This window comes from Alosa pseudoharengus, unplaced genomic scaffold (assembly GCF_046254945.1).
Source record: "Alosa pseudoharengus isolate Yale_2024_CS ecotype anadromous, Long Island Sound unplaced genomic scaffold, YU_APseudo_1.1 YU_APseudo_1.1_scf_155, whole genome shotgun sequence".
Classification (NCBI taxonomy): domain Eukaryota; kingdom Metazoa; phylum Chordata; class Actinopteri; order Clupeiformes; family Clupeidae; genus Alosa; species Alosa pseudoharengus.
This window is the reverse complement of record NW_027468625.1, coordinates 1-55,000: the sequence shown is the minus strand read 5'-3', so window position 1 is coordinate 55,000 and position 55,000 is coordinate 1. Positions and strand designations below refer to the sequence as shown.

The 55,000-nt window shown below is 44.5% G+C and overlaps 1 protein-coding gene across 2 annotated transcripts; it reads left to right on the top strand.

The window, feature by feature from the left end:
* Nucleotides 1-18,213: 18,213 nt before the first annotated feature.
* Nucleotides 18,214-37,727, top strand: LOC143125239 (uncharacterized). 2 transcript variants are annotated; one of them, XM_076286580.1, is made up of 2 exons: nt 18,214-18,325; nt 35,151-37,727. In XM_076286580.1, the coding sequence occupies exon 2, from the start codon at nt 35,152-35,154 to the stop codon at nt 35,758-35,760; it is 609 nt and encodes a 202-aa protein (XP_076142695.1). In that variant the 5' UTR covers nt 18,214-18,325; nt 35,151; the 3' UTR covers nt 35,761-37,727. The 2 variants fall into 2 exon arrangements, with proteins under 2 accessions (XP_076142695.1, XP_076142694.1); XM_076286579.1 differs by lacking the exon at nt 18,214-18,325 and adding an exon at nt 19,190-19,646.
* The last annotated feature ends 17,273 nt before the right edge of the window (nt 37,728-55,000 follow it).

Below are 55,000 nucleotides of genomic sequence, written 5' to 3'. Positions count from 1 at the left end.
ATAAACCAATTTGATCTTTTTTTGTCTGTGTGTGTATGTGTGTATGTGTGTATGCGTGTGTTAGTGTGTGTGTACATGCATGTGTGTGTGTGTGTGTATGCGTGTGTTAGTGTGTGTGTACATGCATGTGTGTGTGTGTGTGTGTGTGCGTGCGTGCATGTGTGTGTGTGTGTGTGTGGAGATTGTCATTTATGTCACTATCAGAGTGTGCGCTTTATTTCAAAGGGTCAAAAGTTAAACCATCTAAAAATATCAATGTTTAGATTTTACAAAACTAACTAGGTTTCGGAGCCTCGTTTCTGATTGGTGGAACTGAAGTGGGGTGGGCGGAGCCTTGTTTCTGATTGGTGGAACTGCAGCAGGGGTGTGCAGGACTGCTGTTTGATTGGTGCAGGGGTGTGCAGGACTGCTGTTTGATTGGTGCAGGGGTGTGGTGTGCAGGACTGCTGTTTGATTGGTGCAGGGGCAGGGGTGTGCAGGACTGCTGTTTGATTGGTGCAGGGGTGTGCAGGACTGCTGTTTGATTGGTGCAGGGGTGTGCAGGATTGCTGTTTGATTGGTGCAGGGGTGGGGTGTGCGGGACTGCTGTTTGATTGGTGCAGGGGTGTGGTGTGCAGGACTGCTGTTTGATTGGTGCAGGGGTGTGCAGGACTGCTGTTTGATTGGTGCAGGACTGCTGTTTGATTGGTGCAGGACTGCTGTTTGATTGGTGCAGGACTGCTGTTTGATTGGTGCAGGGGTGTGCGGGACTGCTGTTTGATTGGTGCAGGGGTGTGCGGGACTGCTGTTTGATTGGTGCAGGACTGCTGTTTGATTGGTGCAGGACTGCTGTTTGATTGGTGCAGGGGTGGGGTGTGCAGGACTGCTGTTTGATTGGTGCAGGGGTGTGGTGTGCAGGACTGCTGTTTGATTGGTGCAGGGGTGTGGTGTGCAGGACTGCTGTTTGATTGGTGCAGGACTGCTGTTTGATTGGTACAGGGGTGGGGTGTGCAGGACTGCTGTTTGATTGGTGCAGGACTGCTGTTTGATTGGTGCAGGACTGCTGTTTGATTGGTGCAGGACTGCTGTTTGATTGGTGCAGGGGTGGGCGGGACTGCTGTTTGATTGGTGCAGTACCTGAAAGGATGGGCGGAGCAATCGGATCGAGCGTGGGGAAGCACCGCCCCTTTCTGGGCGTAGGTGATCGCCAGGTCATCATCCACCACTTCAACTGCTCCTTCCTTTGGGACCACTACACACACACAGTTATATATATACACACACACACACACACACACACACATCACACACAGTTATATACACACACACACCAGGTCATCATCCACCACTTCAACTACTCCTTCCTTTGGGACCACTACACACACACACACACACACACACACACACACACACACACACACACACACACACACACACAGTTATATATACACATTACATTACATTACATTACATTACATTACATTTGGCTGACGCATTTTTAGCCAAAGCGACTAACAACATGGTAAACAGTTTAAGTTTTAGAGCAATTCTCAACAATATTAGGACAATTTAAAAAACATTAGAGTACAGTAAGAATAAGTGCACACACACACACACACAGTTATACACACACACACAGTTATATACACACACACACACAGGTCATCATCCACCACTTCAACTGCTCCTTCCTTTTGGACCACTACGCACACACACACACACAGTTAAGAACTATGAATGTCAGTGTCACCTTATGAAGGTGAGTCTTGTTTAAATGCTTACACACACACACACAGTTATATACACACACACACCAGGTCATCATCCACCACTTCAACTGCTCCTTCCTTTTGGACCACTACGCGCACACACACACACACACACACACACACACACACACACACACACACACACACACACACACACACACACACACACACACACACACACACACACACACACACACACACACACACACACACACACACACACACACACACACACACACATATATAGGGCAGCCGTGGCCCATTGGTTAGCACTCTGGACTTGTAACCGGAGGGTTGCCGGTTCGAATCCCGACCAGTAGGCACGGCTGAAGTGCCCTTGAGCAAGGCACCTAACCCCTCACTGCTACCCGAGCACCGCCGTTGTAGCAGGCAGCTCACTGTGCCGGGATTAGTGTGTGCTTCACCTCACTGTGTGTACACTGTGTGCTGTTTGTGTTTCACTAATTCACGATTGGGTTAAATGCAGAGACCAAATTTCCCTCACGGGATCAAAAAAGTATATATACTTATACTATATATATACACACACACACACACACACAGTTATATACACACACACAGGTCATCATCCACCACTTCAACTGCTCCTTCCTTTTGGACCACTATACACACACACATACACAGTTATACACACACACACACACACACAGTTATATACACACACACAGGTCATCATCCACCGCTTCAACTGCTCCTTCCTTTTGGACCACTACAAACACACACACACACACACACACACACACACACACACAGGGTTAAATCAAACACTCAAACACACACACACACACACACACACACACACACACACACACACACACACACACACACACACACACTTACCGATTTCCGGCTCCCATCGACTTCCATTGAACACATGTAAACAAAACGTCAATTATGTGCTCAAACTAACGCCGCTAACTTTCACTTTGATAACAAACTATATAGAATTTGGATCAAGCAGGAGACATGTCGTGCAAAGTGTCAGCCCCTAAGACTGGGCCCATTGGCTAAATTTATGGTCGTTTAATGTCGAATGTCAGAGTAATTACATTCCAAAACGTACCTTAATGATACTCCACAATTTATAAAGGAACGAAGTTTAAAAAGAAAAACACAATATATCAGATGGATTACACGAATAATTGACAAGGAAGTACAAGATTATTCGACGGTCGCTTCTTTTCTAATAAATATAATGGGCTACATATTTCAGGTCACTAGATGGCGGCATTTCACTGCACTTTGGGCCTTTTTTGGATGTAAAAGCAAGCAGTGAAATGGCGTCATCTGGTGGCCGTGCAGCGCAATAGCGTCATGAAATATTTAATTTAACAGGAAATTACGGTAGAAATCTTGTTTTTTCGTACTAATTATTCGTGTAATCCCTCTGATATGTGTTTTTCCTTTTAAACTTCGTTTCTTTATAAATTGTGATGTAATATGAAGGTATGTTTTTGAATGTTATTACTCTAACCTTACGTGACTCATGGACAATGGGAAATGCAAAGCACTCCCAGTCACGCAGCGGCAAGTTTCTTCCTTCCGAGATTTCTCCACGTTGCTTGATCCAAATGATGTTATTTTTGCTGTATATATGTTGTATGAGAATGTAGTTTGTTATCAAAGTGAAATAGTTGCTGGCATAAGTTAGCGGCGTTAGTTTGAGCACATAATTGACGTTTTGTTTACATGTGTTCAATGGAAGTCAATGGGAGCCGCAAATCGGTAAATAGCGGTGACCAAAGAATATTTCTCCGGATAGCGAGACGGCGGTCTTCATGAGCGAGCGCACCGTGCGAGTCAGCAGGACTTACCTGGCGGCGCCTCCTCTTCCACGACCAACACGGAGGGCTCGGTGTCCGACTCGTCTTCGCTGCTGCTGAGAATGATGACGCTGTCCATTCGCGCTGCTTTCACACGAACACCGACTCAGTTTCAAACTTCTGCGCCAACTCTGCCCGGAAGCGGCAACAGGTCTGTGCTGGGAGAGCGTCACTCTTCCTCGTGGAGCGTGCGTGGAGAGTTTTTATAGTTACAGCTTTTCCTGTACGCGGCTACTGCCCTCTGCCGGTCAAGTAGAGCGAATGGACAGCGTTATCATCCTCACCAGGAGCGAAGACGAGTCGGTAGGAGAAATGTCACTGTGCATCACCCTAATAATACCATACCAACAGAGAGGTTTGGAGGTGGAGGCATCATGGTGTGGGGCTGTTTTTCATCTCATGGTACTGGCAGACTTCACACAGTCAAAGGAATGAAGAATGGAGCCATTTATTTCCGGGAGAATCTTGCCATCTACCAGGCTGATGAAGTTGAGATGTGGGCAGGGCTCAAAAAATATATAATAATTCACCTCAACTGAGAAGTTAACAAAAAATATACTCCTTCACTACACCCTCTTCTGAGCAAACAAGGCATATAGGTTTATCATGTAGCATAATTGCTATGTCTTACATTAAATAACTTTAATTACACCTCATAATGCTGCAAACTCAACAAATTACCATTTTTAGTCCTCTACAGCCTATAAAATGTCTTGAAACTATGCATAATAATTTGGAACAGTGCATTTTGAGTTTTTTTTATTTTTTGAAAATAAATACTGTTATCATTGGGAGGTTTGTTCAATAAAAATTGAATTATACTCGGTCGATGACTTGACATTTATACTGACTGTCATTTGCATCAACCATTTAGGAAAATCTGAGAAAAATGTAATTTGCATAATAATTTGGAACGCAGTGTATATAGCTCTGGAAAATGTGAATGTGGAAAATGTGTTTTTATGTCATCCGATACATCTGATCCAGCCAAGTGCTAGCAGGCTAATCTGGATGTGTTGTGGACTGAATATGCCTTACGGTTTGGAGCATTGGTAAACTTTGAAACATTGTTGTTACCTTACACTGATCGAATGTAGATTACTAGGCTTCTGAAATCTAGAAATATTAAATAAATATATTCATGCCATGGTTGGTAGGGTGTTTTTGGTAGGCTATAGGCTAGTTTTTAGAGAGTGGCGGTAGCCTATGTGAGAATATTACTGTAATGTAGGCTATAGGCTAGTTTTTTGAGAGTGGCGGTATGTGAGAATATTACTGTAATGTGCTATTGGCTAGTTTTTTGAGAGTGGCGGTAGCCTATGTGAGAATATTACTGTAATGTGCTATAGGCTAGTTTTTTGAGAGTGGTGGTATAGCCTATGTGAGAATATTACTGTAATGTAGGCTATAGGCTAGTTTTTTGAGAGTGGCGGTAGCCTATGTGAGAATATTACTGTAATGTAGGCTATAGGCTAGTTTTTTGAGAGTGGTGGTATAGCCTATGTGAGAATATTACTGTAATGTAGGCTATAGGCTAGTTTTTTGAGAGTGGCAGTAGCCTATGTGAGAATATTACTGTAATGTAGGCTATAGGCTAGTTTTTTGAGAGTGGTGGTATAGCGTGCTATAGGCTAGTTTTTTGAGAGTGGTGGTATAGCCTATGTGAGAATATTACTGTAATGTAGGCTATAGGCTAGTTTTTTGAGAGTGGTGGTATAGCCTATGTGAGAATATTACTGTAATGTGCTATAGGCTAGTTTTTTGAGAGTGGTGGTATAGCCTGTGTGAGAATATTACTGTAATGTAGGCTATAGGCTAGTTTTTTGAGAGTGGCGGTAGCCTATGTGAGAATATTACTGTAATGTAGGCTATAGGCTAGTTTTTTGAGAGTGGTGGTATAGCCTATGTGAGAATATTACTGTAATGTGCTATAGGCTAGTTTTTTGAGAGTGGTGGTATAGCCTATGTGAGAATATTACTGTAATGTAGGCTATAGGCTAGTTTTTTGAGAGTGGTGGTATAGCCTATGTGAGAATATTACTGTAATGTGCTATAGGCTAGTTTTTTGAGAGTGGTGGTATAGCCTATGTGAGAATATTACTGTAATGTAGGCTATAGGCTAGTTTTTTGAGAGTGGCGCTAGCCTATGTGACAATATTACTGTAATGTAGGCTATAGGCTAGTTTTTTGAGAGTGGCGGTATAGCCTATGTGAGAATATTACTGTAATGTGCTATAGGCTAGTTTTTTGAGAGTGGTGGTATAGCCTATGTTAGAATATTACTGTAATGTAGGCTATAGGCTAGTTTTTTGAGAGTGGTGGTATAGCCTATGTGAGAATATTACTGTAATGTAGGCTATAGGCTAGTTTTTTGAGAGTGGTGGTATAGCCTATGTGAGAATATTACTGTAATGTAGGCTATAGGCTAGTTTTTTGAGAGTGGCGGTAGCCTATGTGAGAATATTACTGTAATGTAGGCTATAGGCTAGTTTTTTGAGAGTGGCGCTAGCCTATGTGACAATATTACTGTAATGTAGGCCAGTGTTTCCCAAAGTCTGGGTCGCGACCCACGGGTGGGTCGCACAAGATTTTATTTGGGTCGCCAGCACAATTTATGTTGTGTTATAGGTCTAACTGATACCATTTGTCATTTGATACCAGGAAAGCTAACAGTTTTCTATTAGGATGTAGTTTGTTAACTACCACAGTCACGGCTTTGTCATAAAAGCTCATGAAACTGGGGGACGAACGAATCGCAGAGGGGGTGCCAGAGCGATATCTATCTCTCAAAATGAAACCGTTCTGTGGGGCGCCTGCCATGTACCTCGCAGTTGCAAACTACAAGGGACATGAATCCGCCTATTTGCACGAACATTAACAGATAACTTTGTGACTATGTGACAATAAAGGCCTACTACTACTACTACTCCTATACCAGCTCCTCAACTTTACCGATTAAAATCTAGTGATCGTGCTGTCAACTAAAGCAGACATCCATAGACCGGACATAAGGCCATTCAATTTGCATGTAGATAGTTTTGATTGTAGATGCAATCTTTAAAGTTAATAGCAACCTCCTCACATTCTTATTTCTGATTTAAAATGCACAACAGTGTATTAGGCTACAATTTAAATGGACATTTTAAACACTATTCCTCTCGTTTTCTACCTCGCTAACTGCAAAGTAAAGGCGCATTCTTCCGGCTATTGCGCAAAAGCCTCTTGTTCTGATATAACGACTACAATATAATATAACACAACAATACAATATAACAACTTGAGTTATTTGCTGTTTACAGCGGAATTGACGTCCACAGTGTTATGGACCCATTGTCTGCAACGCAACGTAGCCTACAACATTTTTTTTTTTAGAAAAACAGCTTACTATGCTGACGAATGACGACTGCGCAACATGCGAGAATTTCCCCAAACTCTTGGATGCGCATTAAAACTTATCTTTTTAGTAGTAATTTCCAACTTTTCACGCTGATGGTGCTCAAAATGCAACACAACCGTGTTCAAAGCAGGATCTATCTATCTAGATCCTATAGCAATGTATGGTTGGGGGAGGCATAGAAAAGTTGGAGAACCTGTGGCCTAAAACAATATTGGTGGTTGCAGGGTAGATTTGAAGTGAAATGGGTCGCGATGGTCTGTCATTTTTAAAAAGTGGGTCCCCAGAAAAAGGTTTGGGAAACACTGATGTAGGCTATAGGCTAGTTTTTTGAGAGTGGCGTTAGCCTATGTGAGAATATTACTGTAATGTAGGCTTTAGGCTAGTTTTTTGAGAGTGGCGGAGGCCTATGTGAGAATATTTCTGTAATGTAGGCTATAGGCTAGTTTTTTGAGAGTGGCGGTATGTGAGAATATTACTGTAATGTAGCCTAATGAATACGAACAGCCAGCTACTCTTTTTTCTGTGCCAGAACTGACCACATATAGATATATATACTGCGTGTTCAGTCACTGTGCTAATACAACAACACAAAATACTTTTATGATCTAGGCTACTGTGCTAACACAACAACACAAAATACTTTTATGATCTAGGCTACTGTGCTAACACAACAACACAAAATACTTTTATGATCTAGGCTACTGTGCTAATACAACAACACAAAATACTTTTATGATCTAGGCTACTGTGCTAACACAACAACACAAAATACTTTTATGATCTAGGCTACTGTGCTAACACAACAACACAAAATACTTTTATGATCTAGGCTACTGTGCTAACACAACAACACAAAATACTTTTATGATCTAGGCTACTGTACTAACACAACAACACAAAATACTTTTATGATCTAGGCTACTGTGCTAACACAACAACACAAAATACTTTTATGATCTAGGCTACTGTACTAACACAACAACACAAAATACTTTTATGATCTAGGCTACCGTGCTCTGCTCCGTTCACGTGGTTGAATTCTCAGCGTAACAACCCCGTCTGGAAAGAGGGGGGGAAACAACGCTATCAAATGTTTTGCTTTTGGACTCTAATACTCATTTTAAAGGCCAGTCACTCATTCTTTTGGACTGTAATACTCATTTTAAAGGCCAGTCGCTCATTCTTTTGGACTGTAATACTCATTTTAAAGGCCAGTCGCTCATTCTTTTGGACTGTAATACTCATTTTAAAGGCCAGTCGCTCATTCTTTTGGACTGTAATACTCATTTTAAAGGCCAGTCGCTCATTCTTTTGGACTGTAATACTCATTTTAAAGGCCAGTCACTCATTCTTTTGGACTGTAATACTCATTTTAAAGGCCAGTCACTCATTCTTTTGGACTGTAATACTCATTTTAAAGGCCAGTCGCTCATTCTTACATATAGCACCTTTAGATCATGTGGTATTACTCCTTTTTGTCTAACAGGCCACAACAGTTCAACTCCACTCTGTCAGATCCAGCAGTGGCGCCCCCAGAGGTGTTACTGGTTACTCTATTCTCATGACTGCATAGTCGGTCTGCCTCTCCACCTTCTCCATGTTACTGTGTGTACGTACTGTCCACTAGCCTAGTGTTTTACTGCTACACTGTTTACATGCTATATTAGCACGTACTGTCGACTAGCTTAGTGTTTTACTGCTACACTGTTTACATGCTATATTAGCACATACTGTCCACTAGCCTACTGTTTTACTGCTACACTGTTTACATGCTATATTAGCACATACTGTCCACTAGCCTACTGTTTTCCTGCTACACTGTTTACATGCTATATTAGCACATACTGTCCACTAGCCTAGTGTTTTACTGCTACACTGTTTACATGCTATATTAGCACATACTGTACATACATAACCCCTCCCTCCCACAGTCTGGATTGTGGCCGTACTTGATACTTGGCCAATGGTTGTAACCCTATTACTTCAACCTATTCTTGCACTGGTATAGTTTTTGATTACCTTGTCTACATTATTCTCTTGTATGTCCATATTTATTTTATGCTGGTCTCTAGACTTTATTCTTGCACTGTTGGACTTACTTATTTGCACCATCACCATGACACTCACTCTCATAGAGCACCTTACCATGCACACAGAATCACCATGACACACACTCTCATAGAGCACCTTACCATGCACACAGAATCACCATGACACACACTCTCATAGAGCACCTTACCATGCACACAGAATCACCATGACACACACTCTCATAGAGCACCTTACCATGCACACAGAATCACCATGACACACACTCTCATAGAGCACCTTACCATGCACACAGCATCACAGGCTCAGTCCCTGCCCTGTCACTGCAAGCGCCTCATGCTTGATCATCCTTAAGCACGCTATGGGGATATTTGATTTAGTTTATTTAGTATTTTAGTATTTTTTTATCTTCTACTGTCTCTATTGTGCAGTGGAGTTTGTATATGTATATACTTCTATTACTTTTTCTGCTGTAACTGCATGTTGTTTGTGTTGTCTGTATGCTACTGAGACCTTGAATTTCCCCTTGGGGATCAATCAAGTATCTATCTATCTATCTATCTATCTATCTATCTATCTAAGCAGCCTAAGACTATTGGAGTGGACATTTTTGCTATGAATACTTCCCATGTTCCATGTATGTTGAAAATGTAGTGATCAATGACACTGACTGTAACAACATAAAGTACCACATACATCGACTTTATTTGCATTTGACAGTTTGACACAAAATAACCCAAATTAAAAATTTTCATTTAGATCAGACAGTGAACCTGATCAAACCAAACAAGACTAAGATATTTATTTAGATCAAGCAGTGAACCTACAGTAATCAAATTAAACAAGACTAGGATCTTGTTATTTCATGATGAAAGAGTAAAAAAGTAGCTAAAAGCTATAAACACCCAGAAATGTACAATCAAAGACAAAGTGGAAAAAGGAAAATAAAAAGGTTATCTAAGCAAAATGATCTCATCTCATCTAAGTACCTTTAAAGTGAAAACAATACTAACTTTTTTATCTTTTTTTGATCCATAAGATTTATATGACTTTTGATTTTATTAGATTAGCAGATTTTGCAGTCTACATGGTATTTCATAGTCTAGTTGATCAATAGATACAGAACTTGTTTGAATGATCAAAACATGTAATGTAGATAATATAGGGAAGAGGCTAGAACATATCTAGAACATATCATATCTAGAACATATCTGTGAACATATCATATCTAGAACATATCTGTGAACATGTCTTATCTAGAACATATATGTGCCTCCTGATGTTGCAGGACACAAGGTCATGTGATCTAGACCAGGGATGCTGAGGATCTTCCACTAAAAAGACGGAGCCCAGCATAGAGGGGCTCATCAGTGAATGTGGTTTTGAACGTGTACAGGTGTGTGCGTGTGTCACCGGAGACCCTGTAGAAGGACAGAGTGCCAGCCTCGTGGTACAGAAACACTCCTATCGTCATGGGATATGAAACAATTTGGTTATGTATACGGATAAACCTTTTACTGTGTTTGACATATATGTGTCTCCCAAAAAGCTCTAGCCTCCAGGAATTATGATTATCACCAAATGAAACAAGATCCCCAGTTCCTTTCCTTTGTATTTTTTCATAAGCCACTGCCGCAGTACCTAAACTACTGAACTCACACTCCCAATAAAGTATCTATCTATCTAAGCAGCCTAAGACTATTGGAGTGGGTATTTTTTCATAAGCCACTGCCGCAGTACCTAAACTACTGAACTCACACTCCCAATAAAGTATCTATCTATCTAAGCAGCCTAAGACTATTGGAGTGGGTATTTTTTCATAAGCCACTGCCGCAGTACCTGAACTACTGAACTCACACTCCCAGTAGCAGCGTCCAGGCAGACACTCTGTGCTTAAAACCTGGAGCTTTTTATCAAATCTGTCTGGATGATTAAAATATGACCGCCTCGTCCCAACTGTCACCTTAAAACCTGGAGCTTTTTATCAAATCTGTCTGGATGATTAAAATATGACCGCCTCGTCCCAACTGTCACCTTAAAACCTGGAGCTTTTTATCAAATCTGTCTGGATGATTAAAATATGACCGCCTCGTCCCAACTGTCACCTTAAAACCTGGACCTTTTTATCAAATCTGTCTGGATGATTAAAATATGACCGCCTCGTCCCAACTGTCACCTTAAAACCTGGAGCTTTTTATCAAATCTGTCTGGATGATTAAAATATGAACGCCTCGTCCCAACTGTCACCTTCCTGTTCCTCTCAGACAGATATAGCCAGCCGTTTTCTGTGATTGGGTCCAATGTCAGCTTGCAGGCAACTGCACACACAAACAACACTCATCACAGTGATACAGTATTTAGTGGCCTCCAAAATGATTGCCCTTGATAAAAAATGACTAGAAACAGGTATACACTGCAAAAAATAAAACTGAATTGAATTGAATTGAATGTATTTTGTCTCTACTAGGCAGTGCCTCTATATTGACTGATACTTCTAATTTAGTTTTTAGGTAGTTTAGTCAGTTTAGATAATTTGGGTTAGTTTTTGCATTTTTCACAGAGCAGCGTCTATTTAAATAATTCAGCACTAAATGAGCTTCTGAAATATCAAGCTCATGCGAGTGCTACACCTTCAAGTATTCCTGCTGGGCTAAAGAGACACAGAAGAGCAGGTGTGAAAGTGAGATTGAGAGATTGAGACAACGGAATGGAATCGGGGCTCATCAGGACACTCAGGGCTCTATCTTGGTGATCTAAAGCACGTGGTCACCAGCGAAAAGCTTAAATACATTTAGGGGTGTGTCCAGTCCACATTTGTGGTGGTTTTGTTACGTTGGGTAAACCTGTTTGATTTTTGAGACATAAGTGTTCATTGAATCGATTGTAAAATCGATTTTCTATGTCTAAAGACGTTTCCATTTTCAACGCCAAATATAGGCCAATCCACAAACAACTAACAGGCATTAGGACGAACGTAAAGAGGGCGCTTGTAGACGCAAGCCAGGAATATTTCTGATGATTTATTGGCGTGAAGTTTCGTGCACAATGACACAATGACACAAAATGTGGTTGTGTTTACCAAAGTGCTTCCATCGAACTCCTCAAGTTATTAGGGCTTATCACTCGTCTCTCTCATGTTGCACAGGTTGATCGCCATTTTTTGGCAAAACACCAGCAGCACAGCAGCCGATTGAAACAGCTGTTTCCGGTGCGTGAAATTGGTGTGAATGTTGCCTACGTTAAGCAAATTTGTACTAAAAACAAGCAAATTTGTCTGCCAGTGCAACAAGCAAATTTGTCTTAATAAAACTTTAGTTAAAAACTTAAAATAAGTCAAAGTGTTCTTTGATCAAGATTAATAACACTTGGTTGGATTTTATTTTTTGCAGTGTATTCAATGTTATAAAGAAAAGAAAAGAAAAGAGAGAAACTTACATAGATATGGTGGTAGATTTGTCATATCTGTTACATGTGGATTCCTGAGGACTGCATTGTGATACCACTGAACTGAAGCTTCTGGGTACTTTGAGTCTGAAATGAAACTGATCACTTTGTTCTTGTGAACAATGTTAAAGACTTCAATTGAAGAAAGCAAGGTCTGCTTGATATCTGGTCCCATGTACCATGGGGCTTTTTCTGTTGTGTCCTGTATAGATGTGCTACTGTTGGAACCACTCCTGAGGTTCACCACTGCCTGTGTGGTTTTTTTCAGATAGACTTCCTCATCATTCAGAGAGGTGCTGAACACAAGGGCATCTTTGACTTTTGGGTCCATCAGGAAAGTGTCAAGCTCCGGGCCAGGAGTTTTAATCATGTAACCTGGTAATAGTTTTCTGTACATGGTGACAGTGTTGATCTCAGTCTCCTTTCCATCCAGCCACTGCTCCATTTCCTTCCCACTGAAGCCAGATGCATCTTGGGACATCAGTAGGTCTCTCAGGGCTGTTTCCTCTGCGTTGCCTGCTCTGATGGCTGGGATCAGAACTGCCATTTTCCGCAGGAACTCAACGGTTCCACTCAGGCTGCTTTGGAACTGCTCCAGTTTGGTGATGATGTCTTCAGCCTTGATCTCTCTGCTCACCTCCAGAAGATCGTTGGTTCTTATCTCAGCCTGTTGGAAATCATCAAACGCCTTCTCTGCTACTGCCACTAGTGTCTCTGAGATGGCTCTTTTGAGCTTGAGCTTAGTGTTAATAAGCTTGCTGAGTGGATACAGCCAGACCTTCACAGGTACAACCTTCTCTCCTTTCTCCCCCAGCAGGCTGGGCAGCTCTTTGTACACCTCCACAGCCTCCTCAAATGTAGAGGGAAGTTTTTTCAGTTGAGTGTCACCATAAAACCTGCATTTGAAGTTTTTGACCTTCTGCTTGTCTGCACTATTCAGCCGTAGACTTGCTTCCCCAGAGATGGCCAAGGTCGGGATCTTGTTGATCATCGCATTCAGATTTCCCTCAACTTCTTGCCTCTCTGAATAATCACGGCCTGTTTGTTGGAACTCCATGAAGGCATCAGCTCCGTAGAGCACACCACTGACCACATGGGTGGCGTCTGTCTCATCAAACACCTCTGTATTGGGAGTCTCTAGTTCAGTTATCATAAGCTCCTTGAACACAGTGGTCACATGGTACTTCAGTGTGACGCTGCACTGGTGAGCGGAGGTTCTCTTCTCATTGAGGTAGCTGGCAGATCCACTGACCTTCACCAGTCCCCCGAGGAAGCTGGCAAATCCACTGACCTTCACCAGTCCCCCGAGGAAGCTGGCAGATCCACTGACCTCCACCAGTCCACCGAGGAAGCTGACCTTCACTGACCTCCACCAGTCCCCCGAGGAAGCTGGCCTTCACTGAGGCGCTCACGTCCAGCAGACTCATTTTGTCACTGAGGGTCTCAGAGGCGGCCACTTGGAATGTTGTGTAGGGCTGAGGGCTGACCTGTGTTTTACTCTGGATGTCCTTAATCTTCCAAAGGCTGATTCCTGAAATGAGACAAGGACACCAGCTGCATGACCAACACTTGCAATAACTGCAGTAACTAGCTCTAATACAGTAACTAGCAATGGCACTTCTACAGTAATGAGCATTATTACGCGGCTCTTCACAATGCAAGTAGAACGCTCCATTGACTTGAATGGGATTTCCCAAAGTTCTAGCGCTCATTATTTTCGACTAGAGGACCTCTGAAAAAAATAATGACCGCTGTCAATGGCAACAGAGTTTGTGCTTCTAATTCAGGTCTTTCATATCACTCCGCAACTACTGGAACTTCATTCAAAAGTGAAAAGCAGACGGTTGATCAGCTGTGTTCTAAAGAATGTTTGATTGAAGTTCAGCGTGTGTTGTTGCAAACTATTTGTTTCTAGCAAAAGTCACGATGAACGATAACAAATAGGCTATAGCCTAGGCTATGTAGGCTAAATAGTCATATCGTGGGGAGATTATTGTTTCGTTTTGGCAAGTAGCCGTGTAATAAGTGGGATAATGTATAGAACTAATACAGTAACTAGCATGGCAATGGCACTACTACAGTAATGGGCATTGCAGAGCAATGAATTGTCTAGTCTAGTTTGTTTTTAACTTCTTCACCTGTGCTGTATGAATAAGAAAAGGCAGATTTGAGCTGTATTTAAACGTTTATTTCTTTGTTTTTATCTGGTTCAATAGGCTTAAAAACATAAAAAAAAAACATCTTGCGACCCTCCCAAAACTTTTTGCCGGCCCCCAGTTTAAGAACCGCTGCCCTAGTGCATTGGGCCCCCAGTTTAAGAACCGCTGCCCTAGTGAATTGGCCCCCAGTTTAAGAACCGCTGCCCCCAGTTTAAGAACCGCTGCCCTAGTGAATTGGGCCCCCAGTTTAACTTAAGAACCGCTGCCCTAATGTATATATAAGCTTTATTGCAGACACAAGTCCATATCATACACAGACATAATAATATATAATAGTGTATTGGCCTCATGCTACATGCCCTAATGTATATATAAGCTTTATTGCAGACACAAGTCCATATCATACACAGACATAATAATATATAATAGTGTGGCCTCATGCTACATGCCCTAATGTATATATAAGCTTTATTGCAGACACAAGTCCATATCATACACAGACATAATAATATATAATAGTGTATTGGCCTCATGCTACATGCCCTAATGTATATATAAGCTTTATTGCAGACACAAGTCCATATCATACACAGACATAATAATATATAATAGTGTATTGGCCTCATGCTACATGCCCTAATGTAAGCTTTATTGCAGACACAAGTCCATATCATACACAGACATAATAATATATAATAGTGTGGCCTCATGCTACATGCCCTAATGTATATATAAGCTTTATTGCAGACACAAGTCCATATCATACACAGACATAATAATATATAATAGTGTATTGGCCTCATGCTACATGCCCTAATGTATATATAAGCTTTATTGCAGACACAAGTCCATATCATACACAGACATAATAATATATAATAGTGTGTTGGCCTCATGCTACATGCCCTAATGTATATATAAGCTTTATTGCAGACACAAGTCCATATCATACACAGACATAATAATATATAATAGTGTGTTGGCCTCATGCTACATGCCCTAATGTATATATAAGCTTTATTGCAGACACAAGTCCATATCATACACAGACATAATAATATATAATAGTGTATTGGCCTCATGCTACATGCCCTAATGTATATATAAGCTTTATTGCAGACACAAGTCCATATCATACACATACATAATAATATATAATAGTGTATTGGCCTCATGCTACAGCTGGACCTCCGAGACGGGTCCTTCAGGAACAAAGCAGTGCTCTTTGACATTTTATGTTATTGCCACTAGATGGTGACATTTCCCCCTTTTCAAGTGCACACTCTACCTGTGCAGAGAGAGAGTTCACAAGTGTTATTATGACCGCCGCGCAGCGAAATGGAGGACCATTTTTTTTTTGTATGTTGATCTCAAGGGGCCATGTCAACCCATTCCATAACCACTCATTTCATGTATAGCGCCACCTAGTTAAACACAAAAAAGTAAAAATGAGGTGTTGTAATTGAAGGTATCTGTGACCTAACATAGTCAAAACTGCACGAAATTGGAAGTGTAGGATCATTATGACACCCTCTGTATGCACGCCAAGTTTCGTGGAATTCCGTTCATGGGGGGCCACACAATAAATTCATTTATGTTACTATACACCAACTGGCCTGTAGGTGGCCGGAGACAGTTTTCTGTGAATATCTCGAGAACCGTAGGGCCTAGGAGGTCCACCTTTTTTATGTATGTTGGTCTTAAGGGGGCATGTCAACCCATCCCTTTACCACTTATTTCATGTATAGCGCCACCTAGTTAAAAATTAAAAAGCAAAAAATTAGGTGTTTTCATCACAATATCTCTGGCTGACAAGGTCAAAACTGCACGAAATTAAAAGTGTAGGATCATTATGACACCCTCCGAATGCATGCCAAGTTTTGTGTACTTTTGTTCATGGGGGGCCTTACAATAAAATAATTTATGTGTACATTTAGTGACGTACACCAACAAGGATTCCCGGGACACTGAAAGACCGGGGTACACAAAACTTGGTGGGCATGTACCCCCACATGGATAGCATGGAACCGTCATTTTTTGTTTTGATCTGTAGCCCCCCCGCTGGACTGGACCCCCCGAAAGGAGGGTAGGGCAGACACAGTTTTCTGTGAATATCTTGAGAACTGTAGGGCCTAGGATGACCATTTTTTTCCGTATGTTTGCCTCCAGGGGTCATTTTAACCCATTTCATGTGCACACATGTGCACAAACAGATACACACACACACACACACACATACATTCACAGTAATCATACGTATGACACATACTCACACAGTAGACATATGTACGCTTGCATGCACAGGCACATACGCAGGCACACACACAAGCACGCACACACACACACACACACACACACACACACACACACACACACACACATAATTCAGAATTATGAACAGGCAAGATGGAGGAGGGGTTGTATAAAATGAATTTTACATGTGAAATCTATGAACTAATCATGTTTTGGTACTTGTTGTCTAGCAGATACCAGTGAGAATTGAGTGTGGATAATGCAATTTAGTGAGACAGTTAGAATCATATAGGCCTTTCAGCGTGATTTATTTTTGTGGAAAAAATGTGCTGGACTGGGCGGCGGTCATATTTTGTACCGCTCTGCGGTACATCTAGTTAATCTTATATCAAGATCAAAAAATCTATTTGCTACTGTTTTAAAATCTAACCAAGTTTTATTAATCTTATATCAAACCAAGTGTTATTAATCTCATATCCAGATCAAAAAATCTATTCGCTACTGTTTTAAAATATAACCAAGTGTTATATCAAGATCAAAAAATCTATTTGCTACTGTTTTTAGTATGAAGACTAACCTCACGCTTTCTCGTAAAATCATTTGACTTCCACTCAAAAACCATGGGTTATAAACAACCCAATGGGTTAAAAACAATGAGTTAAAAACAACCCAATTTTAACCCAACCACTGCTTAAATAGTAATAACACTTAATAACACTTAATTAATAACACTTGGTTAGATTTTATTTTTTGCAGTGTATACCACTGGCTGCATGATCTGGCTATCTCTCAGGCACACACACACACACACACACACACACACACACACACACACTCACTCTTTAATGTGCAGCTGTGTGGATAAACTGGTTGAGTAAGAGGTGTGGTGCATTCCTCTTTGTTATTTGCCTGGCTTTTCACACACACACACACACAAGCCTATGCTTGCCTCAGGCACACACACACACACACACACACACAAGCCCATGCTTGCCTCAGACACACACACACACACACACGTGCTTGTCTCAGACACACACACACACACACAAGCCTATGCTTGCCTCAGACACACACACACACACACACACAAGCCTATGCTTGCCTCAGGCACACACACACACACCCGTGCTTGTCTCAGACACACACACACACACACACACAAGCCTATGCTTGCCTCAGACACACACACACACACACACACACACACACACAAGCCTATGCTTGCCTCAGACACACACACACACACACACACACACACACACAAGCCTATGCTTGCCTCAGACACACACACTCACACATACACACACACACACACACACACACCCGTGCTAGCCTCACTCACACACACACACACACCCGTGCTAGCCTCAGACAGTCAGACCAGCACAGGGAGCTGAAGGAGGCAGAGTGAAGCGCGCAGCATTGGAGGTAAAATTGATCTTACAAACTTCAGCAGGGAGTTTTGAACATTCTAACAAAAGATTCTGTTCTTGAGGTTCTTAAAGTCCATGTTGAATCCAGAGGCTTATAGATAGAGAGTTACGACAACTCCAATGACGTTAATGTTCCATTTGTTTCCAATAATGGCGGCTCATGGAAGTTAAGTTTTTGCGTTAGTACAGAGCCCTTCTACGGAGAGCCTTGGCACTTCCTATTAAGCCCCATTGTATCGAAATTGGTTGCAGTTCCATTATAATTCCACTGGCCGTGGCGCGACCTGGGCCACCTGTACTGTGTGCCGGCGACCCAGGCTCCATCCCCACCCCGACCCGCTCATGCAAAATATGTTTCCATATTGAGGTGTGTCTGATTAGTATCACATAGCAGAACAGTTCTATGTTGATCTGTGACCCAGTGTATGGAAGGTATTGAGCAAAAAGCAGTTTCCATTGGAAACAAATTGGTTTTTTTTAAAGAAATTAATTAAAATAGTATGTGCAAAAAATCATATTAATTTCAGGTGTGTCTGATTAGTCCCATATAGGATAACTATTCTGCATTGGTTTGGAATCATAGGATAACGATTCTGCATTGGTATGGAGTCACTAGGTCAAATAGCTTGGGAGGTATTGAAAAAAAGAAGACCATTCATATAGGAAATAATGTATTTTCTTTAAAATATTCATATAAAATACAGTGTGCTTACAGTGACTATAAGAAGAGGTGTGTCTGACGAGTCCCATATAGGATAACTATTCTGCATTGGTTTGGAGTCACTAGGTCACATGATGTCAAAGCTATTGACAAAACAAGACTATAAAGGTAATTCAGAAGGTACTTTATAGACGGTCCCTAAGTAGGTCGGCTGGGAGCAAGTAGACGGGCCATCTGTTTGTAGGCCTACACTGTCTGCAAACACGGGGTGAAACCGGCCGCATTAAAAAAAAAAAAAGAATATCTGTCGAATATCCGAATATCAAACTAACTTCACCTCGGTATGCAGCGCCCTCACATGAAATCTGAGGAGGAACTGCAACCAGTCTAGAAACAGGAAGTAACCAGACAGTGCCAATTCTCTCTGGTTTGAACAACTTTTATGACGTGACGTTTGGGCATTTAGCTTTCCTATCATGTCAACATAACGTTGTATGCGCAATGCCCATCTAGGCTACGGCTCAAAGTGGTGTCTTACTTTAAAAAGGGCAGCACAAGTGGATATAGTGCGACTGCTTCCCCAAAACAATTGCTCCATAACTGGATTTAATCGTTTGATATGTGGATAACTTTAAGGGGACTAAACAAATAAAAGGTAAGATTTTGTTGTCACAAAGCTAGCTGGTTCGTTAAATATGGCGAAGCATATTACAGTCAACTTTGTAGGCTACTTGCAGCAGTGCAGCTGAGTTTGTTGTTACAGGCATGAAAACTCCTCACCTTTCGGCCAAAATCGCCGTTTTGAATCCAAAATGGGAGACTTGGCCTACGTGGTTCGCGCAGATCTGATGAGAAAATATTTGAGGGGGGGGTATGGGCACTGGCGCCTTAATGCAGGGGCTTACCTGGGCTTCAGCCCAGGGGCCTCGACCAATGAGGGGCCTCCTAATAATAATAATGATAATCAATAATAATAAACGGCGTGTCCGTATTCGCGGCGTCATTAGCCTACTCTGGAGCTAGCCTAAATAATTGAGCACATCGTACTGCTCTACAATTACATCCATGCAGAGGCCCCCTTTGTGTTCTCCAATTCTAAAGTGTAACAAAATGTAGGCCTAACAAAACGTAATAAATCCCAACGGGTGTAGAGGAGCTAGAGGAGAGGCTGAAACTGACTGACAAACTTATCATACAAACTCTGGAGATAACGTGGGTAGGATTGAAGCAATGATAAACGAATGACGTGGATTCCTGTAACTGTCCATGAAAACAAAAGGCATACGTAGCAAATAGCCTGGAAATGAAACGGCTTTAAAAACATGTATTTCACGTCTTCATGTCTTGTCTCATTGGAGTGAACGCAGAACATGGGCTGTGGCGCAAAGAAATTAATTAGTGCATCTCCGTTCACCAACAGCTAAGTTTGTGCTAACCCATTCGCACATATAATAGTCTATGTTATGTTTTCTCCCTTGTTAACGTGAGATATGTTTCCATGTAGTGTAGTGATAATGTATAAGGTAGCCATGTTCACGTCACATGAGCCAGCTTGTTATAGGCTAAAAGTATTTCTGTCCCTCCCAAACTGCGTTAAACTGGTGTGGTAAGTAGGCTAGACAGAATTTCAAAAAAACTCCTGGGGAACCCCCCGACACGACAAACACATGCACTTTTGAAAAGCTTTTAAACGTCCATATGTGTAGCCTACCCATCTTTTAACTTAGCCTACAGCATGTGTTGTAAAAGTTCAACGCTTGTTTTCGTGCAATAGGCCTAGGCTAGCCTTTTTGATAAGCGATGTCATGGGTAGGCTGACGTGATGCTTTCTGTTCCTGTTTATGTAAAGGTTTTACATAGGCTGAATAATGATAGGCTACACTGCATATTATTAACCAAAAGCGCACGCTATGTGTCGGGTCAGACCGCGGGCCGGGTATCATTTAATCATAATTAATATTTGCGGTTTGGGGGGGGGGCCTTAAAAAACATATAGCCCAGGGGCCTCGGGTGGTATTAAGGCGCCCCTGGGTATGGGGTTACAACTGAGTTTACAAATCACGCGCAGACGCGAATGCATCTTGATGTGTTGTCAGAGCCCCATTAAAAACGTGTCTGATCCAGCAACGAATATGTGAATGCAGCCCCTATGCATTTATTAAACAGTGGAAGCTAATTGTTGCCGCGGACGCAACGCGAACAGAGTTGGAACGTGAGCCCAGCGAGGAGAGATGCTTATTGATGTCACAGACTTCTGTCAGAAAAGACGTTTAGCGATATTGGACAGACATATAGACATAACGAGTTCATTTGATGAAGAATACGTGCAAAGAGCCATCTAGATCGACAAAAGGTGAAGCAAATAGGCATACTTTATTAGTATACTGTAGCAAGGCTAATGTGAATAACTAAATAGTTGAATTAAATGCTTCTAAACTGGGCTGGTTTGTTTTGTTGAGTTCAGAGACAAAAGCAGTGTTTCACATGGTATGCTGCCTTGAAACATTCAGTGGCCTGATCAGTAGTCTGTGTCTACAGGGTACAGTTGAACATGTAGCCTAATGTGAACACTGTTCATACAATTTTATTGGTTGGTTAAACACACTAGCACAATGCCACAATCTGTAAGTAGCCTAGGCTGCAGGTTAAAACATTTCAAACCAATTTTACAAATTAAAGCCTAGTCTAGTTTAGCAACTGGGGCAGCCGTGGCCTACTGGTTAGCACTTCGGACCTGTAACCGGAGGGTTGCCGGTTCGAACCCCGACCAGTAGGCACGGCTGAAGTGCCCTTGAGCAAGGCACCTAACCCCTCACTGCTCCCCGAGCGCCGCTGTTGATGCAGGCAGCTCACTGCGCCGGGATTAGTGTGTGCTTCACCTCACTGTGTGTACACTGTGTGCTGTGTGTGTTTCACTAATTCACGGATTGGGATAAATGCAGAGACCAAATTTCCCTCACGGGATCAAAAGAGTACTTATACTTATGCTCTACCCTATTATATAATAATGTTAGTCTGAAATAGTGTGTGTCTCAAGCAAGTTTATTTATTACCTGGTTTGGTCCAACAAATATTCAGACTTATTCAGACTTATTCTAATAGTGTACTATAAAGTAGGGGTGAACGATTTTGGAAAAAAATCTAATTGCGATTTTTCTCACCAATATTGCGATTGCGATGCGATATGCGATTATTTTTAAGCTCTTTATCTTCTGTCTTATTCAACAAAGACGAGCAATATATCATTCTATAGTATGACCAACACAAAATTAGATAAGTTAAACATAAACTGTTCTTTCCTGGAGCCCAGGCCTATGTTATGATGGCATTAGGTCATTGAATAAGATTGATAAATGAAATATTTTTTATTTAACTATTTTAATCACATTAGTAGACCTATATTTGTTGAACTTCCAGCCTTGTAAACATTTAATGATTCTGATTCGTTTCTATTTTGTTTCTATTTCATGTAGATATGACCTTCTTTCGTTAGTTAACAAATAGGTCTCCATGTAGTGGCACTGACACGGCTTCTCCTTGTCCTGTGCTCTCCATACACGCGCGCACGCACACACACAGACCCGCTCCTCTCCTCTGTAGGCTACTTGCACGTGAATCGGAACAAACTACTGTAGATTGTTGTAGCGCAAATAAATGCGGCCGGAAGACCGTTCGGCTCGGTGTTAACTAAAGGTTAGCATCATCAACACCGCAGCGCAATACGCATGCATGCAAATTAACTAGTTTGTTCATATCACAACAAAGCCAATCGTGGAGACAAAACTCTTTAAACAGGCAAAGTTATCAGCAGTTAGCAGCATGTATGTAGCCTAGCTGATAAGCTAATGTTAGAACAGCTGGGTTTTTGGTGGTTAGCTGTGTCAACTACTTGCGGATAACATTATGCATCAATCTGTGAGATGAAATGTTTGTGCCGCCAACCCTCTTGGATATCGCAAATGCCCCCACTGTCACTGTACTCCAGTAAACAAAGTCCCCAGTGCACAGGTGAATGGCTGCTGTGCAGCCTAAACAGTCGTGGAGTTTTAATCGTCAGCTGGACAAGTGAACGAAGTTACCAGCCAGAGTAGCAGCACACGGGAATTATGAACTAGAACCAGGGACATGGCAGGTTCGGGCAAAAGGTAATGAAGAGGTTTATTTTTAACCAAAGTAGCTCTACTTATCAGACCTTTCTTGACACTGTTAGCTGGTCCTCTTGTTTACGTTTTTTGCTTCTTCAGTGGTCGGTGAGAAGAGTCGGTGGCGCGTCGGCAAGCGCAAGTATAAATGCGTTTTGGTGACGTCACATATTACAAATCGCAGCCTTTGCGGTTTGAAAATCGTGTTTCATCATATCGCGATATTATCGCAAATGCAATAAATCGTTCAGCCCTACTATAAAGTGTTCATTAGGCATATGAAATCTTTAGAAATGTCTGATAACTTCAGGCACAGAGACAGAGAAGTCATGTAGTCCAGCGGTCCCCAACCACCGGGCCGCAGGACATTCCCAACCGGGCCGTAGCCTACGGCATGAGTTTAAAAAAAAATGCATGCAAACTAAACTAAATTTAATTCGCAATAATGTCACGTTTTTACATGGCATAGGCCTATATGCAGTTGTTTGATTGCACGCATGTTTGCATTTTGCAAGGTCTATTTTCTTACTGTCCCGCCTTCAACACTTTTACATACAGTATTGCCTGCAGCGCTGCGCAGCCTCAGGTCAGCTCACTTCACTTGATCAGTTCTTGGCGAATGGTAGTGTCACACGAAGTTAGCTAAACTGCTAGAATGAGCAACAAAACAACAAGCATCTTTAGCAGGTCACTGGCCAGAGTGTTTGAGTTGCGGGTTTTCGGCAATGACTGCAACTAAGACCAAATTGCGCAATCGACTGGACTAGGGCTGAAACGATTCATCGAGTTACTCGAATAACTCGATTACAAAAAATACTCGAGGCAAAAACCCTGCCTCGAAGCCTCGTTAAATTCCTATGACGCGCAGGGATCTGATTGTTCCACACGGACCGTTGTTCAGGAAGCACAGCACTAGCGCGTGAATTGTGATACATTCTGAATTTAGCTGGCGCGATGGCGGAGTCAAGATATCCATAAATTGCAGAGAATGTCTAAAGTTTTCAAGTAAAGTTTTGGGATCATTACATACTCAAAAAGGAAAAGAACAAGCATCTGAACCTAAATATCCACTCCATGCTGTTTCACCAAGCGTCAATAAAGTAGGCTAGGCTATTTATCAATCTATCTAGCCTATCTATCATTTATCTACGTAGCCTAATAGCCTACATTGATGTTGGCTGATTTTAATCACATACTGTATTTGTAGCGATGTCATGATAGCTTGTTTAGCTTTGATGTTTTTAAGTAAGTAAACTTTTTCACGTTCAATTGCAAGACAGTATGCCTAAAAAAGAACCCCTCTCACACACATGCATGCACCTAGTGATGGCGAGATGAAGCTTCTTGAACCCTTGAAGCTTTCCAGCCAAATGTGTTGAAAAGTGGTTAATTTCTCGAGGCTTCGAATTAGAGCCCGACCGATATATCGGCGGGCCGATATTATCGGCCGATATTAGGCATTTTCCAAACTATCGGTATCGGCATTTATAATGGCCGATAAATGAATATTTTAAAAATAAAATAAAAACGGACGAAACACCCTTCAACCATGTCATGAGTGTTGGCGTTGTATAGTTTGTCCTCCAGAGGGCACTCTACACCGTCCCTGCTGGCAACACTCGTGTATAAGCGCCACACATCCTGCAACCTGCTGATCCAGCCAGAGTCGGGCAGAGAGAATCAGTTATCCGCGAGTGAGATCATCAGTGAAGTGTGTTCATGGTGATTTGGTCACGAGACATACATTGCTTGAAATAACAATTAAAAGAACATCCCCATCAGTTCTCTTAACTCAAATAAGCATGACAAAATTCGTGAAAACAATGTCCAGTTTTGCTGCTGTTAAATAAGCCGAGAGTGAAGCGGAATTAGCTAGTAATTACGTTACGTTGTTACAGTGTAGTTGACTGTCTGTCCTTTTAACTTTTGACAATGTGACTGAAGATGTATTTCTTTAATAGCGTGACAGTTATAGCAGTGAGACGTATCATCTCTCCCCGGTCTGTTATTTTGAAAGCGTATGTTTTACAATTTGCAGTATGACGTTATCCATTGCTAAATTAGGGCTCATCATAGACTAGCTAACCACAAAGCTAGCTAATGCTATGAATATCAGTGGAAGACCGCTAACGTTAACATTAATGAGCTTGGAAACCACAACGAACTTATTCTGCCTAAATAAAGTAATGATTTATTACTAGTATATCTGTAGTAACAGTCCCTGCATTGTAAAATGTAAATTAGACGTGAGAGGAGTGAACATTTAGACATAGAGAAAAAGTATCAAACGTAGCTTGTGCAAAACGTAGCTTGTGCATAAAAGTTAGCTTTTCTTTTACACGTGTGTGAAATCCAATGACGCCAAGTGTGCGCTTCAGACTGTCGTTCAGCCGCAGCAGAGTTACATAATGGATTTAGATCACTAAATAGTAGGTTTTAGAAGGCAGGCAGCAACTGATGATTGAAAATGGTTTGATGTAGCTTGATGGAAATAATTTTAAAAGTGCAGGTAAAGGGATAAGCAAGCTGACATTTTAATTATAAGGTAGCTTATAAGGCAATAGGGACTAATTATTACACACGCACACTCAAACATTTAAGAGTGACCTTTATCTTGTTTAATGATAATACAAATGATGATGATAGTAATAATGTCATCATTATTTTTTGTAATTGTTAAGTCTTAGTTCAAAGTTATATTTATGAAACTTGTTGTTGTTATTGTGTTTTTGTTCAAAAAACTAAGTTTCATATCTTAAGTTTCTATTTTTATACATTTTATTTATCAGAACTTTAATATATTTCGATGTTCCTCTGTTCCACTGTGACAATATTATTTAAAAATAAACAAGTTTGTTTTTGAAATGCATTATCATATTATTTTAGTCAATACTCATAAATAACAACAAATAACTAATGTTAGGGAAATCTGTTAATGTTTTGTTGCGCGTTTCTGAAAAAAAATATATATATCGGCCGATATATCGGAATATCGGATTTTTAAATCAACAAATATTTGTATCGGTATCGGCCTTCAAAATCCTTTATCGGTCGGGCTCTACTTCGAATGCACCCTAGGACACCTACTGGTCAATAAAAATACAACACATAAAAATTCCACACACAAGAGCAATACAAAAAGCGCGATTTGGTCTGCAAATGCTTGATACATTCATAAGTACAGGCATTGGGGAATACAACCGATTCCCATGTTGAAATATTTCCTCTCTTTGTAGCCTAACAATTAAAGTAGTAGCTATAGACCAGGGATCACCAAATGGCGGACCGCGGTCCGAGTCCGGACCGTGACGTGATCCTATCCGGACCCAGACCATAATAGCCTAATTTAGATTTTCACGTAAGATTTCAAAGCTACGCTAAATGTTTCGTTGGTTAGTATAACAGCATTTACTTCAAGAGCTTCAGGAACCATCATTTCGCTTGCTGCTACTCAGCCAGTGAAATCTGTGAATTCTGATAAAGTCGAGTCAGGGAGTAAAGTAGCCTACTATGGGGAAGAGACTGATAGCCTGAAACGAGCGAGGAGAGGAGACGGGACAAGAAACAATCAGATGGATAGGCCTATCTAAGTTAACGATAAGTAAGTTATTTTCAAATCATCGATTGCTCAAAGAGGAGAAAGCTAGACAGCGAGAACAGAGCTTTATATAACGATACGGGGGCAATACCACGCAAAACTGTCACGTCCGTTACGCCAACTAAATATGGATGTGACATTTTTGCGCAGAATTGCCCTGGACCTCTAGCCTGACGAGCCAGACCCACATTAAAATGTAATTTGCTGCCGCTAGGGGCGCGTCTAGATTTCTAGGCTACTGGACCTCTTCTATTCTGAGACAGGCGATTTTTAAAAGCGCCAATTTGAAGCACACTACTAGACAAACAGTGGCGATTCTAGACATTTTTAACAAGGGTGGCACTAGTGAGGCACTGATTAATTCAAGGGTGGCATGAGGCAAAACATCCAGATAAACAGAAACAGGCTCAAGATGTGAAATTAGCACAAATACATTAGGGAAACCAGATGCAAACACCATACTCATAAATTGAAGGACAAAAAAACACAAATACCCTACTCTCACATAAAATGTCTTTGTATTTGAATAAAATGTAATAAAAATATATTAAAGTTAATTATCTAAGTTGTCTGTCACTGGGCTATGTTCTAAAACAAATTCCATCATGGGGACATTAAAATATAAACAATTTTATTATATTACTGTAAATGAAGATATACAAAATATACTCATCCAAGACATTTCCCCCACTCTATGGCCATCTATTTTTGTAGGTGTTACAATAATTTGTCCTGCTCTTTTGCCTATTTGTTTATTTTCTCAAGAAACTTGAGGTTGGTATGAAGGAGTGTATGTGAGCAATTTCATCTTCCTGAATCTCAATATTATGATCACAACAAGTCTGGACAAATTATTAATAACATTTTCACGTGGGGTAACTTGTTGCAGGGCAACCATAACCGGTTCCATGTCTTCCGATTAGATGATTAATCATCAGTTTCTTGAGAACTTTAAAGTTCTCAAGAAACTTGAGGTTGGTTGGTATGAAGGAGTGTATTGTGTACTGTATGTGAGCAACCATTGTGCACGTTGCACATGGTGCAACTTCTTGCAGGGCAACCACATAACCGGTTCCATGTGTTTGAATTGGATGACTTCTATGTGTTTGAATTGGATGACTAAAGTTCTCAAGAAACTTATCTGCCTGAATCTCAATATTCTGATCACAACAACTCTGGGCAAATTACAAGTCAGCACCAGTGCTGCATTCATTGTTTTGCACTTTTATAATCACATCACCAAAAGTAGGTTATTGGTTTTACCAAAATAATTTGGCACTATTTTTAAACTACAAACCTATAAAGTATTTTGATACAAAATATGATGCCATTTTTTTCCAACTAAATAAAATAAAAATGACAACATACTATTTTGTATTTTACATACATGTATCAGACATACTGCCTATCCCTGGCTGTTGCTGCAGCAACTCAAGCTAGGTAGTACTGATTGTTTTGTGTTTGTTTTGTGTTTATGTTAGTTTTGATCCACTTTGACAGCTTTGCTATTTTGCCCACCCAAAATTTCTACCAGCCCACCCAAATATAGTAGCCTAGCCTTGGTTAGAACCAGCCCTGCCCTGCATGGAGACATATTTTACGATAATAATGGAGAAAATGTTAGCAAAACTTTAGGTTTTGTTAACGGAATCTCCCGACCCTCATTCATCTATTTGCGCAACAGCCCACATTCTGCCTTCAATCCAGCAAGACAAGTAAAATAAATGTTTTTTTTTTTAAAGCGGTCATCGTCATAGGCACGATATTTAGGCTACCTATGTTAAGCCTACACAAAGTTGCGTATTAAGGAGTATTTCCTCATCGGGGAAACCTTTCGTTCCGCAGTTCAATTGTGCCGCAGGCCAATAAAGGCAAGCGTGTTTGCCACTTACATTTCTGACGTCTGACACTTCACACTGCTGCAAGTGCATCAAGAAAGGTCCCGCCTTACACCATGTTAATGGCCAATTGTAGACTAGGATTTGGGGTGGCACCTGGGGTGGCCAATCGAATCTCAAGGGTGGCCTGTGCCACACAGAGCCACCCCTCTGGCTCCGCCCCTGTATATATATTATACATACATACATATACATAGCCTAAACATTATGATGCTCCGGACCTTTGCTTGAGGAGATTTTCCATAACTGGACCTCGCTGAAGATTAATTGAATACCCCTGCTATAGACGATCTGTGAAAATTGAGACAAGGATCGAACCTAGGTTGCAAGATCCCTAACCTAACGCCTTGCCCAATGTCCCAAAGAGTGACTTCAATGTAGTGAAATATTTTCTCTTTTTGTAACAAATGAAGTAGAAGGTGATCCGCGAAAATATATAATCTCGAGGAAGGATTGAACCCAGGACGCGCGATTTCTAGTCCAACGTCTTACCCAGTTCTAGTCCAACGTCTTATCCTACAATCGGCCTTCTTCCAGAGAAAAAAATCTATATTAAATTGTAGGCTGACGTTGGGTAAAATGACACAGAAGAGAGCAGAGTGATTTTGTAACTGAGTATGTTTGAAGAACAGAGGGCAGTGAAAGTGCTTTGGTAACTGGGTAGTATTTGAAATGAACAGAGAGCAGTGAAATATAGGCCTACAACCAACCAACGACCCGCAAGTAGGCTACGTATCCGAGTATGGGTCATCTTAATAGTCAAAGCGTCCTGCCTAAAGTGAACCACAACTCGAAGCAGTGGAGCCAAACGAGGCCTTGAACGTCACGCCTGACGTCAAATTACCAATACAACTCAAGCCTCGATACGGGGCTTTGCTGGGAATGGCTTGACGTTCTCGACACACGCTTCGGAGCCTCGGTATCAACCGTAACATCACTACATGCACCCTCATCTTTCCTCACGCACCGCACGCGTGCACACACACACACACAGGTTGCTAGGTTACCATAGCAAATAGGCTCACCCCAGAAATGATTTTTTAGTAGCCTAATGGTAAAATTATTTGTTAGTAGCCTAATGGTAGGCTATTTTTTAGTAGCCTAATGGTAAAATTATTTGTTAGTAGCCTAATGGTAAATGCTGCAGGTGTAGAAATCTACATAAAACAGATATTTATGTTGATGTCAGGTCTAGATTACAGCATGAAACTTGTTGTAGGCTACATATTAATACATTAAATTGCTTTCCCTCTTCTCCCTCCCAGCACTTCACAACATAGTATGGACTGCTTTGTTTGCCCAGCTAAGTCATGCACAAGAGGCTGCAATTTTACAGAGAGCATTTTTAACATTATTTAATTGATGGCACTGGCACTTAAAAACACTGAATGGGTAAATTGCAGTAAATGGGCTTAGTTTTGTAGCCTAATGTTGGAGTTAGAATAAATACCTCTGTGCCAATTGCTTGATCATTTTACAGCCATGTCATTTTCGTTATGCATTATGTGTTTTGGTTGTTTAAAAATGCAAAAAAATTTTTTATCCGATTAATCGATCGATAAAGTGCTAGATTAATCGATTACAAAAAGAATCGATAGCTGCAGCCCTAGACTGGACATTTCAAACACACTGAGGGTGTCACTGTCTTCCATCACCCCCAGATGGAAGCTTCTTGTTGCAGGGAAACAAGCAGGGCTCCCACTGATTATATTCGTAATGCACGTTTTTGTTCCCATATTTTGATATGCATGTTCACACTTACAGATGTAGCTTCAAGTTGTTCAATATTCATAGTTCATATTGTTCAATTTTTACTTCTTCAAGTTCACGTTTTTCACAAGAGATCGTTACCTTCACTGTTCATACATAACTGGAGCTAGTTCTTTTCAAGTAATGCATGCACAACACATATGGAACATGGAACCCCCGACCCCCCCCCCCCCCCCCCCACCGGTCCGAAAAAAAAAAATAGGAATCAAACCGGTCCATGGTACATAAAAGGTTGGGGACCCCTGATGTAGAGTATGCGCATGCAGAACACCCGGAGGCAGAACACTCACAGTCAGATCAGCCACAAAACTCAATTTTCCAGCCAGGAAAATACATTCAGATGAACATGGTGATGTTTTTGTGAAATTCATTAAGTGTGTCAACAACATCCTCACACGGCCATCGGACCAAAGACAGATCCCCTGTTGGGTGCCATTCCAACATATAATTTGTTGTGTCAGTGTGCCAGACATCTATGGACGCAGTGCCTGCCAATACAAACTTGAAAAAAAGGACCATGACAAAATTATGCCACTACTGCCTCGTTGAGTCTGAATAATATCAACTGCATAGCCTCGTTGAGTCTGAATAATATCAACTGCATAGCCTCGTTGACACCAGTGTGAATAATATCGACTGCATAGCCTTGTTGAGTCTGAATAATATCAACTGCATAGCCTCGTTGAGTCTGAATAATATCGACTGCTTAGCCTCGTTGAGTCTGAATAATATCAACTGCATAGCCTCGTTGAGTGAATAATATCAACTGCATACCCTCGTTGAGTCTGAATAATATCAACTGCATAGCCTCGTTGACACCAGTCTGAATAATATCAACTGCATAGCCTCGTTGAGTCTGAATAATATCAACTGCATAGCCTCGTTGACACCAGTGTGAATAATATCAACTGCACAGCCTCGTTGAGTCTGAATAATATCGACTGCATAGCCTCGTTGAGTCTGAATAATATCGACTGCATAGCCTCGTTGACACCAGTCTGAATAATATCAACTGCATAGCCTTGTTAAAGGAACACGCCACCCAAAATCAGTAGTAATATATGTTCTTACCTTAACTTTCACGAGTTGAGTCGTACCTCTCCCGCGTCGGTATGTGCACTCAAACGATCTGGCGTGCGGCGCGAATGTGGTAGCATGTTGCTATGCTAGCGGGCTCTGCCGTGGCCATAGAGAGAGTAAGATGGCATTAATCAAACACATCCACATTTTCGCTACTTAAATACAGTTGCACAAGTAGTTGATTAAAAATGTTAGGGCACACAACATGAAACGTGACGATTTTCCAAGCGAATAAACAGGAGAACTACAATGTCTGGTGCAATAGCACTTGGGAGTACTTCGACCTAGGTAGTAATATTAATTAACACCTAATTGTAGATCCTATCCACCACAGAGTTTAGAATCCATGCTTGATCGACCCCTCAGCCTCCCACTCCCCTCTGAGCGAGAGAGAGGCACACACACTAGAGATGCGCTGATGGGCTATATTATAACATTGCTGAGTTTATAATGTATATGGGATGTTTTTAATGTAGCCTATATGGGATGCGGCGCTGCTGACGTGAGGCTAGAAAGCACATTGGCTATGTTGTAGCCTATATCCCCAGAATATCAGCAGCAAACTCAGTCTCCGTCTTGCAAAACAGTCTCCAAATAAAACGCACATCGGCCTGTTGCCTAGCCTATTCTGTGTGCCAATATCGTCCAAAATGCTTAATTGCATAGCATTCTCCACATTTTTAGCTAAATTCTCATGTACCATATCAGCGCTTTTTTATTCAGTGAATCTTTTGTAAATTGCTTTACAATAGCGTCGGGCCCTTGTCAGCAGCCTTCGGCTTGACTCTTGCCACTATTCACTCCTTCGTCTTCAACATTCCCTGTAGAATTCTCAATATTTTTGGCCTCAACGTGTCCAGTTACATTGTCTGTCTGTTCTTAGTCTTGGATTTTGTGAAATAAATGTCTAAATATCACCTGTTTGCTGCAGCTTCGGTCTGCACGTCCTTTTAAAACAGCATCTTTTTCTCTCTCGAACATTTAATCTGCTGCCGGCTTGTCTCTCCACGTCGTCCAAAATGCTTGATTGCATTGCATTCTCCACATTTTTAGCTAAATTTTCATGTACCACATCAGCGTTTTTGTTCAGTGAATCTTTTGTAAATTGCTTTACAATTACCGTCGGGCCTAGGCCTATTGCCAGGCTTGCCTCAGCTTCGGGCGTCCTTTTACAATTTAGTCATTGTAATAAAAAACGCAATTTGGCACATACTTTCAACATGCTGCTGGCCTACTAATTAATGCCTATTGTACTTTATTTTTTGCAAAAAGAAAGAAATCCTTGATAAAATAAGTCATTCACATTACTTTACGCACTGGCATGTCAGGGTGACACTATGACAAGCCTGTTCTGAAGACTCCCATTCATTTTGACTGCATGGGAAGAAAGCGCGTCTTTTTCAGACAGACATCGCAATAGCTTGTAGAAGTCATACGAGTCATATCACTCGCTGTCTCTCTTTTAAATGCCTATTCCCTGAAGGCTACAATTACTATGTGTTTGATATCGAAACAAAATAACCCAGGCAGTCTCATCTAGGATATAGCGCAGGTTGAAGTCAACGTCAAGTTGGTTCTATTTACTGAGGTGAGTGTGTGTGTGTGTGTGTGTAAACATCTTGTAGATGACTCAGAAATTACATTGGAAGAAGAAGGAGTGACTAGTGGCAAGAGGCAAGCCAAAGGCTGCTGACAAGTTGTGGTACATGAAAATTTGGTACATGAAAATGTAGCTAAAAATTGGAGAATGCAATGCAATCAAGCATTTTGGACGACGTGGAGACAAGCCGCCAGCAGATTAAATGCTCGAGAGAGAAAAAGATGCTGTTTTTAAAAGGACGTGCAGACCGAAGCTGCAGCAAAAAGGTGATATTTAGACATTTATTTCACAAAATCCAAGACTAAGAACAGACAGACTATGTAACTGGACACGTTGAGGCCAAAAATATTGAGAATTCTACAGGGAATGTTGAAGACGAAGTGAATAGTGGCAAGAGTCAAGCCGAAGGCTGCTGACAAGGGCCCGACGCTATTGTAAAGCAATTTACAAAAGATTCACTGAACAAAAACGCTGATATGGTACATGAGAAGTTAGCTAAAAATGTGGAGAATGCTATGCAATCAAGCATTTTGGACGATATTGGCACACAGATTAGGCTAGGCAACAGGCCGATGTGCGTTTCATTTGGAGACTGTTTTGCAAGACGGAGACTGAGTTTGCTGCTGATATTCTGGGGATATAGGCTACAACATAGCCAATGTGCTTTCTAGCCTCACGTCAGCAGCGCCGCATCCCATATAGGCTACATTAAAAACATCCCATATACATTATAAACACAGCAATGTTATAATATAGCCCATCAGCGCATCTCTAGTGTGTGTGCCTCTCTCTCGCTTCTAAACTCTGTGGTGGATAGGATCTACAATTAGGTGTTAATTAATATTACTACCTAGGTCGAAGTACTCCCAAGTGCTATTGCGCCAGACATTGTAGTTCTCCTGTATATTCACTTGGAAAATCGTCACGTTTCATGTTGTGTGCCCTAACATTTTTAATCAACTACTTGTGCAACTGTATTTAAGTAGCGAAAATGTGGATGTGTTTGATTAATGCCATCTTACTCTCTCTATGGCCACGGCAGAGCCCGCTAGCATAGCAACATGCTAACACATTCGCGCCCCGCGCCAGAGCGTTTGAGTGCACATACCGACGCGGGAGAGGTACGACTCAACTCGTGAAAGTTAAGGTAAGAACATATATTACTACTGATTTTGGGTGGCGTGTTCCTTTAAGTCTGAATAATATCAACTGCATAGCCTCGTTGACACCAGTCTGAATAATATCGACTGCATAGCCTCGTTGACACCAGTCTGAATAATATCAACTGCATAGCCTCGTTGAGTCTGAATAATATCGACTGCATAGCCTCGTTGATTCTGAATAATATCGACTGCATAGCCTCGTTGACACCAGTCTGAATAATATCAACTGCATAGCCTCGTTGAGTCTGAATAATATCAACTGCATAGCCTTGTTGAGTCTGAATAATATCGACTGCATAGCCTCGTTGAGTCTGAATAATATCAACTGCATAGCCTCCTTGAGTCTGAAAAATATCAACTGCATAGCCTCGTTGAGTCTAAATAATAGCAACTGCATAGCCTTGTTGAGTCTGAATAATATCAACTGCATAGCCTCGTTGACACCAGTCTGAATAATATCGACTGCATAGCCTCGTTGACACCAGTCTGAATAATATCAACTGCATAGCCTCGTTGACACCAGTCTGAATAATATCGACTGCATAGCCTCATTGAGTCTGAATAATATCGACTGCATAGCCTCGTTGAGTCTGAATAATATCAACTGCATAGCCTCGTTGACACCAGTCTGAATAATATCGACTGCATAGCCTCGTTGAGTTTGAATAATATCAACTGCATAGCCTCGTTGACACCAGACCCTGGTAGTGTGAGGACATTGTGTTTCCTCAGTGTGAAAACGTAGCTCTGATAGTTAGCCTGACAGGTGCGGTATGTGTATATCGGCATGTGTGCATTGTCTCTGCTAAGTTGCAGACAAGATGTGTGTATTTTCTAAAAACAGACATGTAAAGGTGAATTTGAACCCTTAATAGATCTGTCATATTCGACTATTGTCTTTTTTACAGAATGGGAAACGCTGCCCTTACCATCCACCACCCCACCAGTCTGGAGCATGACATCCCTTACCTGGAGCATGGAAAGGTGGTGGACTCGACCGCCAGCACGCTCCGCCTGGAGAAGAGCGGTGGTGCGGTAGTGGGGTGCGGAGGCCGAGTCGTCTTCAAGAAGACCGCATCTGACAGCCAGTGGACATACAGGGCTTCCGAACGGATCTCAGACTTCGAAATCGGCGACGAAATAACCGTCCTCGCATCGGACCAACCGGAGGCGGACACTCAGATAGCGGCGAAGTTTGGCATGTCGTTGTCTGAAGTGCGGGAGAGTGTGACTCTTATCAAAAGCACGATTGGTGATTCTAGCGCCTACTCGGAGCTCTACTGCTATGTTGATTACAATGTGAAGAGCAGCGGGAGGCACGAGTGGACGAGGAACGACCTGTACCTCAAGGCTACGCACAGCTGGGCCGAGAGCTCGGAGATGGTCATCGACATCACTTTCCTGACTGAGGAGGAGAAAGAGATTGAGAAAGAAAAGCAAAAGGAGATGGCTGAAACGATGAGAAATGTGATATTTATGTTCGGAAATAATACGACTGATGTAACTAGACAAACATGATATTTCAAACACTGTAAAAGGGTTTGAACATTCAACAACAACTGTAGTATTCTTAATATTGTAGAAAAACTAGTATTCTTTTTCCTCGAGCATGAAAACAAAATGTGTGCCATAACTTTGAAACAGCAAAATGCATGCTTCATATCCAAATGTCTAGCCTATTAGAAGTTTCAGCTAAGGCTTTGAAAACACAGCAGCTAAGGCTTTGAAGACAGAGCAGCTTACTTTCTTGGCATTTTAATTTTTAAGTTTTGAGCTCTACAGCTCTGGGCTTGCTTGTCCTCTGAGTTCGCTATGCACCTGAAACCGGTCTTTACCATTTGTTCTACAATATTAACTGAAATTACAGTATGTAAGTAACATACAGTAGGCAAGAGCAATGTGTTTATCAACATTTTCCTTAGCATATCGTTTCTGTTTTGTTTCGATGCTTAATGAGAACGTTACATGTCACACAAATGACAGGAGGCCTAAACACTCTAATTGAGTACTATATGAGTTTAGCTTTTCCTGTGTAGCCCGTGGCTTACAATACTTTATCAATGTGTGACCTGCGTCTTACAATACTTTATCAATGTGTGGCCCGCGGCTTACAATACTTTATCAATGTGTGGCCTGCGTCTTAAAATACTTTATCAATGTGTGGCCCGCGGCTTACAATACTTTATCAATGTGTGGCCTGCAACGGAAGTGACATTACCCAACATCGCTTACAGCACCATTAATATTCTATGAAGATCTGTCTGGACCTGTATGGGGACTAACTATACCTTTAATAGTCTATACAGATCTGTATGGAGACTAACTACACCTTTAATAGTCTATACAGATCTGTATGGAGACTAACTACACCTTTAATAGTCTATAAAGATCTGAATGGAGACTAACTACACCTTTAATAGTCTATAAAGATCTGTATGGAGACTAACTACACCTTTAATGGTCTATAAAGATCTGAATGGAGACTAACTACACCTTTAATAGTCTATAAAGATCTGTATGGACCAGGGATGTAACGATTACCGGTATAATGGTAAACCGCGAAAAAAAAATTGACTATAATAATTACTGTTTTCATTTCAAATATCATGATTATCACTGTTGATTACCGCGGTGTGGAAACCGTGTGTTTAATCCTTCCCAGCTTCATCCGAACCTGCTTTTGACATACAGTAGGCCTGGTACAATGGAACAAAACTGGTACCCTACTGATTCTGTTGTCTAATTGATGGTTTTAACTACGATTCGGATTAGGCTACACCTGATTTTAAAAGGCAGAACTTTTTCACCGCAAAATGTGCACTGTATCATGTAGCCACTCCGCGTCTTTTTATGTTTGCGTCCACATTAAATCCATTCCACTCACGTTATCAGGAGAATACGGTAGTCAAAGTTTTATATTGAACACTTACTTTGGTCTCACTCATTGCATCCAAATAACAGAAATAGCAAACTCCAAGTTATGGTAGGGTAAGTTGAGCTATAAGCACATAGTCAATTAAACATGAAGAAAAAAGTGAACGGGATACTTTTTGAAACTATTTTAGCTTGTGTAGGCCTATCAGTGGTTTCTGAACATATTGAACACACTTTTAGAAATACCGTGATAATACCGAAAACCTTGATAATTTTGGTCACTATAACCGTGAGGTTAAATTTTTACACCGTTACATCCCTAGTATGGACCTGTATGGAGACTAACTAAACCTTTAATAGTCTATAAAGATCTGTATGGACCTGTATGGAGACTAACTATACCTTTAATAGTCTATAAAGATCTGTATGGAGACTAACTACACCTTTAATAGTCTATAAAGATCTGTCTGGACCCGTATGGGGACTAACAGTGCCTGTTGCTGAGTCCTTGGTGTTTCCATGGTGACACAGAGGTTCAAGTGTTGTTTTACCGTTTACTGTATGCTGTTTCCGTTTTGCTTGTGATACAATAAATACCTTCAATATTCTGATCCAGTCTACCTCATACAATAAATACCATCAACATTCTGATCCAAACTACCTCACACAATAAATACCTTCAACATTCTGATCCAAACTACCTCATGAGAAACCAGTCTCAACCACTTATCCCACAGGCACTTTTGGGTCTTTTGACCATTTTTGCGAGGGTTACAAAATAAACTACCCCTCTTTTGATAATCCGTCTCTTTGGTCTCTTAATCCATGTTTAGAGTTTATTATGGACCGTAATACACACACACACTACTATATAGAACCCAAAGTGATTCATCTTTTGTGGCCATATTTTTGAGTCTCACCATGAGAGGGCGCTAAATATCCAAACTACAGCCCTGGATTTGGGACAGGAAGTTAAGGTCAGACCTCTTTCCATTGAAACAGGAAGTTAAGGTCAGACCTCTTTCCACTGAAAAGATGAGAACCAGAACACATTTAGGATCTCTCTCGCCTCTGTGTGTGTGTGTGTGTGTGTGTGTCAGACTTCTTTCCATTGAAGAGATTAACATAAAAAATAAAAACACCATAACATATTGAGGATGTCTGTATCTGTGTGTGTGTGTGTGTGTGTATGTGTGTGTATCTGTGTGTGTGTGTGTATCTGTGTGTGTGTGTGTGTGTGTGTATCTGTGTGTCTGTATCTGTGTGTGTGTGTGTGTCCCAGCATGACCAGCTGCCTCAGATGCATATCCAGCTGGTGGCCCAACCAGCTACACCAGCTAACAAGAACTGGATGTACTGTAAACCAGCAAAGACCAGCTACACCAGCTAACAGCATAAGCTGGTTTCTAGCTGTTTTTTTTTCAGCAGGGATTATATAAGAAAAACAGAATAAATAGAGATATTCAGTATGAAAATAAAGACAGGTATGTACAGTATGTACAGCTATGTGCAGTGTGGTAACAGTACCATTGTAGTGCAGATTAACATTATAAGAGTAGTAAGAATATGTGCAGGATGGATAGTATGAAGAGCAGTAGAATAAGGCTATGTATACGTGTAATTTCAGTATGTTGTAAATAAATACACACTATAGCTGGGATAGGGAAGAAGGCATCGGGCAGGGGCAGGGTCCCACGGCACACTAACATCATGTGTGAAGAAAAAATAAACATACCATAGCCTAAAATTTCAAATAATACACAGATATGGCCTTATTATGGCTTCTATGCAAGACCTGCTCAATAAAACAAGCGCCCTCTGTTTCATTTGTAGGTGACAGAGCCGGACAGTAACGGAGTACATTTACTTGAGTACAGTACTTGAGTACAATTTTGAGGGATCTGTACTTTACTCGAGTATCATTTTTGGGGAGTACTCATGACTTTACTGAAGTACATTTGAGAGGCAAATATTGTACTCTTTACTCCACTACATTTCTATCCATAACCGTGAGTACCCGTTACTACTTCTAAAAAAAAACCCCTCAATTTGTTGTTTCCCTCTCAAACGTGATTGGATTGTGCAGGCGCCACTGATTGGGACAGCCTATCAGCAATCACCTTCAGCTTTCCGCCAAAGTCAACTCCATGGTCAGATTTAGATAAGAGACGAAACCATGGATGAAACAATGGATGAAGACGCAGCAGGTCCATCCCAGGAATGTGCCAACCTGTGGCCCCACCTCGCCAGACTATTTCAATTTTCTGAACAAGTTAATGATAGTTTTCGCTTCAAGTGTTTCAATTACAAAATAGTATTTTGTATTTGAAAAATTTATTTTAAATACATGTATTAGAAATACTGCCCATCCCTGGCAACATGGTAAAAAGATGAAAATGACTTCATTTTACTTCCAATTCATTTTACATTATCAAAGGTATTGACATTTTTCATAACTCCATGTAGGACGTTTCTGTACATAAATGTAAGCACTGTGGCAGTAGTAATGCAATATTTAGAAAATGTAGGCTACTCTTGTACTCAAGTACTTTTAAAAACAAGTACTTCAGTACTTTTACTTAAGTAGACATCTGACTGTTGTACTTTTACTTGTACTTGAGTAAAATTTAGCAAGGGGTATCTGTACTTTTACTCAAGTAATGAAGCTGTGTACTCTGTCCGCCTCTAATTTAATTGTTGTTATGAACTGGATATGTGATGATTCTGTGAATACTGGATATGGGGCCCCCGTTGCCTGCATCTCACAAATAGTGCAATCATACAATCAATGAGAGCATGTGGTTATAAATTCTTTGATGCAACAGTTGCTTTTCAGGACCAGTGAGTGACATTTGGAGTGACTAGCTCCACTAGCAGTGAAGGTAACGAAACGTGAACTTGAAGAAGTGAAAATTGAACAATATGAACTATGAATATAGAACAACTTGAAGCTACATCTATAAGTGTGAACATGCTTAACAAAATATGGGAACAAAACATGGGAACTAAACGTGCATTACAAATATAATCAGTGGGAGCCCTGCTTGTTTCCCTGCAACAAGAAGCTTCCATCTGGGGGTGATGGAAGACAGTGACACCCTCAGTGTGTTTGAAATGTCCAGTCGATTGCACAATTTGGTCTTAGTTGCAGTCATTGCCGAAAACCCGGCCTCGCATAGATACGTGGTGGGAAACGTTTTCAGCGCTTTTACGGCTATCTCGGGATATTCTGCTTTGGTTTTGATCCAAAAACCCGCCAGAGAGGTTTCCTTATACACACTCTTAAGACCACCGTCATTTGCAATTTCGATCAACTGCTCTTCCTCCTGCGCTGACAAGTTAGGACTATTCGGGATATTGACAAATGGGTTGTGGATCCACTCATTGGTTTGCCGTGGATCTTTGGAGGATGGGAAGTAAGCCTAATGCTCAAACTCATTTGAAAGCGCAACAAGGTGATCGCGCACCAGCTGCGAGAGAAAGGGCCCTGCCTCAGTCTCTCCCAAAACCCCCACTACTGTTTGGAACATATCAAATACACCCCGGTCCACTCGTCGTCAGGGGCGCCTTAATACCACCCGAGGCCCCTGGGCTATATGTTTTTTAAGGCCCCCCCCCAAACCGCAAATATTAATTATGATTAAATGATACCCGGCCCGCGGTCTGACCCGACACATAGCGTGCGCTTTTGGTTAATAATATGCAGTGTAGCCTATCATTATTCAGCCTATGTAAAACCTTTACATAAACAGGAACAGAAAGCATCACGTCAGCCTACCCATGACATCGCTTATCAAAAAGGCTAGCCTAGGCCTATTGCACGAAAACAAGCGTTGAACTTTTACAACACATGCTGTAGGCTAAGTTAAAAGATGGGTAGGCTACACATATGGACGTTTAAAAGCTTTTCAAAAGTGCATGTGTTTGTCGTGTCGGGGGGTTCCCCAGGAGTTTTTTTTAAATTCTGTCTAGCCTACTTACCACACCAGTTTAACACAGTTTGGGAGGGACAGAAATACTTTTAGCCTATAACAAGCTGGCTCATGTGACGTGAACATGGCTACCTTATACATTATCACTACACTACATGGAAACATATCTCACGTTAACAAGGGAGAAAACATAACATAGACTATTATATGTGCGAATGGGTTAGCACAAACTTAGCTGTTGGTGAACGGAGATGCACTAATTAATTTCTTTGCGCCACAGCCCATGTTCTGCGTTCACTCCAATGAGACAAGACATGAAGACGTGAAATACATGTTTTTAAAGCCGTTTCATTTCCAGGCTATTTGCTACGTATGCCTTTTGTTTTCATGGACAGTTACAGGAATCCACGTCATTCGTTTATCATTGCTTCAATCCTACCCACGTTATCTCCAGAGTTTGTATGATAAGTTTGTCAGTCAGTTTCAGCCTCTCCTCTAGCTCCTCTACACCCGTTGGGATTTATTACGTTTTGTTAGGCCTACATTTTGTTACACTTTAGAATTGGAGAACACAAAGGGGGCCTCTGCATGGATGTAATTGTAGAGCAGTACGATGTGCTCAATTATTTAGGCTAGCTCCAGAGTAGGCTAATGACGCCGCGAATACGGACACGCCGTTTATTATTATTGATTATCATTATTATTATTAGGAGGCCCCTCATTGGTCGAGGCCCCTGGGCTGAAGCCCAGGTAAGCCCCTGCATTAAGGCGCCAGTGCTCGTCGTCCCCACAAATCAAGCTTGGCTTTAAATGCAGCGACTTTATCTGCCAGTTTAAAGACAGTCGTCATTCTCCCCTGGAGTGACAGGTTGAGGTCATTAAGCAACCCGAATATGTCACACAGGTAAGCAAGTTTTGACACCCAGTCCTCATCACTAAAATGTGCAGCTAATGGTGACTTTTTCTGTAAGAAATCTCTGGCCAGTGACCTGCTAAAGATGCTTGTTTTTTGTTGCTCATTCTAGCAGTTTAGCTAACTTCGTGTGACACTACCGTTTGCCAAGAACTGATCAAGTGAAGTGAGCTGACCTGAGGCTGCGCTAGCCTGGAAACCAGACTCTCTGACTTCTCAGAGAGTCTGGCCTAGATCTACAGGCGTTCGTTTATTTCCGGGTGGGAGGGCACAGTTTTGAGGTTTAAAATCATTGGAGTTCTTTTGAACCGCTTTGAACCAATCACTAACAACCGGCGTTTCGTCATACAGAGAAGTTTCTCTGGAGCACTGCATAACAAGCACAGGTGCATCTTATCAGCAAACAATCACACGTTTCATCTGCGTAACTCTCGCCAAAATGCATCATATAGTGTTTTGTGAATGTACCCAAGTCAAACTTTCATATAAATGCTTAAGTACGTCCAAAGCGCCACTTTTAAGCTTGTATGCGTTGTCGTTTTCGGGTGAAATGACCTTTTGAATGGGATTCCTATAGGGCTACTACTTTTTTGATACAATCGTGTCAAAATCGCTATTTTTTAAATACTATGAAGGCTCGACACAACATGAAACTTTGATAGAAGTATCATCAGTGTCTCTTGTAACGTGACTAATCTGAATCTTTTTATTTTAAATTTAGAGATCAAATTGTCTCTGGGGTGCCAGGCAGTATTTGGCTGCCAATTCAAATGTAGCCACCTTTACAGCGAAACTATCACATAAATCAAACAACACAAACAGGTTTTATAAATTTCAAATCATATATTGTGATAGTTTAAATTAAACCAAACAAATATTCATACACACATAATCAATATCCCTCCATACAATGGAAAATAAAATGCTATTTAACAAAAAGGGAACGTATGAAAGAGTGAGTCACTGAAGGAAAGTGAGTTGTGGAATACGTTGAATTAGTTGTATACTGGCGGAAGGGAAATGTGAACTCGGAGATGAGTGTTGTTACCAGCGGGAGACTAGCCAGGGGAACTGCAGAGTAGGCCTACGACTTGAACCAGGGATCTTCGCAACACCTCGACAAGAAAAAGGAAAACATCTTGCCATGCTGCCGATCCATTCCGTCGTGCGCAACACAAAGTAGTTTGAGCCGGTCCTATTTTGCTCAGGATCCGTGCTGCTTCATAGTAATTCCTCAAAGGGATTAATCCACAAGGGTATCCAAGGAATCCAATGGTACTACATCCAGTGTGAATGTTCTGTTTAACTATCCAGTGTGAATGTTCTGTTTAACTATCCAGTGTGAATGCTCTGTTTAAAATGCTCCCGCCATGTCTCACAAGCCCTCGGTAACTACTCTCTCCGATAGAGCTTCCTGTAATTAGCGCTCTCCTCCCGCAGGTTAGGCCAAGCAGCCTTTTATCGTCAGCTGACTGCGTGACGTTAACAACCCCAATAGCGTTTAAGCAACCCGGTTGGATAAGCCCAGTGAAGACGAGAGATTTATGTTTTCACTATAACGAACATGGAGCGGTCCGCTACACTCTTCCCACACACGATCTTTTGGTTGGTAAGCCACGTCCCTTTTATTTTTGTTGTAATTTCGAAGCTGCCTTTTTTTAGCTTTCTCGCTGCTAATTTGAGCTTTGTTTTGCAGATCCTTAATATGGCACACTACTTCATAGTGGGGAGAATCCGGAGAGAGATTTCTTCCAAGAAGGAGTTTGTCCATTGGACTCCGCAACTTGCGTCCAATTTGCAGCTGTGCTGGTGTTAAGCCAGTTGTCTCATGCACTGAGGAATTCAGAGCGAAGCGGAACTCAGGTAAGAGCTGATCCCACTTACGATGATTGTCTTCAACGTATGTAGATATCATGCATTTGAGATTCCGGTTTACTCTCTCCGTCATGTTAGTCTGTGGATGGTATGCGGTTGTCATTTTGTGCTTCACTGACCAGTTCTTGCAGAGTTCTTGGAACAGACTAGCAACAAACTGTGAACCTCTGTCGGACAAGAGAAATTCTGGGACACCCCAGCAAGTAATGATTTCCTTGCGGAACAACTTGGCAGCAATGAGGGCAGTGGCTGACCGTATGGGAAACATCTCCACCCAACGGGTGTAATAGTCTACAAAGACTAAGAGGTACTCATTTTGGTATGAGCTGAGTGGAAAAGGTCCCATAAAATCAACGCCAAGCATTTCGTTTGGACCATTGACCTCTGTCTGTTGTAGCTTGCCACATTTCAAATCTGACTTCGCACACACACTGCCTCACACACACTGCCTCGCACACACTGCCTCACACACACTGCCTCACACACACTGCCTCGCACACAGTGCCGCACACACACTGCTGCCTCACACACACTGCCTCACACACACTGCCTCGCACACACTGCCTCACACACACTGCCTCACACACACTGCCTCACACACACTGCCTCGCACACAGTGCCTCACACACACTGCCTCACACACTGCCTCACACACACTGCCGCACACACACTGCCTCGCACACACTGCCTCACACACTGCCGCACACACACTGCCGCACACACACTGCCTCACACACACACTGCCGCACACACACTGCCTCACACACACACTGCTGCCTCACACACACTGCCTCACACACACTGCCTCACACACACTGCCGCACACACACACTGCTGCCTCACACACACTGCCTCACACACACTGCCTCACACACACACACACACTGCCTCACACACTGCCTCACACACACTGCCTCATACACACACTGCCTCATACACACACTGCCGCACACACACTGCCTCACACACACTGCCTCACACACTGCCGCACACACACTGCCTCACACACTGCCTCACACACACTGCCGCACACACATTGCCTCACACACACACTGCTGCCTCACACACACTGCCTCACACACACTGCCGCACACACACTGCCTCACACACACTGCCTCACACACACTGCCGCACACACACTGCCTCACACACACTGCCTCACACACACTTCCTCACACACTGCCTCACACACACTGCCTCACACACACACACACTGCCTCACACACTGCCTCACACACACTGCCGTACACACTGCTGCCTCACACACACACTGCCGCACACACACTGCCTCACACACACTGCCGCACACACACTGCCTCACACACACTGCCTCACACACACTGCCTCACACACTGCCACACACACACTGCCTCACACACACACTGCTGCCTCACACACACTGCCTCACACACACTGCCTCACACACACTGCCGCACACACACTGCCTCACACACACTGCCTCACACACACTGCCTCACACACTGCCTCACACACACTGCCTCACACACACACACACTGCCTAACACACTGCCTCACACACACTGCCGTACACACTGCTGCCTCACACACACACTGCCGCACACACACTGCCTCACACACTACCTCACACACACTGCCTCACACACTGCCTCACACACACACTGCCTCACACACTGCCGCACACACACTGCCTCACACACACACTGCTGCCTCACATACACTGCCTCACACACACTGCCGCACACACACTGCCTCACACACACTGCCTCACACACACTGCCTCACACACTGCCTCACACACACTGCCTCACACACACTGCCGCAGACACACTGCCTCACACACACACACACTGCCTCACACACTGCCTCACACACACTGCCTCACACACACTGCCGCACACACACTGCCTCACACACTGCCTTACACACACACTGCTGCCTCACACACACTGCCTCACACACTGCCGCACACACACCGCCTCACACACACACACACTGCCTCACACACACTGCCGCACACACACACTGCTGCCTCACACACACTGCCTCACACACACACACACACTGCCTCACACACTGCCTCACACACACTGCCTCACACACACTGCCTCATACACACACTGCCGCACACACACTGCCTCACAAACACTGCCTCACACACACTGCCGCACACACACTGCCTCACACACACTGCCTCACACACACACTGCTGCCTCACATACACTGCCTCACACACACTGCCGCACACACACTGCCTCACACACACTGCCTCACACACACTGCCTCTAACACACTGCCTCACACACACTGCCTCACACACTGCCTCACACACACTGCCTCACACACACACTGCTGCCTCACACACACTGCCTCACACACACTGCCGCACACACACTGCCTCACACACACACACACTGCCTCACACACACTGCCTCACACACACTGCCTCACACACACTGCCGCACACACACCGCCTCACACACACACACACTGCCTCACACACACTGCCGCACACACACACTGCTGCCTCACACACACTGCCTCACACACACTGCCTCACACACACTGCCTCACACACACACACACACTGCCTCACACACTGCCTCACACACACTGCCTCATACACACACTGCCGCACACACACTGCCTCACAAACACTGCCTCACACACACTGCCGCACACACACTGCCTCTCACACTGCCTCACACACACTGCCTCACACACACTGCCTCACACACTGCCGCACACACACTGCCGCACACACACTGCCTCACACACACTGCCGCACACACATTGCCTCACACACACACTGCTGCCTCACACACACTGCCTCACACACACTGCCGCACACACACTGCCTCACACACACTGCCTCACACACACTTCCTCACACACTGCCTCACACACACTGCCTCACACACACACACACTGCCTCACACACTGCCTCACACACACTGCCTCACACACACTGCCGTACACACTGCTGCCTCACACACACACTGCCGCACACACACTGCCTCATACACACTGCCGCACACACACTGCCTCACACACACTGCCTCACACACTGCCACACACACACTTCCTCACACACACACTGCTGCCTCACACACACTGCCTCACACACACTGCCGCACACACACTGCCTCACACACACTGCCGCACACACACTGCCTCACACACACTGCCTCACACACACTGCCTCACACACTGCCTCACACACACACACACTGCCTAACACACTGCCTCACACACACTGCCTCACACACACTGCCGTACACACTGCTGCCTCACACACACACTGCCGCACACACTGCCGCACACACACTGCCTCACACACTGCCTCACACACACTGCCTCACACACTGCCTCACACACACACTGCCTCACACACACTGCCTCACACACACTGCCTCACACACTGCCGCACACACACTGCCTCACACACACACTGCTGCCTCACATACACTGCCTCACACACACTGCCGCACACACACTGCCTCACACACACTGCCTCACACACTGCCTCACACACACTGCCTCACACACTTCCTCACACACACTGCCTCACACACTGCCTCACACACACTGCCTCACACACACACTGCTGCCTCACACACTGCCTCACACACACTGCCGCACACACACTGCCTCACACACACACACACTGCCTCACACACTGCCTCACACACACTGCCTCACACACACTGCCGCACACACACTGCCTCACACACTGCCTCACACACTGCCGCACACACACTGCCTCACACACACTGCCGCACACACTGCCGCACACACACTGCCTCACACACACACACACTGCCTCGCACACACTGCCTCACACACACTGCCGCACACACACTGCCTCACACACACACTGCCTCACACACTGCCTCACACACACTGCCTCACACACACTGCCTCACACACACACACACACACTGCCTCACACACACTGCCCCACACACTGCCTCACACACACTGCCTCACACACTGCCGCACAAACACTGCCTCACACACACTGCCTCACACACACTGAGGTAGAACAGCATTTCAAATCTGACTTTGCACACTGCCTCACACACTGCCTCACACACACTGCCTCACACACACTGCCTCACACACACTGCTGCCTCACACACACTGCCTCACACACACTGCCGTACACATACTGCCTCACACACACTGCCTCACACACACTGCCTCACACACTGCCTCACACACACTGCCTCACACACTGCCGCACACACACTGCCTCACACACACACTGCTGCCTCACACACTGCCTCACACACACTGCCTCACACACACTGCCGCACACACACTGCCTCACACACTGCCGCACACACACTGCCTCACACACACACTGCTGCCTCACACACACTGCCTCACACACACTGCCGCACACACACTGCCTCACACACACACACACTGTCTCACACACTGCCTCACACACACTGCCTCACACACACACACACTGCCTCACACACACTGCCGCACACACTGCCTCACACACACTGCCTCACACACACTGCCTCACACACTGCCTCACACACTGCCGCACACACACTGCCTCACACACACTGCCTCACACACACTGAGGTAGAACAGCATTTCAAATCTGACTTTGCACACTGCCTCACACACACTGCCGCACACACTGCCTCACACACACTGCCGCACACACACTGCCTCACACACACACTGCCTCACACACACTGCCTCACACACACTGTCTCACACACTGCCTCACACACACTGCCTCACACACACTGCCTCACACACACTGCCGCACACACTGCCTCACACACACTGCCTCACACACTGCCTCACACACTGCCGCACACACACTGCCTCACACACACTGAGGTAGAACAGCATTTCAAATCTGACTTTGCACACTGCCTCACACACACTGCCTCACACACACTGCCGCACACACACTGCCTCACACACACTGCTGCCTCACACACACTGCCTCACACACTGCCTCACACACACTGCCTCACACACACTGCCGCACACACACACTGCCGCACACACACTGCCTCACACACACTGCTGCCTCACACACTGCCGCACACACACTGCCGCACACACACTGCCTCACACACAGCCGCACACACACTGCCTCACACACACTGCCTCACACACACTGCCTCACACACTGCCTCACACACACTGCCTCACACACACTGCCTCACACTGCCTCACACACACTGCCGCACACACACTGCCTCACACACACTGCCGCACACACACTGCCTCACACACTGCCTCACACACACTGCCTCACACACTGCCGCACACACACTGCCGCACACACACTGCCTCACACACACTGCCTCACACACTGCCGCACACACACTGCCTCACACACACTGAGGTAGAACAGCATTTCAAATCTGACTTTGCACACTGCCTCACACACACTGCCGCACACACTGCCTCACACACACTGCCGCACACACACTGCCTCACACACACACTGCCTCACACACACACTGCCTCACACACACTGCCTCACACACACTGTCTCACACACTGCCTCACACACACTGCCTCACACACACTGCCGCACACACACTGCCTCACACACACTGCCTCACACACACTGCCTCACACACTGCCTCACACACACTGCCTCACACACACTGCCTCACACTGCCTCACACACACTGCCGCACACACACTGCCTCACACACACTGCCTCACACACACTGCCGCACACACACTGCCTCACACACTGCCTCACACACTGCCGCACACACACTGCCGCACACACACTGCCTCACACACACTGCCTCTCACACTGCCGCACACACACTGCCTCACACACACTGCCTCACACACACTGAGGTAGAACAGCATTTCAAATCTGACTTTGCACACTGCCTCACACACACTGCCGCACACACTGCCTCACACACACTGCCGCACACACACTGCCTCACACACACACTGCCTCACACACACACTGCCTCACACACACTGCCTCACACACACTGTCTCACACACTGCCTCACACACACTGCCGCACACACACTGCCTCACACACACTGCCTCACACACACTGCCTCACACACTGCCTCACACACACTGCCTCACACACACACACACTGCCTAACACACTGCCTCACACACACTGCCTCACACACACTGCCGTACACACTGCTGCCTCACACACACACTGCCGCACACACTGCCGCACACACACTGCCTCACACACTGCCTCACACACACTGCCTCACACACTGCCTCACACACACACTGCCTCACACACACTGCCTCACACACTGCCGCACACACACTGCCTCACACACACACTGCTGCCTCACATACACTGCCTCACACACACTGCCGCACACACACTGCCTCACACACACTGCCTCACACACTGCCTCACACACACTGCCTCACACACTTCCTCACACACACTGCCTCACACACTGCCTCACACACACTGCCACACACACACTGCCTCACACACTGCCTCACACACACTGCCTCACACACACACTGCTGCCTCACACACTGCCTCACACACACTGCCTCACACACACTGCCTCACACACACACACACACTGCCTCACACACACTGCCCCACACACTGCCTCACACACTGCCGCACAAACACTGCCTCACACACACTGCCTCACACACACTGAGGTAGAACAGCATTTCAAATCTGACTTTGCACACTGCCTCACACACACTGCCTCACACACACTGCCGCACACACACTGCTGCCTCACACACACTGCTGCCTCACACACACTGCCTCACACACACTGCCGTACACATACTGCCTCACACACACTGCCCCACACACTGCCTCACACACACTGCCTCACACACTGCCGCACAAACACTGCCTCACACACACTGCCTCACACACACTGAGGTAGAACAGCATTTCAAATCTGACTTTGCACACTGCCTCACACACACTGCCTCACACACACTGCCGCACACACACTGCTGCCTCACACACACTGCCTCACAGACTGCCTCACACACACTGCCTCACACACACTGCCTCACACACACTGCTGCCTCACACACACTGCCTCACACACACTGCCTCACACACACTGCCGCACACACACTGCTGCCTCACACACACTGCTGCCTCACACACACTGCCTCACACACACTGCCGTACACATACTGCCTCACACACACTGCCCCACACACTGCCTCACACACACTGCCTCACACACTGCCGCACAAACACTGCCTCACACACACTGCCTCACACACACTGAGGTAGAACAGCATTTCAAATCTGACTTTGCACACTGCCTCACACACACTGCCTCACACACACTGCCGCACACACACTGCTGCCTCACACACACTGCCTCACAGACTGCCTCACACACACTGCCTCACACACACTGCCTCACACACACTGCTGCCTCACACACACTGCCTCACACACACTGCCGTACACATACTGCCTCACACACACTGCCTCACACACACTGCCGCACACACACTGCCTCACACACACACTGCTGCCTCACACACACTGCCTCACACACACTGCCTCACACACACTGCCTCACACACACTGCCTCACACTGCCTCACACACACTGCCGCACACACACTGCCTCACACACACTGCCGCACACACACTGCCTCACACACTGCCTCACACACACTGCCTCACACACTGCCGCACACACACTGCCGCACACACACTGCCTCACACACACTGCCTCACACACTGCCGCACACACACTGCCTCACACACACTGAGGTAGAACAGCATTTCAAATCTGACTTTGCACACTGCCTCACACACACTGCCGCACACACTGCCTCACACACACTGCCGCACACACACTGCCTCACACACACACTGCCTCACACACACACTGCCTCACACACACTGCCTCACACACACTGTCTCACACACTGCCTCACACACACTGCCTCACACACACTGCCGCACACACACTGCCTCACACACACTGCCTCACACACACTGCCTCACACACTGCCTCACACACACTGCCTCACACACACTGCCTCACACTGCCTCACACACACTGCCGCACACACACTGCCTCACACACACTGCCTCACACACACTGCCGCACACACACTGCCTCACACACTGCCTCACACACTGCCGCACACACACTGCCGCACACACACTGCCTCACACACACTGCCTCTCACACTGCCGCACACACACTGCCTCACACACACTGCCTCACACACACTGAGGTAGAACAGCATTTCAAATCTGACTTTGCACACTGCCTCACACACACTGCCGCACACACTGCCTCACACACACTGCCGCACACACACTGCCTCACACACACACTGCCTCACACACACACTGCCTCACACACACTGCCTCACACACACTGTCTCACACACTGCCTCACACACACTGCCGCACACACACTGCCTCACACACACTGCCTCACACACACTGCCTCACACACTGCCTCACACACACTGCCTCACACACACACACACTGCCTAACACACTGCCTCACACACACTGCCTCACACACACTGCCGTACACACTGCTGCCTCACACACACACTGCCGCACACACTGCCGCACACACACTGCCTCACACACTGCCTCACACACACTGCCTCACACACTGCCTCACACACACACTGCCTCACACACACTGCCTCACACACTGCCGCACACACACTGCCTCACACACACACTGCTGCCTCACATACACTGCCTCACACACACTGCCGCACACACACTGCCTCACACACACTGCCTCACACACTGCCTCACACACACTGCCTCACACACTTCCTCACACACACTGCCTCACACACTGCCTCACACACACTGCCACACACACACTGCCTCACACACTGCCTCACACACACTGCCTCACACACACACTGCTGCCTCACACACTGCCTCACACACACTGCCTCACACACACTGCCTCACACACACACACACACTGCCTCACACACACTGCCCCACACACTGCCTCACACACACTGCCGCACAAACACTGCCTCACACACACTGCCTCACACACACTGAGGTAGAACAGCATTTCAAATCTGACTTTGCACACTGCCTCACACACACTGCCTCACACACACTGCCGCACACACACTGCTGCCTCACACACACTGCTGCCTCACACACACTGCCTCACACACACTGCCGTACACATACTGCCTCACACACACTGCCCCACACACTGCCTCACACACACTGCCTCACACACTGCCGCACAAACACTGCCTCACACACACTGCCTCACACACACTGAGGTAGAACAGCATTTCAAATCTGACTTTGCACACTGCCTCACACACACTGCCTCACACACACTGCCGCACACACACTGCTGCCTCACACACACTGCCTCACAGACTGCCTCACACACACTGCCTCACACACACTGCCTCACACACACTGCTGCCTCACACACACTGCCTCACACACACTGCCTCACACACACTGCCGCACACACACTGCTGCCTCACACACACTGCTGCCTCACACACACTGCCTCACACACACTGCCGTACACATACTGCCTCACACACACTGCCCCACACACTGCCTCACACACACTGCCTCACACACTGCCGCACAAACACTGCCTCACACACACTGCCTCACACACACTGAGGTAGAACAGCATTTCAAATCTGACTTTGCACACTGCCTCACACACACTGCCTCACACACACTGCCGCACACACACTGCTGCCTCACACACACTGCCTCACAGACTGCCTCACACACACTGCCTCACACACACTGCCTCACACACACTGCTGCCTCACACACACTGCCTCACACACACTGCCGTACACATACTGCCTCACACACACTGCCTCACACACACTGCCGCACACACACTGCCTCACACACACACTGCTGCCTCACACACACTGCCTCACACACACTGCCGCACACACACTGCCTCACACACACACACACTGTCTCACACACTGCCTCACACACACTGCCTCACACACACACACACTGCCTCACACACACTGCCGCACACACTGCCTCACACACACTGCCTCACACACACTGCCTCACACACTGCCTCACACACTGCCGCACACACACTGCCTCACACACACTGCCTCACACACACTGAGGTAGAACAGCATTTCAAATCTGACTTTGCACACTGCCTCACACACACTGCCGCACACACTGCCTCACACACACTGCCGCACACACACTGCCTCACACACACACTGCCTCACACACACTGCCTCACACACACTGTCTCACACACTGCCTCACACACACTGCCTCACACACACTGCCTCACACACACTGCCACACACACTGCCTCACACACACTGCCTCACACACTGCCTCACACACTGCCGCACACACACTGCCTCACACACACTGAGGTAGAACAGCATTTCAAATCTGACTTTGCACACTGCCTCACACACACTGCCTCACACACACTGCCTCACACACACTGCCGCACACACACTGCCTCACACACACTGCTGCCTCACACACACTGCCTCACACACTGCCTCACACACACTGCCTCACACACACTGCCGCACACACACTGCTGCCTCACACACACTGCCGCACACACACTGCCTCACACACACTGCTGCCTCACACACTGCCGCACACACACTGCCGCACACACACTGCCTCACACACACTGCCGCACACACACTGCCTCACACACACTGCCTCACACACTGCCTCACACACACTGCCTCACACACACTGCCTCACACTGCCTCACACACACTGCCGCACACACACTGCCTCACACACACTGCCTCACACACACTGCCGCACACACACTGCCTCACACACTGCCTCACACACACTGCCTCACACACTGCCGCACACACACTGCCGCACACACACTGCCTCACACACACTGCCTCACACACTGCCTCACACACTGCCGCACACACACTGCCTCACACACACTGCCTCACACACACTGAGGTAGAACAGCATTTCAAATCTGACTTTGCACACTGCCTCACACACACTGCCGCACACACTGCCTCACACACACTGCCGCACACACACTGCCTCACACACACACTGCCTCACACACACACTGCCTCACACACACTGCCTCACACACACTGTCTCACACACTGCCTCACACACACTGCCTCACACACACTGCCGCACACACACTGCCTCA

What these genes read in the sequence shown, in the direction of transcription:
- LOC143125239 (XM_076286580.1), top strand. Translation starts at nt 35,152, where the DNA reads ATGGGAAACGCTGCCCTTACCATCCACCACCCCACCAGTCTGGAGCAT.